The sequence below is a fragment of the Ruditapes philippinarum genome, unplaced genomic scaffold, assembly GCF_026571515.1.
Source record: "Ruditapes philippinarum isolate M1 unplaced genomic scaffold, ASM2657151v2 ctg1128_1_1_1_1, whole genome shotgun sequence".
Taxonomy (NCBI): Eukaryota; Metazoa; Mollusca; class Bivalvia; order Venerida; family Veneridae; genus Ruditapes; species Ruditapes philippinarum.
This window is the reverse complement of record NW_026867179.1, coordinates 122,879-187,228: the sequence shown is the minus strand read 5'-3', so window position 1 is coordinate 187,228 and position 64,350 is coordinate 122,879. Positions and strand designations below refer to the sequence as shown.

The 64,350-nt window shown below is 30.2% G+C and overlaps 1 long non-coding RNA gene across 1 annotated transcript; it reads left to right on the top strand.

Annotated features, from left to right (window-relative positions):
• The first annotated feature begins 24,528 nt into the window (after positions 1 to 24,528).
• LOC132735160 (uncharacterized) lies at positions 24,529 to 30,893 on the top strand. The gene is made up of 4 exons (XR_009626414.1): positions 24,529 to 25,268; positions 27,445 to 27,625; positions 28,475 to 28,600; positions 29,238 to 30,893. It is a non-coding gene; the product is annotated as an uncharacterized LOC132735160 (long non-coding RNA).
• Positions 30,894 to 64,350: the final 33,457 nt, after the last annotated feature.

Here is a 64,350-nt window from a genome sequence, read left to right as displayed (position 1 = left end):
TTTTTAACGTTTACTTTTAACTTTCACTTTCCCTCCCGTTTTGACCTACATTGCTGTTAAAGACACCTTTAAACATTGAAGTTTTTCATACTTTGAAGTCAGAAAATATTTGGGAGGTAAACCTAACTATTTAATGGACTACAAATCACGTGTATTTGGATTTATTCGGATGTTATGGGAAAACATGAAAACCTTTTCATGTCTAAAGTGGTGGTACAGATCTTAATGTTATAAAGAAAACCGACGGTAACTATCGTATTTGATAGATGTGTTTATGTTAAGTGAAAATGCATCAATAATTTGTTGAACGTGTTTCCAGATGATTCGTATTTATAATTCATGGTTCAAATGATGTTTGAGTTGAGAGATATAATTAACTTCAGCTTGGAAGCAAACATTCTCAAAATGTGTGTATGTTCATGATAATGTTTGTTAAAATTAAGATTTTTGTAAATGTTTTGTTTATCAATATGGTAAGTTTTAACACAATATTAAAATTAGCATTAAATATATGATGTCAGAAAAGCATCAATTTCTTACTCAAAACAATGCACCATAGACAAGTTCATTTATTTTGACTAAAGAGATTGTAACAATCAGGTGCGCTTTGGAAAACCATTGTCGAATAACGGAAAGTCCTTAGCATAAAAGTGATAATTGCATATACCTAAAATAGTATAATTATTTCATTGCACGGAAAGGTCGATACGTGTGATGTTCCTGATGAACCTTCTCCTAGTTTTGCCAATAAAACGATGTGACTAGTGCTTAAATTTCAAAGACTTTATCTATTTGAAAGATGATTGTAACATTTTATGACATTTGTATCATTTATTTTATCATTTTGAATAATTCCATCTACTTAAGTGCATTTAATAGCTTTGCAAAATATATTATTTTATGTGATTAGATGCCAGTAGCGCAATGTAATCCGATTTAAGTTTTCGTTTGATTTTATTTTGAATAATTTTGTTTGAAGCTACATAATAATCACTTAGCTTAGATTTTGTAATTGTTAGATAAATATTTAAAAGGCGACATGCATCGGTAAGTTTCTGAAATATTGCAATTGCTTTTAATAAGAATCTCTCGAAACGACATGGGTTTGCTTTGTTAATAAATGAACAAGGAGCTGTTTTTAAAATGAAAATAATGTAAATTAGACATTGTGATTTTTATTTCATGACAAAACTACAGAGTCGACATAAATAGCTAAAAGCAAATTTAAAAAAAAGAGTTTTATACTGTCTAATGATGTGGATTTCGTTTCATTAATTTGCTGCATGTAAATGTTTCTGAATAAAGATAGAGCATATTTCATAGAAATGACACTATGTCATTTGGGAAATCACAAGACCAATTTCATTTGCTGAACGTGATTCTTTAAAACATAATGCTGAGTATTTCCTATGAAATTGGGTCATTTTGTTCCATCGAGTATGAAGGAAATTTGCATATTAATAAAATAAGTGAACCGTACTTCTTCCTAGCACTTTATTTAAATGTTTGAGATTCAAATTAATTTGCCAAATTGGTATCAACGTTATGTTACCTTTAAAAGCACTTTATGTTTTAGAATTTTGGCACAATATGCTTCAGAATTTCATATTTTTTTCATTTCAGAAATATCAAGCCTGTAAGATGTTTAACAACTAATGAAAATTGCACTGAATGTACTGTAATGTGCCTTAAATGTAGAAAAAAAGTAACCAAAGTAGTATTTTGACTTCCATACAAAATACATTTTTACTACATATAAACCAAATGCCTTCAAGATAGCAAAGCGAAATATTGTTTATCTATGTGGTAAATAAATAATTGTTTTGAAAGTGTATTAATATACGAAGAAATGTTTGAGAAATGAAAATATGACATCACTTCTGAAGCATTATGGGCCTTAAAAAGATGCATTTTCACCACAAAACAACATTAATTGCCTGTACAATTTAATTAGAAATGACAATTGATATCAATTTCTTTCTATTTTTAATTAAAATTTTTTCTACCAAATTCCCCTAATTTAATTGACCCAAAAAATACATTTAAATTATGTTTAAAACTTGTGGTACCCATACAATTCTAAAAAAAATTTTTGGTTAAAATTCATTTTATATTATCCCTTTTTTATTTAATGATTTTTGAAATTTTTTTTGTTTAAAATAAACAAAACAAGAAAGTTTTTTTGTACATTTTTTCCAAATAAAATTAATTATGTTAGGAGTATTTCTGTTGTTAACCCACAAAAAAACTTTCATAACGGGCTAAAACCCCCTTTTTTTTAAATTAAAATTTTCCCAAATGGAATTTTTGTAACACCCATAATTACAGGACTTTCTTAAAAAAACAAAGGAAAAATGTATATTAAGTAAAAAAATCATGTTTTTTCTTCGTTTAAAAATTTCTAACAATATTAGCCCAATTAGCGAAAGAAACATCAAAGTCATTACATTTTTCAACAAACATGCAAAACATTTTTAAAATTTATTTTTTGTTCCCCAAAATTTTATTTTTTAAAAATACACGAATTAAAATTTTGCATTTTTAAAAATTTTAAATTAAAAATTTTTACAAAAAAAAAAATTTTTTTAAGGTTTTTTTAAAATTTTCCAATTTTCAATTTTTAAAAATTTTGGCCCCATATGGGAAAAAAAATGAAAGGGATTTTAAAAATTCCCTTTTCTTTTTTTTGAAATAAAATGAAAAGAGAGGGAAAATATTACCCTAAAATCCCCTAAAAATTGAGTTATTTTAATATTTTTTAAATTTTATCAATTTCTTGCAATGAAATATCATACTAGTCCAAAAAAGGTAAAGATCTAATGTTTAGATTTTCCCCTTTTAAATAAAAGTAAAAAAAATTGTTTACCATTTTTAAATTTTTTCTTCTTTTAATATTATGAAAAAATAGAATATATTTCCTATTCCTTCTTTAAATCTGTTTAGCTGTCAAAAAACCACTGAGCCTCCAGATCAGCCAAAAAATTTCAAGAAAAAAAAAAACATGAAAAAAATTTTCAAAGATTTTTAAATTAAAAAAAAAAAACAAGTTCAAGTAATAATTTACAAAAAGTTTGCATTATTAGTGATTTTGGATTATTTACTTATTTCTACTGCATGCTAAAAAATTTTCATTTTTTACCTTTTTATTTTGGGTTTTGTATATAAATGTGGGTTTCAATGATGATTTAATTTTTGTTTTTTACTTCAAAAATTAAATTTTTTTATACATTTTTTAAAAAGGAACGAAAAAAATCATATATCTGGAAGCACACGTCTTTAATAGTAAACAATAGAATATTATTTAAAACATTTATGTGGAATTATAAAATTTACCATTGCATTTCCCGAAATATATTTATGATATTTTTGCTTGTTTTTCTCAAAAAATAAAAAATTAAAACAAGAAATAAAATTCCATAAAACCAAAGAACGATTATTTTTTTTTTATTTAAATTACTTTCTTTAATTAAATCTTTTAATTAGTTAAGGTTATTTCAAATTTCTAAAAGGTCTTAAGTTGACTTTAGCTTTTACGCTATTACTCAGTGAGATTGTGCGTACACCTGAATAGAACTACCGACGTTCCTTAAGCAATTTGGATACCTTCACCACATTAAAGAATCTAGAGTATTTTTGCATAATACTAAATTATGATTTACCAGCAGAACATAAACGCAGCCCATTAAAGACATTGCTAGGGCGACACTGCAAAAAAATCGTATATAATTATTATTATACAATATATCTAAGATACTAAAAAGTCTTTATACTAGCTTTTGAAAACCATAAAACGCACTTTGGAACATAATGGCTAATGGGAAAAGTAGCAATTAAGTTATAATGTGTCCCAGTTTCAACCTCTTTACTAAAAACTACCAAATAAAAAATCGAGAAAGTAGGAAAACTGTCTGACCTCAAGTTATAAACGTAGTGAATAATTCTCAAATTAATTAGTCTAGGCCCTTTTTCTAAGTAGCTAACAAAACAATGGTGAAACATGACACCATTACAAAGGACATTTGAATATCACCACTTAAAATTCAGACTTCTAACATTAAGCATGAAGTTAATTGTTCAACAAGGAAATTGCTGTCTGCACTAAAATTGACATATGAGATGAAAGATATATTCCTAGCTGATTTTGATACACATGTATGCCGACTTCTCATTTGTAAACATTATTTTTGGAAATACATTCTGTTCTGGCAAACAAGTGAAATGATGTTAATGGCGTCAAATGTTTTCAAAACGGTGTATCCCCTTAATTTGTACCTGCTTGAATTTCTTTTAATTCATGTCCTTTAAAAATCAATATATATATACACCAAATGTCGGTTTTAGAATTAAAATATGTTTGTTACTTAAATACTAAAAGATGGTAACTGTTATGATTCAAGCGTCATTTATTTAATGATAATCTTTTATACAGTTTTCACATTGACTATTTTGACTATATCACATGCTTATTTGATATACATCTTTGTATGTATATGGATATTGTCCGTTGTATTTTGACATAAATTCTTAAATACTATATTTTGAGATAAGATTCAAACGAAATAGCCCAGAGGTTAAGTTGATGTTTAGAAAAGATTTGTAGCTCTGGGGTTCTTGTTTGCCAGACCAGACATAAAAACATTTAAGCTTATTTTTGTTAGATAACCATCCGACTGTTTTCATTCTAATCAAAAATTCAAACAAATCTCTCCCACGATGATATTCATACTTTGGACATTTAATAAATCGGAGAATGTAATCGTCATCAAAAAAGTGTTTTGCAAATACGTTGCTTCTTCAGTTCTGAAAACATTATAATAAATAATAAAAATATAAAAAAAGCTTTAAGAATATGCGATGAAATGAAATATTTCGCTACATCGTGGAAGCTTCCTAATTTATAACATTTCTCTCATTTAAATATACAGAAAGGGTGATTTATATGAAATCCCCGATAACAAAATTCTTAAATTATATTCTAGGATCACTTCATATTGCGAAAGACCGATGGAGGTGTTTCAATTTCTTGAACTCTCGGATTCATCTTCAAATATCCACAATTTTAACAAATATAAAATGAAACAGAATTCACGAATGCACGATTACAACTTGTTTCACGTTTTTAATTTCGTAATGAAATCTATATTTCGTGAAGTTGAAACCATAAAATCCAAAATGTGAATTCGCAAAGTTGAATTCGTGAAATTGGAATCGTGAATTCATGAAGTTGAAATTGTGAAATCATGAAGTTGAAATTGTGCATTCGTGAATTCCGTATTTTTAAAACGTGAATTCACGAAGTTAAATTGTGATTTCACGGAGATTAAATCGGGAATTCATGACGTTGAAATGTCCCCACCGGTCTTTCGTAGAATATAGTGTTTTGTGCGTTAATACTTAGGCGGAAAAGCATTGAGCCAGACAATTAAATTATTTTACAATACTGTACAATTTACATAGTATTAAGCTGCCACGAAAGTCACAGATGCATTTTCAGCTATAAAGCGCTCATTAACAAAACATTTTAGGAATGTCTTGCATATATCAAGCACTATTTATAAATACGACTTTATTGTATCTTTATAGTCTTAATAACATTGCGTGCATATAAAGTATATTTGCATGAATTAAGTTTAAAATTTGTTTGCTTTATTTGCTTTTTTTAATGAGCTGTAATACTAGAGTAGATTTTTTCAAAGAGATCGCCCCTTTGTGGTTGACGGGGTTGCCTTTAATGTATGAGGCAAAAGAATTGCATCCACGTTTATTCCATGTGTGATCGTAAGGGACGACTAAATGGGTTCAAATAATTGGAGTCCATGCCTCTCTTAGCTCTAACAGGTGATGTGGTTTAACCCTCTGATGTTGCTTTAAAGTTTGTAACACCCGAGGTTAGGTTATATCATTTTTCATGTACTGGCATCATATGGCCTCTATTGTGTTGGTGTGACGTAAAACTAAGCAAAGCAAACCAAACAAATCCGTCAATATTTATAAACAAGAAAAAAAAACAAAATAAACGGGGTTAAAACGAAACGGAACGAAACCATTACAACATCAAATAAGTTAACTATGTGTAACTTAATGATTGACATACATAAGTAAATGTAATTAAATGCGGTGGGACAAAGTAACCGTTGACGTCATGCAAATGAAAAAGAATTCTCACATCACGATACATAAACACAATAAAGTAAGAAATATTGAACTTAAGTATCTTCAGCCCTTGACATTTTTATAATACATCTGAACTAGCTTAATCGAAATTTGTAATTAAACAGTTTACCATAAAAAGAAAGAACGGACAGTAAATATAAAACTTACTTTTATCCTTCTTTTATTTAACACACAATTTTTGTTATGACACAAACTTATAAAATTAAATCATTTTTCCCGATAAAATATTACATTTTCAAGGAAAGATAGCGTCCTTGAAAAGTTAAGCGATATTGTGAAAATCATAATCAACTGTCGAATATAACAATTACGTAAACATCTTTTTCTTTTTTAAACCCAAATTTTTTATAAAAAACCCAAATTGTAATTTTTTCCCTTAGGTTTTTTTTTTAATTTAGATTTGAAATAAAGTTTTGGGTTTCCCCTTTTTAATTTACCAAAGAAATTTAAATTTTGATAGAACATTGGAAAAAAAAAAAAAAAAAATTGACAATCATTTTTATAAATAAGGGACAAAAAGGGGTTTTAAAGGGGTAAAAACTAAATATAATTTTTTCTCCCGGAAAATTTGCGGGTTTTACCCCGATATAAATTTTTTTTTATTTAAAGATTTTTGGAAAAAATGTTTTAAAAAAGTTTTTTTTGGGCCCTTTATAGTTTGCCGGGTAGTAAAAAATGGATTTTTTCTTTTAAATGAAAGATATCAGCAAAAAGGGATGCAACTTTTAAATTAAACAATTGTATGGGCACCTTTTTTAAAATGGGGGCTTTTCCCAACAAACATTTTTTTGGGAAACCCTGATGGGAAGTTAAACTTCTTACGGGAATTTATAGTGTTAATCAAATGAATTATTTCTTAATGCCTTGAAGGAAAATTATGTTAATTGTAAACTTATTTAAGTACATTATTTCCAAATATGCCACTTTAAACTTTTTGTTGACAATGAAGAATATATAAGTGAAATATTGTAAAAGCGTATGTGACCAAAAAAAAACATTTATCATCAATGATAACAGTAAATTCTTGATAATCGCCCTTTGCTGCCTTTGCCTTTTGGGAATTGTGGAGGCTGCATTCCAAAAAACGTTGCTCCTCCTTCCTGGTTGCGTTTTTTGTTTTAATATTAAAAAAATAGGCAGCATTTTCGCTTGTTTGTTAACAGTCTCCGACTGATTTGAATATTGTGGAGGTAAAATTTTTTATATGATTAAGAAATTACAAAAAGAGAATTACACAGCTTTGGGGAATGCAGTAAAGCCCATAAGGGAATAACCAAAACTTAGCGGGGAACCCTGAACCCCACGCAGGCAATATAATTTAAAATGGTTTCAAAAAATTAGTTTTTGCAATGACGATAAAAGAGGAAAAAATAAAAACATTTTAAAACGACGATTTGTTAACGATTTTTCTGAACTCCAAAGAAATCAGATTTTCTCAGTCAAAAAGGAAAATACGGAGAGGAATTTTATGTTATTTTTGAGTATAATTTCAACTGGCGTTTCCATTGTCTATGCAAATTCAGGGGAAAACGGGAAACTTAATGAAACCTTTCATAAATGGTAGCACATTTAATGAAACAAATCATTTATTAGGGAGCGGATTTTTATAAGGTTTATTAGATTAAATTCCTATTTAGTTTTATAGAAAAAAATTTCTGGAACTAGTTTTAATTATTCTATAATTTTAGGTTTTTAAAAACCAAGCACAAACATTTTTCCAAGATAAAAAAATAAGGGGATTATTGCGAAAAGAAAAAAAATGTTTTGGAAACATTAAGTCTTTATAAACATTCTGTTAAAAATAGGTTATTGTGCCCCATATTTCTTAAAAAAAACTAAACCGAATTTTTATTGAACTTGCTTAGGGGACCATTTTATTTTCTTCAAATTTTAATTTCATTGGATTTCGAAACTGCTTAAAGAATGATAAGTTTTAGCATTTTCATTGCAGAAAAGAACAATTCGACGATCCTTAAAACGACCAATGTCCGCTTGGTCTTAATAGTTCAACAAATCAAATTAACACATGACATATTTGGGAAACATTTCCCCACTTTGAATGATTGAACGCGTTTTGCAGAAACTTCACTGGAAAATAAGTGCTTGCACTTTCTTAGGTTATCCTTTCCGCCCGGTCTAAAGAAAATCAATCAAACAATCAATCAAACAAATATCAAACTATGCTTTTACGTATAGTTTTTCTAGTGTTTAAGTCGTAAGCACGGTTATGTGATCAACTTGAATCTCAGAGCGATAATTATTAGATTATATATATACTATATATGTGTAAATCAAATAGAAAATCCTTTCTATCCATTTTTTTTTAAAAGGTCCATTAATTTTGCAATTTTAGTACAATTATATTCTTTGTGAATTTGTATTTTTGCATGGAAGTCAAAATACTAATGTGGTAAATTTTATGCTACTTTGAATACAATTTTTTGTACGAATTTTGGTTATTTTTTTTTTTTTCACATCTTACAATCCTTCATAACATTGTCTAAAACAAAAGAAAAAAAAACATGTGTTCCTTTTCTAAAGAAGAAAAGGGTTTATACATTTCTTAGACATAATATGCCTCTTAGGCAAGTGCCTGCTGTCGTTTACGATTTCTAGAAAAAACTCACTATTTTTTATGACAGAGATAGACTGTGTTTGTTGCCAGTTGAAAATACTGCAGAATATAGTTCTACATGAGAAGAATATAACCGGATCTAGTATGTGAAGTCTATATTTTTCCTTCTTTTTTCGTATATCACTACAGTGGCCTTTAAATAATGATTTTTTTTTAATTTCCGATGTTGTTATTTCTATTTTATTTTTATAGCTAAATGAATTGAAAAATTAAAGTTAGTTATGCAACTAATACTTTCTCTTTTTTAATGTTTTTAAAGAGCAAAATATCTGTATATATCGAGAATGAAACAAGTTTTCCATGTTTCTTACTGTCCAACATAAACACATGTCGTGAGTCTTTTAAATTTTATAACTTTCTGAAACTTAGTCATGCCCAAAGAATTTCTAACAACAAATCTAACAGTAATGATATGATATAAATTTAAGGCAATTTAAAATAGAATTGATTTCTTTCTTCGATTTTCTTTAACTATTACGGTATTTTTGAAACAATTTCTATTTTTCAGTTAAATGTACTATATAATGAAAGGGCAATGATACTAAATTATTGACTCATTTTATTTTACTATTTTGTTTTTTTTAAACCCACCAGAGTCCGTGGCAAGTGGTTAAGGCCGTTTACTTCAAACCACTCGCCCCTTCACCGCCCGTGAATTCTTTTGTGTAAAAGCAGCTATCCAGAGCTAGCGGGGGATCTACTCAAGAGTTCGTTTTTCTCTCTAAAACTATATACTTTTGGTTCATCCCTTTAATCCTACGTTATTAAAAATACTACAAATACTTGTTATTTTCTCAATTAAGATTATGACGTCATAAAGAGAAGTTCAAAATATTTCAGGCCAATATCACATTAATTTGTGTTTAATCATTTGCCAAGTGGTACTGAAGTAATCACCATTTACAGATAACTGCCAAAAATGTCTTTTGCTCCGTTGAATAAATACATTGTAAAATTTCATAGCTTTAGAAACGTTTATCGTCAAAAAAAACAAACAGTCATAAATGTTTGAAAAAACAAAACTAACTGGGGCCGCGATCCTTAACTTTTTCATTATAAAGAAAGTGAAATAATGTACTAAATTCCCATATTGTATCTTATTTATTAAAAAAATACCGTTATTTTTTATTTCCTTGAAATCTGTTTAATAAACAATCCTCGGGGGCAATTTGGAAAATCGTCAGCACTAAGGGCGTGGTTCATTTATTGTCAAATTTTGCTCTATCTCAGAATTAGTTTTTTACATATAAATTATATGAATTCATGAGAACACTATTCCCCAAACATTGTTTACAACTCCATTTTTTTGTTATGTAGTTATAATGCAGAGTTTACGTATGATCTGTATTAATTTGTCGGCCTGTAAAAACCCCAGGTTTCATACTCAATTAAAATTTGTCCATACGTTTTTTTACAGTTTTTGTCTATTAGTGACTTTAATGTTCATATTTACGCTTGGGTAGTCTTGTCCTTTAACGTTGTTTTCAATTCGAAACAGTTTTCTTTTCTTCTTAAATTCAATATCATTTAGTCTTGAGCGTTTTGACAATGATACTGTTTTTAGTTTGAAATATTTAAAAGCAAAATAACGGAATATTTTTTCAGAATATTTCAAGATAACAAATTATTCATAAAAACGAATTTTATTCGATTTTTATACTTCGATACACTATAAGTATGAATTGACCTATAAATATTTGAAACGTCGCCTACTTAATGTTTACTTAAACCACCTCATCTTAAATTACAACACGATTATTAACAAACTTAACAAAACTTCGAAAGCTATGAGGTTTTACAAAAGTAAAGTAAGTATCTTCCCCCATTGCCTCTAGTATTTTTAATTTTCTTTGATTAACCCCCCTTTCCCCGGTTTATCCTGTCCCCTTCCCCTTGTGGGCCTATTATTATTTTCTTTGAATTCCTAATTTTCAGTTACAAATTATTTATCATTAACGTGTCGTTGCCTGTCCTTTTTATGTTTGGGGGTCCGCCTGGGCTCCCTTGCCATTGGTTCTTGTTGCTGGGTCATATGGGGTTGCGTTCATTGAACGCCGCCTTTCCTTGTTGATCCTTTTTTTCATATTTTACATCCTATGTAACTGACGGTTTTTCAGGAAGTTACGGTCTATTTAAACGATTACAAATGACGTATATATGAGTTGTATTTTTTCGGATGTTATCAAAAAGATGAAATCAGTTTTATATCTTGAATGGCGCTACAGGAGAATATTTCTATAGTGGAAAACGGAAACAACTTTCTCCCTTAGTTTAAAATGATGTTTTTATTTTATCTGGAAATAAATCACAAAAAATACATTACTTGCTTTAAAGAAAAACAAAATCAACAAAAAATGTCTTCTAAAAGTCAAAAGATAGCGCTTTGTTTACAACATTTTGATCGAAACATATATTAACGTTCCCCATATAAAAGGAAGTCCTGTAACGGGGAATGGTGTTTAGTAATGCTTGGAAAACCTTGAAGATTATACACCAACGTATGAATGTTAAAGCAGCATTTGCCTCAAGATACAAATAAGGTTATTTTTTCAAATGAAAATGTTGAAAATGTTATCAAAAAGTAAAATATTGCAAAAGTAAACAAAGAAAAATGATTTTTCACATTGCAAACAACTCTTAAAAATCCATTTGAATAACCAAAATGATAACCCAGAATATGCCTCAAATAGCCCTTACTTTCTCTTTTATAATCCATTGCGTTGTAACGCAGTAAGGAATATTGATGTAAAATACACAACATCGGTCAATAAATACGCCACTTTAAACATGAAAGTATTTTACTATTAATATTGAAAAATTGTTTATAAATATCTCCAAGTTTGATTTTCTTTGAAATTTATTTGGGTGGCTCATCTATTTAGGCTGGCCAGCTTTTAAAGGCCAATTTATTCTGCAGAAAATCCTTCTTTCTTTTTCATATCTCAAACGTTTTTTAATGTGCTGTATTGGTCCTTTTACAGATTCCAGAATTTACTCATTGACCAAAATTGATTCGCCATTTGATTTCAAGTACTTTTAAGAGCGTTGAGAACATTGAGGGACAGCTCAAGCCGGTGCTTAGGGGGCGGGATGGGTGTTCACCTTTTTTCATTGTACAAGAGAAAATCAAAACCGAGGAGTCTGTAATTTTGATGTGATAAATACTCCGAGGGTCACTCTTTCCCTTAAGATGTTTCTTACAAGGGATAAAGTTTTATATGGATTTCGCTACTGTAATAATAAAAGTTTCCTTTACCAATGAAGGTATTAACCAATAAAATAGCTGATATGCCATGGCGGGAAATTAAAAGGCCAAATTTTATTTTATGATTAATGATTCTTTAAAACATAAAATTGAGAATTTTCATGATTCTGGTTAATTCATTTCAATCCAGATTGACAGTAATTTGCATAGTAATAAAATGTATCATGCAAACTCATAATAAACTACATACATTTTAATATCTCACAGACTTTGGAGAAATGGAAGGCTCAAAATAGATAAATACAGAATCCCTCAAGAAAGCCCAACGCGGCAAAATTGAAAATGTTGCAGGCTCGGTTTGATTGAGCCTGTTCATGGACGGTACTGGAAAGTGCAAGTTACCGTCCACGCCCCCTAGCACCGGCTTAAGCAGAATTCAACATTAACATGAACTGGTAAAATTTAGAATTTTGAAACATCCGCAGATGTGTTCATGGCGGTTATCATGGAACACTTCAATGTGACACGTTAGTGCCATTTCCATGAAAAGCGGCATATGGTCCCCAAGTAAAAAAATGCGTGTGCCCCTAAACGAGAAAACAATGGGCGGAACTAAATAAAATGGAATTTTGAAAGGGGATCTGAGGTTATGAAGCCTGCGTATCAACAGATAAGACGTCAAAAGACAAATTTAAAAAGCAGGCAACATATCCTAAGGGTGATTCAACATTATTCAATAGGAATATTGGAACCACCCAACTAGAAAAATGTCGAAAAGTTGAAACTAAAAATACCACAAGCACAACAATAATGTCGTGCTGAACGATCTTCAAGGATCGACAAATATAACATCATTGATTAAATGTACGGGAGACTTTCTACAGCCGCCAACGGCACAAATATAACACGGATGTGATCTTAAAATAGAATAAAATACAGAATCCCTAAAAGAAAGCCCAACATTTAAATCAATGATGTTATATTTTTCGATCCTTGAAGATCGTTCAGCACGACATTATTTTGTGATTGTGGTATTTTAGTTTCAACTTTTTCGGCAATTTCTAGTTGGGTGGTTCCAATATTCTCTGCTTGAATAATGTTGAATCACCCTAAGGATATGTTGCCTGCTTTTTTAAATTTGTCTGTTGACGTCTTATCTGTGATACGCAGGCTTCATAACCTCTGATCCCTATTCAAAATTCCATTTTATTTAGTTCCGCCCATTGTTTTCTCGTTTAGGGCACACGCTTTTTATTACTTGGGGACCATACGCCGCTTTTCAATGGAATGGCACGGAAGTGTCAATTGAAGGTTCCATGATAACCGCCGTATGAACACATCTGCGGATGTTTCTTAATTCAAATTTTACTACTTTTCAGGTTTAAATGTTGAATTCTGCTTAAGCCGGTGCTAGGGGGCGTGGACGGTAACTTGCACTTTCCAGTACCGTCCATGAACAGGCTCAATCAAACCGAGCCTGCAACATTTTCAATTTTGCCGTGTTGGGCTTTTTTTAGGGATTCTGTATTTATCTATTTTCTTTTTGAGAATAATATAAGATTTTAATATTTGAGCAGTATGAGGAGCATGGGTAATGTCGCATGCTGCTATGTTTTACATAAACGGACTCACTTGTTGTTTGCAAGGCGAGGACCATGCCATATATTGGAGTTTAATATTTTCGATCCTTGAAGATCATCAGCACGACATTATTGTTGTGCTTGTAGTATTTTTAGTTTCAACTTTTCGGCATTTTCTAGTTGGGTGGTTCCATTATTCCTACTTGAATAATGTTGAATCACCCTTAGGATATGTTGCCTGCTTTTTAAATTTGTCTTTTGACGTCATATCTGTGATACGCAGGCTTCATAACCTCTGATCCCCTTTCAAAATTCCATTTTATTTAGTTCCGCCCATTGTTTTCTCGTTTAGGGCACACGCTTTTTATTACTTGGGGACCATACGCCGCTTTTCATGGAATGGCACAGAAGTGTCACATTGAAGGTTCCATGATAACCGCCGTATGAACACATCTGCGGATGTTTCTAAATTCAAAATTTTACTATTTCATGTTTAAATGTTGAATTCTGCTTAAGCCGGTGCTAGGGGGCGTGGACGGTAACTTGCACTTTCCAGTACTGTCCATGAACAGGCTCAATCAAACCGAGCCTGCAACATTTTCAATTTTGTTGTGTTGGGCTTTCTTCGGGGATTCTGTATTTATCTATTTTAATTCATGTCCATATATGTGAATGTAAGCTGTATGGTAAATGTTACCGTGTTATTTACCCAAGAACTATGAATATGTTTTTTAGTTCATGTGTATAGAGCTATATCTCCGCTGGTTTCATTTTTCAAAATTAATTGTTTTTGTTTTTGAAAAGAATATTTCCAAAAATGTCTTTATGAAAGAATGTCTGTATGTGTAATATTATTTGCAAAGGCATATGGCGCGTGCACTCATCTCTTTCTAAACCGTTAAAACTGCCTAATAGTATTTTGTAAAAAAAAAGTTTCCGGCGAACACTTTATTATTTTTACGTACAATTAAGGAAACATCATAGTTTTACGACTTTCGAATATTACAAAATATTTCACTAGAAAAAGCTTTATACACTTTAATCCTTTTATACTCTTATAGGAATAGTTCAAATGTTGCAAACTGATTAACTGGTTCCATGATAACCGCCGTATGAACACATCTGCGGATATTTCTAAATTCAAAATTTTACTATTTCATGTTTAAATGTTGAATTCTGCTTAAGCCGGTGCTAGGGGGCGTGGACGATAACTTGCACTTTCCAGTACCGTCCATGAACAGACTCAATCAAACCGAGCCTGCAACATTTTCAATTTTGCCGTGTTGGGCTTTCTTTAGGGATTCTGTATTTATCTATTTTTTGATCACATCCGTGTTATTTGTGCCGTGTGGCGGCTGTAAAAAGTCTCCCCGTACATTTAATCAATGATGTTATATTTTCGATCCTTGAAGATCGTTCAGCACGACATTATTGTTGTGCTTGTGGTATTTTTTGTTTCAACTTTTCGGCATTTTCTAGTTGGGTGGTTCCAATATTCCTACTTGAATAATGTTGAATCACCCTTAGGATATGTAGCCTGCTTTTTAAATCTGTCTTTTGACGTCTTATCTGTGATACGCAGGCTTCATAAACTCTGATCCCCTTTCAAAATTCCATTTTATTTAGTTCCGCCCATTGTTTTCTCGTTTAGGGCACACGCTTTTTATTACTAAGGGACCATACGCCGCTTTTCATGGAATGGCACGGAAGTGTCACATTGAAGGTTCCATGATAACCGCCGTATTAACACATCTGCGGATGTTTCTAAATTCAAATTTTGCTATTTCATGTTTAAATGTTGAATTCTGCTTAAGCCGGTGCTAGGGGGCGTGGACGGTAACTTGCACTTACCAGTACCGTCCATGAACAGGCTCAATCAAACCGAGCCTGCAACATTTTCAATTTTGCCGTGTTGGGCTTTCGTTAGGGATTCTGTATTTATCTATATTATTTGATTAAAGCTGGACCAATCAATCACAGTTTATATCTCTCACGATGGAATACATCAAACGGAGTTAGCTAATTAACTTAATTTGACATCAGTGCTCGCTTGGAATTTCAATGCTTTTTATATATTTCTGATTAAGTTTGCAAACGCTCCTTGTAGTACTTGAATTATTGGAATTTGTTTCTTTAACTTTCAGAACGTGGCATTATGCTTAATTTTTCATTGTCAAGTGTAGATGAATCGACTATATATTTCAAAATATTGACTTTTATTATGATGATTGGCCATCTGTTGATTTTAGTAAATGTTAGAGTAAAATTCAAGTTTGCCTTAACGGCAAAATTGTAAAATGTTGCAGGCTCGGTTTGATTGAGCCTGTTCATGGACTTGAAAGTACAAGTTACCGTCCACACCCCTAGCACCGGCTTAAGCAGACAAAAATGGTGAAATTTTGAATTTTGCAGATAAAGTCATAGAAATATGAAATTCTAATTTTATAACCGAGAACAATAGTTTTTCGAATGTTGAATTGATTTTCGTATATATATTCGTAAAACCATTGCAAAGCTTTTCACTTTGGTGTCAATTTGCGCAATAAAATTATCACTAGAAAGTTGATTGAGCAAATGATCTGAAATTTTGCACACAAGTTGTTGGTACAGTTATACAAAACTCCTGAAAAAAGCATGACTCGGATCATTTAATTACTAGTATACACTGGTTATAGCGAACGGGTCGATTTTATTTCTTAAATGTACACTGCACTGTCAGAACCATCTCAAAAGTACAAAATTTAGTTAAAAAACAAAATGAATTTCTTCAAAACAGATTGGCTGTCTAGTTCATTAACATGGATAGATAGAGAGGAAAATGAAATGCAATGTAAAGTCTCTTATACGGGTGCGTTTTGTCTTACCTTCAGATGTCCATGTGTTTTACGCATGATTAATTTTTTGTCTGGTTCCACGAAATTGAGTCTCGATTAACCATCCTCACTACAAGAAACCATTCAATTGTACAATCCATGTTTTGTATACGAAAAAAAAAATATTGTCGTTCCTATTGACGAACATATTATTTAAGTTAAAAATGTTTTGCAACAAAATGGGTACCGACGTGTTAAGTTGATGTAGGTAAATGCTTTTATGTATTTGTCATTTGAAATATTCACATAATTGTAATATGTAAAAATATTTTAATGCTTATATCAATGTGTATACAGGACATGCACGGATATTTTTCTGATGTCAAATTGTATAATTACATAGATTATGAAATGTAAACAGAAGAGTTGCAGTCCGATTATTTTTTGAACAACCCTCGTATTTTTATAAGACTCGTAAAATAAACCGTGTCATTGCGCAGTTAATCATGTTTTGTGTTCAATATCATATAAATAAGACTCAGCAGCTCGCAAGACGTACAAATGTTGATTGAGTGCGTTTGTATTGATTTGGTTAAAACTAAACAGTTATTGATAAAGCATTGAGCCAGTGAAAGTAATTTTCAAAAATGTCATTTTACACTTCAATCGAGCTAGTTCAAAGATTTCAGAAAATAATATTGCATATTGTATAATTATCTACTTAAAAACGAACGCACGTTGAACATTTATTTTATCAGCAAACGGAGAAATTGCGATTCAATATAATTTGTTTAGCAAACAATCAATACCTTAGGGTAGATTTACTGTCAAGATAGTAAACGCCTCGGAGTTTCGATTCCATATATACAATATATTGAAACTATTTGCTTAGCTAACGTTTCTTAGATATAAATTAACGATTCAGCATCGGCGTGTGTAAAAAAACAATATAAGTAGGCAAGATTAAAAAAAAATGAGTTGTTTTTTTCTGACGATGTTTATAGGGGTTCTTTTTTCTCTGTTTTATTATAGTTCCATATGTACTGCTTAATATTGTGTTTTCAAAACGGCAACATTGAAAATGGTGTAGACTCTATTTGATTGAGTCTGTTCGTTGACGGTAGTGGGAAGTGCAATGGGCCTTAGCACCGACCTAATTAGACACAATTTTATAATGGTGAACATTTCTGACAAGCAAATGTTTAGTGATGTGCTGTAGCTGGAAAAAGTTACCACGTCCATAATGCAGACGTGACGAATAACTTGTTTAAATTTTCAGATCATTCCCTCATCCCGTTTTCCCAGAATAACCGTTATTATTGTTGTGCAAGGTGACCCAAAAATGAAAACCATTGCAATGCTTTTCTCTCAAATCGAGCTCAGAATCGCATACAAATAGCGATATTCAATTTATTTCTTGAGTGTATTTCTATATTATTACATTTGTAACTGACTCAGCAATCTTTAACTTTTTGTAAATTGAATTCATTTCAGAATTGTCTGTATCAAAATAATAACGAACAGAAGTGTAAGGTTGTTATTGAAAACTACGCTGTGCTTTTAACAGTTTGCCAAAGAATCTATTCAAATTACAGTGCGTCACAATGACTTAACCCATGACCTGATATACACGCGTTTTAACGCCTCTCCGTGCTGTCTCAAATGGTGACACAATGCCTTACTTGGGCCCCCAAACACTTGTTTTTGTTTGAGAAATGTTGTTTTTATAAAGTGGTCACTTTTTTGGTGCCTCCCCCTATCCAAAAGATACATCAGGGGGGTGCCAGAAGGGGGATGTGCCACTTCTGTTTGGGGATTTGAAGGGGGCTCAAAATTGTGATTTTTTGGCAATTTTGAGGTGTTCTCTCGTTGCCATGGTGACAAAAAATTTAAGACTGAGCATGTGGTTACAAAGACAATTATCCTGTCAACATTAGTGCCAAGTTTGATTTATAGAAAAGCAGTTTTTATAGTTGTTATAGCAATTTGAACTTGTAACTGGAGACATTGCAATGAAAACAGCCCTTTTTCACAAAATGTCATGTAGTAAAAATGGGTTAAAATGGCAAAATATTGCTCAATTAGACCAAGATGGTACGATCGTAGACGTTTTATCATATAAGAAAACTAGCGTAACAGATGTATGTCGATAATTTAATTTAAATACTTTAAACAGATTTTCAATTACGTTATTCAAATAGTTGTCGGGTTTCATTAACAATAATCAGTTTCGATTGTAAGTGATAAAAAGATCACACGCTATGAGAAAATAAAATTTGTAGTGTAATCTGCTGTTGACAAATAATAATAACAAGCGGTCAATTCCAGCGGAGAAGATTGTATATTAATATACCAGATTGTTAAAGCATGACTGTGTCAAGATTTTTATACTTCACAACAGCAGGTGTCAAGTGCTTTGTGGCAGCTGTAAAAAGTTGCCCCGTACTTCACTTCAGTGTTGTTATATTTTTTCTGGTCCTTCGGGATCATTGATGCCAGCACTATTGAGTGTTGAGAATTGAGTACCGCTCAAGCCGGTGCTAGGGGGCGTGAGGGATGTTGTACGTATTAATTATCCCTCATGTAGAGACTCAATCAAACCGAGTCTGCAATTCTCTTGTAATTTTGTTGTGATTAATGCTTCCGAGGGATCACTTTGTTTCCAGATTTATATACTTCACAACAGCAGGTGTCAAGTGCTGTCTGGCAGCTGTAAAAAGTTGCCCCGTACTTCACTTCAGTGTTGTTATATTTTTTGGTCCTTCGGGATCATTGATGCCAGCACTATTTAGTGTTAAGAATTGAGTACCGCTGAAGCCGGTGCTAGGGGGCGTTAGGGATTTTGCACGTATTCATTTTCCCTCACGTACAGCCTCAATCAAACCGAGTCTGTAGTTCTCTTGTAATTTTGTTGTGATTAATGCTTCCGAGGGATCACTTTGTTTCCAAATTTTTGAGAAAATCGTAGATTATTTCTTAAACATTCCTGCTTTTTTCTCCCAGTCCGTCGATTTGCAATCAATGTTTTATTTTGCATTTACAAAAGTTTGTTCATTTAGGAACTACTCATATAACTGTTATTCTTGAATAGTAAATTTTAGAAATTTTAAGATTGCTTACACGTTGTTTTTGGTCTTTGTACTGAATTGACTTATAACTTAAGCATTTGATTGTCACTATCACTTCTACATGTACCACTTTTGTGATACAGGCAAACATTTGTTACATTTAGACATATTTTGCTGTTATTCAATTCTGTGCAGACTCTCATGTTGTCAGCTCTTAGTAATTTTAAAATGATGTAGTCAATTTTACAAATGCATATTTGTATTAATGATGGATAAAATACCTTGAAAAATAACATTATAATTATAATATTAAATGCATTTTATTTGATCTGATACATGTTTTTTTTAATAAATTGAATTGTTAAAAATGAGATAAAAGACATGATAGGAAGTGATACTTGATAATTACTTACTCTCGTACATGTAATTGAGTTCATTCCATTGCTTGTTTCACTTGTTATTTATAAAATGTATTTGGTCGTTTTAAATGTCTTGTGTTACTTCACTTGTATATATTTTCAGACGGAAATGTCAACTTTAGAACGTTGTGTTTTTATCGGAAAAGATGTCTGGGTCATAACCCTTCGCCGCTGCGTTCAAGAGTGATACAAATGTGCCCATTCAATCAAATTTCAATACAATTCCGTTTGATTTATAATCTTGCGGTAAAATTAAATGTTCGAGATTAGGAAGGATTAAATTACAACAATTAGACTAGTTTTCAGAATATGTCATTTATAGATTTCCACCTGACGTTACACGTATAATGATAATAATATTATTATAATTTCTAGAAAAAAAAATCAACAAAAATAATACTCCAATTTCATCTCTATTGTTGGCACTTATCACGATTTATTAATAACTCATGTACATTACCTTTCATAAAAATTATTGATATACTACATATTCTCATTAAATCTACCACGCAGTGTATTAATAGCTCACAAAAGAATAGATTACAAATTTATTTGTTGTACTATGTGTTTAATTAAACTTTCATTATTTCTCTGTCAAGCCGCCTTTTATCCCTGCGTAATCATAAATGGTGACTAAATGGGATGGAATAACTGGAGACTATCATCCCTTAGCTCCAGCAGGTGAGGTGGTTTTGATCTCTGCTCCTACTTTGAAGTTTGTAACATCTAAGGTTAGCCAAAATCATCTTTCATGTTTCGGCGCAATATGACCTTTACTGTCTGTTCCTGTTATGCAGATAGTTTTATCAAATGATAACGGCACTTGTATACTTAAAAAGGTTTTTTTTTTTTTTAATTTTACAAGTGTTAATAAATCTAATAGCATACTAGTATTCCCTTTATTGTGTCACATTTTCACTGCGTTTATTTTAGAAGCAGCTGCATGATATGCACATGTTCATTGTTTCCTTTTGATTGATTTGTCTTTGAATTTTTTGGTACATTTGTTAGACAAATTGATAATTTAATGTAATTGTATGACATTTCCAAATGTTTTCCATATTAACCACAGGAGGTTGAATTATATTTTTTAAAGTTAGAAAGTATAAGTATCAATCTTCAACAACTGTTTTCAGGTGCCGAACAAAGTGTTGCCATTCAAGCAAACGGAAAATGAAATAGAAAAATATGAAATTAAAAACAATATCTGTGATTTTATGTACTATCGCTATTAAGAAAATTTCATATTACCCAAGCAGAAAAGTTAACACGAAATATACATTTGTAAATACATCTCTACAAAACTTTCCTTGGTACCTCCCAGTTTTTAAACAGTATGTAATAATCAACGCCAAATGTTTCAGATTCATTGAACAAAAGGAACAGGAACTACTATTGCTGCCCCATATTTTTAAGACCTGCTATTGTAACTATAACAATTTTTAGAAATATCACAGCGTAGGATTGAAATTTTAATCCCTGAACCTCTGCTCCAAACAACATTATACAAGAATGATTTGCTTGACCTTACGAAAGCTATTATGTTATATATTTCATTGCTGTGTAAATTTATGCCATAATCGATTGTTACAAATACTCTAGGGACATAACAAATACTGAGCATGATTTTTAAGTAAACATAAATCTTTTTCCACAAAAACAAATTTTGTAATTTCCCAACTCGAACGAATACAGATTTACTGTTAGGGAACTGATTATTTATGTATCATAAGTAATGATCTCTGTGCAAAACCATTTATTTTCTTTGTGTTAATTAAGATGAGCTTAAAATGCTGGAACACAAATACAATCTGTACGATATTTATTCTATTGATATTGTGAAATGTACATGCATTTATCGCGCAAAGAACAAAGAATCAATAATACAGTCTCAAAAAATGGTGACGCATCAAAAATGATCAATTCAAATCCTTATAAAAGTAGATACCTTTCTTACATATTCTATATATTGATGTATTAACTTATTTCCGTTGCTTGTTTTGGTCAGGAGGAATGGATGGAGGGGGGAGCTCAGTCGGTACATTGGCAAAATACAAGCACTTGCAGCTGTGTAGGTCATTGTTCTTATAACTATATTCAGTGGTTCAGTTTATTCAAACTGCAATATTTTAATTTCCTTTAAAGGCACATTATACCTCAGAAAACAAATATGTTGGCTTCTTTAGAAAGAAAAAAGCATGAATATTATAATGCTTGAATAATAGTTAAGAGCATGTTTAGTGGCTTGTTATTTAAAGCTAAATGTAAAATAATTTGGCATTATAGTAGTTAATGTAAACAAAGTAGCAGTTTTCACATCACAGTACTGTACTTATTTCCAAAAAGCAACTGAAGAAAACCTGGTTCAACTATTGGCCAATGAGTACAGTTTTGTGACCTATAGATTTAAAGTAAACCAAAAACAAAAAGTGTTTGAGAAAGAAATACACGCATTTGCAGGGCATAATGGGCCTTTAAGTAACTGTAGCATTAATACTAGTAATGCTATATTTCAAGATATGTCGACATATAAAGAAACCTGATAGAAATCATGCTTGTAGCAACGTGATATTAACGATCTATAACATCAATAAAAGGAAGATCCCTGACGTAAAGATATTCACGAAAGTGGATAGAAATGTATCATTTGGTTATTCTTATAAGAAGTTGTCTGAAAAAATATAATGGTGATACACATGTAGTTCCAAGTGGCTTAAAATGAATATTTATAATATGACCTATTATATTTTGTTTTAGAACAAAATTATTATCTGCTTTATAAATATATGTAATATCGGATCATCTTACACTTGCCAACGACTTCCACATACAGTTATTCGTGGTATGTTATTATGTCGAATAACTTTATACTTTCAAGGTTATAATTGTAGAACGGACCTTCCATTATATAGACAAATTCACTTTCAATTAAATTATTCAAAACGTTTTCTCCATTTTACATATCTTTTCACTCACAGTGACTTTGTCAGGCTACGTTACTGTACTAATCACAGAAAACAACCGCTGCCTTTCTAGAAAAAGGATTTTGCTTGTTGAACAAAACAAATATTTACGATTACATAAAATCTTTATGAATCGATATAAATGATTTTTAACATGAAATAATATACTTTGGACGTATTTTTTTTGAAGTTTTTTTTTACTTCAATGACATCAAATTGCATTGCAATGCATATCATATTGAATCTAAAATCAATGTGTCACATTGATATAAGGACTCTTTAAGTAACATGCAAGAAGTTTTATTGATGGTATTTTCATATTTGATAAAGATCTATTATCTGAGACATCATTATTTCCGCTTTTATGTTCTAAGTGTCATTTTTAGTGCCATTTCACAATCGAAACTCTTTTAATGTTTTGGAAAACATCCACATGAAACATAATAAAACACAATTGAACAATTGTCAAATGTTTAGATAGCTTTCGGAAGAATCTTTAGAATCAATAAATAAGAATCGAACCAGAAGTGTCATAGGGTTGTTGCTCAATCGTAGAAAGCTAACGTGAAGAAAAGCTGTATAAGACAGTATAAAATGATTTCTTAGCAGCCAACGTTTAGAATTGCGTGATCGTAAGAGGCGATTAAATGGGTTCAAATTACTGAGGAGTCTATTTATTTCTTAGCGCTAACAGATGAGGTGGGTTTTAACCTCTCGAGTTGCTTACCGTTTGAAACACGCGAGATAAGCCATTGTCAAGTTTTTTGTTTCGGCGTCATGACTAAATTGTGTTCATGCGCCGTAAAACAAAACAAACCAAATTCTATTGCATAAAATATTATCATAGCCTGGACGTCGTTGATGCATTGAATATCAGACGAGTGGGTGTATCACGCGAGATTCGTTTCTAATTCAAATGCACATAATTATGAGAGGTCTAGATGAAGACCTTCCTATAATTACTGGCATAAAAAAGCTCGATGAATCTGTGATAGAAAAAAACCCAACAATAACACATAAATGAAATATTACTGCGTCTGGGAATAAATTATGCAACACCAAGCTTAAACAAATAGATAACAATTGAGATTTCTAATGCAAATGTGCAATGCTTCATTTAGCAAAGCTTTAAAGATTCCATTTATTAAAATTACAATTGAGGTCTGATCTTTGACAACAAGCTGAAATTTGCTTTTTGCAATTAACCCTTTGGAAAAAATAATAGTCATGATCCGTTACAGTGCGCTAGAATAAATTAAAACTGAAAAAAAAAACTTATAATATAATTTGTAAAACAAGTGTTGTTGACCTTAGACCTTAGTAGCAATTCAATTTTCAATGTTAAAGGGGTGAATTTGAAATATGAAAAACATGCAAGACACCTAACAAAAACTAGACAGCGTAAAAGACAAGGCGTTCATTTAACAGCTCATAACTAAAAGATTGGACAAAAACTAAGCCTCTTTTTGATCATTTACGTAATAAACTGTTTGGTAAACTCGGGAAACTAGAGTAACGAGATTTACAAGGACAACAATTGCAATAAATATACTAGTAATAATAATATTTTTTTCTCGCAATCTAATTATTAACTATAAATTTCATTATTTTTTAACAATATTTTTCAATGAAATATTGCTCCAATTTCATCTTCATAATTGGCGGGTATTAAGGTAAGATCCCTGTAATGGAATCGGGTTTTTCCGTGCCATGTCGGCATTCTACGTAACTTATCGGCACATCCGTTACCTCTCGCCCGTTTCCGTAAACAGATTTATGTTTTATTTATAAATGAATAAATTATCCATATAATTATATCCAGTACAAAAAGAATTTAGTTTTTGATAAAATGAAAATGAAATTATCAAAAAGAATATGTTGTTTGTAAACGGATAATTCGTAAAAACCCCGTTGCTGTGAAACCAGGTTGGGAAACCCCTATATGACGTCACGATTTCAGAAAATAGACCGCAGAAGTGAAAATGAAAGTAAGAGACAGATAAGGTCATTACAAGACCAAAAACAAACGCAAGTTGAGAAAAGAACCTAATATTCTTGTGGATCATAATAACCCTCACGTATTGAGCATTTGTAAGTGCAAAATTGGTAATTGTCCAATTTATGAACACCGACAGAAGGGATCGGCAGGTGGGTGGAGAAAAGCTAGACGAGAGATTGAGTTCGACGTTTTAGTCAGAAATTTAGCTCACTGCAAGGAATGTCGTCTTGGAACTTTATTCTCACAAGCGACAACATTGTGGGGGAGCTGCAAAATGGCTTGGGTGGCTATCTGTACGTTATGTGTTCGAATTAAGAGTGAGGAGCTGTAAATTTGGTTTCATATGGAACAACACACCACAACAAAACAAAGGGGATGCCCTGCTTTGAAATAAACACAAAGCTTGGATTCGGTAATTATTATTTTTTATTTGAAACAAATTTAGATATTTTAGAATATTAATCAGACAAGCCCTGAGGCACTAGATAATGACAAAGTAATTTGAGCCGTGTCGCGACAAACCCAACATAATGGGTTTTCGACCAGCATGGATCCAGACCAGCCTGCGCTTCAACGCAGTCTGATCAGGATCCATGCTGTTCGCTTACAACCCCTATAAAAAGTAGACAAACTGATAGCGAACAGCATGGCCGGTCTGGATCCATGCCGGTCGCAAACCCATTATGTTTGTTTTGTCGTGACACGGCTCATTCTAATAGAGATCTAATTGTAACTTGTAAATATTACAGAATTTACACCGGCTCTCAAAAACTGTTTTATTATAGGTAAATTTAATTCTGTTGATATCTCGCCATAATATAAATTGCTTAATATCATCATTAAAATCAATTAATAGAAATATGTATGTTCATTATTTGTGAAAATGTATTGATAATAAGAAGTGCAATTAAGTAACTGGCTGAAAATATCATAAGCCATGTGAGTAACTGGCTGAAAATTTAATAAGATAGATGGATAGATAGATAGTTTATTCATATAAGACGTGTACAAAATGCACATGGTCACAAAATACATATATTCAAATATAATTAAACATCACGTAATCATCAAAGTAAACATTATTTAGTAGCAAAGTGTCATACAATGATACAACTACATCTTTGGACTGTATTAACAAAAATAAATGCAAGTGCAAGCATTGCATTTATTTTTCATTGAAAAAATGCTGTACGGCTAGCCTAAACAGTGCATATATGTTAGTCATCTGTGACTCACAGCTAGAAATTTTGGCTAGCATTACAGGCCTGTACGACTGGCTACCTCCAATGTAAAAATGCAATATATGTAACACTTCTCTCTCAATTTTAATTTTCTCATCAGCTAAACTGGAGATATGCAGCTTTAATGTCTTAGAATACTCTACTACTTCAAACATCCCTTACCAAAATGACTTTAAGTGACTTATATGTTTCTTATATGCAACTTATACTTGACCTATAAGAGAACTATAAGTTACATATAAGTCACTTATAAATCACCTAAAAACCTGTCTAAGTCAGTTATAGGTATATGCTACATATAAGTCACTTTTGGCCATTTTTTTCCCAACATATAAGTCACATACAAGTCACCTATAAGTGCCTTATACTGGTGAAGTTTGAAGTAACCAGTTTCTATGTTAGATATAAGTGAAAACTTAGAACTTTTGCGAGACTTTTTATTACTGTGCAAAGCTGAAAAAATTACTAAGTACAAAAACATGAGAAAATTGGTAAAATTTATTGAAGTTGATTTGTAATTCTTTGCTTTAACACAATGGGTATCAAAATACTCAGAATTTAAAATACTATAATCTTAGACCTTAATCACAAACAATTAAGATTTTTTTTTAAATGTTGCTTATTAATTTTTGAACACAGCTGGGGGTTTTTAAATAAGATAATAGAAAAAATGATTATCAATTAAGTATATTACCTGTAAAAAATTTTGGTACATATTCTGTGCGGAATTGGGACAGAAATGGCATTCAATCAGTGATTTCTAGGCTACCATGGACAGAAATGAAATTCCATGTCATTTCTTTTCACAAGGAAAATATTTCACATAAAAGTCACCCAAGGCATAATTCTACTCTTGTTTTTTTTCTAACTTGAAACAGACATTGAAATCTATATGTTTTTACCTACTGTACTAATAGAAACTAGAAATGTGTCCATAGGACACGGGTGCCCCCACCGCGCCACTGTTCTGTCAATCTTTTTACTAAGTCAAGGGAAATAACTCTACAAATACTTGATAAATCCACAAGCGAAACCACAGGTGCAAATCTAAATATGCTGAGCAACCTGCCCATAAGGTTTAATGACTATGTCAAATCCTTTTTGAGTAACTTGCGACACAAATTGAAAATTGCAAAATTTTACTAAGTCAAGGGCAATAACTCTGAAAATACTAAAGATATCCAGACGAAAATACCCTGGTGCACAACTAGAATATAAAAATTTCAAGCATTACTCAACAGTTAAAAGGTAATTAAGTATTTAAAAAATTATCGTTTAAGGTTTATGCACATACACCATCTAATTTGAACAATGATTGTAACTGCTTTTTTTCTGTCATATTAACAGCAATGATTGACAACATTGGTGGGGCTGTCAAAGTTAACAATTTCCTTGCCACTCTTGATCTTAAGCTGATAAGCCTAGAAAATCTTAAGGAAATTGAGAGAGGGCTGGTGAAGTGATAGAAGCTGTCTGAGCAAAATCACCGAGACGGTCAGCTGATGAGGCTTACAAATAAAGAAATGGAGTATGTAATTAACTCGTTACCACAAAACATTTTTTAATTTACATCTCTTTAATTGAGAATTAAGTATCTAAAAAATATTTATGCCATTTAAATAACAAGCCATTGTAGACTATTGTCAAAATTGTTTTACTCCTTAATACATGTAATACGAAAAATAATTTACCACTAAATCTGAGTTAAACGCATTAAGTGTATAAAGTATATTTATAGTCTTTTCAATACATTGTACATGTGCCATCATTCATGTTAAACATTTTCCACCACAGGGACTGCTTAGGTTTAAACTTTTTCAATGTTTATAATAAATTATGTTATATACAGTGTCCGCTCTGTAACTTTCATATACATTAAAGTTTCAATTTTAAAAATATAAAATCACCATAGATGAACTATGTGTTGTGAACAAGACACAGGTTTCTTTGTCTCACTTAAAGGTCACTGCTGGGGTTCGAACTTTGTCAATTTTTACCACCACACTTAACATGTAATATAGGTGGTTTATAACTAGAATCCTTAAGGGGCATGTGTCACTTTCTGTGACAGCTCTTGTTTTTATGTTTGAAGGTGTGTTTATCATTTATTTGCATGCAGCACTGGATTCAGAAGCATTTTTCTTCTGCAGAATAAAATAAAATAAGACTCATTGTGATCATTATAATAAGCCTAAGTAATACACATGCTATACTTAATTTTGTATGGTATTAACTGTAAGATACAAGGTGCTAGATGTTTAAGTCATGGATAAGGATCTTAAAACCCTTCAGAACCTTATATTATTTGCAAGTTTTTCCTTTCACTTCCAAGCACTGTGTATAAAAGCTTTCTATATAATATGATGTGACATTTTAGGTATTGGTCATACAGCAGACTCAGATATACAGACCTTACCAGATGCAATTTCCACGGGAAAGTTCAAGCCAGTAAAGACAGAAAATCCTACATTAATAACATTTGATTTGGAAATTACAGATCTAAGTGAGTTGACATTTGCTTTCCTAAAACCAGATTTTGAATATAGAAAAGAGATAAAAGTCATGTGTCACATTTCTTAACTGTGTAAAGTATTGAAATAATCATTATTCCAATTTCATGCTAAATTTCTGGAGAGTAACAGTATGTTATCCTATAATTTATTTTCTATTGCATAAAGTAATTGTGCAGACTGGGTAACAGTTTTCACCATTACAATATGCTAGCCTATATGGCAGCGTTTTTTTTCTCTACTTTGGGAATGGTGCCGGTACCAGACTGATTGGGAAAAAATGCGTTATTTTGACTAAAATTGGGAATTTTTTTAATGCATTTTTTCAGCTACAAATGAGATTAGACATCATGAATAAAGATAGCTAACAGCTTCTACTGTCCAGATAGAACTATTGAGTTGTGATTTATATGAATATGTTGGATTTAAATGATTTTAGAAAAATCACTTTGCCTTGTGGGCATTTTGAACAGCCATTTTGGGAATTTAACATTGGAAATTGGGAATTTTAATGTCTATTTTCTATTGGAAATGGTACCGTTTTAGGGTAGTAGTTATATAAAGAAAAAAAACACTGTATGGGTACGTCTTTTGTCACTTTATAGTACAATATCAATATATTTATTGCAGTTTGAGGTTCACAGATGCCACATATAACACAGATTGCAGCTAAAGAAATAAAGACTGCTGCTTCATTTAATCAGAATGTAATTCCTGCAATGCCAATAGCAGTAGAACCTCAACGAATAACTGGCATAAAAGTCACAGATGATGGTTATATGACTGTTCATAGTGAACATGTTAATAACTTAAATGTACATGAATCTTTAGATAATAAAATAAATAAATACAAGGGATGATCTTGGATTTGCATGTAAGATCAAAATGTATTTCATAAAGTTAACGTCAGATGCAACATTTTTATTAGTGGCATAGCCATGAGTTTTAGTATAAAAGCTAATGCTAATGAGTAGAATACACACACCCGTTGATACTAGTATAATTTTATCTAACATGTGAAGTACCGGTAAACAATATTTATGTTTATTCTGTGACTCTGTGACTGTTTAGTCATTTTATTGCTTTTTACATGATGAGGTCATTTAAATTTATTGTGAAATGGAAGTTTCGTCCGTTATGAGCAACCAGAACTGGATCGGGAACTTCCTGATGTCATCAAATCATGACATCATAATGTTCATGTTGAAAATATTCGTGTTAAAAGTAAATCTATAACAGTATCAAGATTTTGAGAATGTGATGTATGCAAATTTATAATATACTAGTGCCAATGTTGTGACTTCATAAAAATGGTATTGTATGACTGTCAGTGTGCATATATTTAGATCTGATGTCATTTCCGTTATACAAACATAAAGACGCCATAAATGTTAGAGTTACAGTAAAGGCGCATCAATGGAGAATTATTATTTTTTATTTTAAACAGTCTTTATTTTGTGCATGTGATACATAGAATATTATATTTATGTAGGTTTGTTACTGCATTGATTCAATTCGTTGAATGTAATAATAATTTGCTCGCCAGTACTAAATTCAGTATTGAACATTGAACACTCCTTCAATATCCTCTATATATCAGCTTTTGTGTTATTATGTTCTGATATTTTGGAAGTGAAATTATTTAAATATTATTTCAATATTTTACTGAGAGGATGCAATAAATTCAAGTAGTTTCTTGTGATGAAATAGTTATTCTTGTAATAAATTTCAATAATTTTCCTGTTAGATTTTGGAAGTTAAGCAATGAAATTTTTGAGAATGTGAACATGACAAATATTATAAAACAATATTTGAAGATTTCATTTAAATGACTGTACATTTATTAAGATAGCCTCTGTTTAGAAAAACACATAAATAATCATATTTTACAAAATCTGCTGTTTTCCAAGAGATAAGTAAGACAGGTAACAGCTATGCTGTACATTTTTGTTTCGGGAATTTTTTTACATCATTTTGTAAAACACATTTTTGTCAAAAAAGTAATGTGGAAAGAGGTCATGAAATTTCCATATTTTGATTGCTATGGAAGAGTATTAAAAGTTATAGAAGTAATTTGCTTGCCCCAATTCAAATATTAAAAATAATAATAATAATAATTCTTATTTTATATCTATTTTTATGTGTTTTTTTTTTAAGTTTCAGAAATATTGGATGAGGTTTTAGTCAATTGGCTGAAATCAATACATTTGGTGAACAGTTTATTGTTATTTTGTTATCATAATATATGTCTTGAAACATAATAAACACTTACATTGTAGGTAAAAGCTGCAAATTTTTTTTTTCATAATTATGTATTCCTTACCCCTACCCCCACTGTTTTGGGGGCAATTTAGTGGGAGGGGGTATTCACATAAAAATGCTTATAATTTGAAAACTTGATGGTAAATGTCTTTGAAAAGTTGCAATTGAATAAGTTAAATAGAGTACTTTGATAAAATATTAAGCTTGATCAGGTTCCTAAATATACCCATTACAGGTATCTTACCTTAAGATTTAACTATATCGTATGGGCGTAAATTTTAATAAAAATTGTTGATTAACTACATATTTATAACCTCATCTACCACAACCGCACACATATAACATAAATTAATTCTTTTAGACGTACTATGTCAAACAACACATTTAATTCACAATACCGTAAAAATAGCAAAAGTTATTTACAATAAATCATAGTTTAACATAATTTATCTCAGTAAAAAATTATTTGTAATAGCAAAATCATTACCATTACCTAACAGATTTAATGCGTGATAGAAAGATGCAAATACTTTAGCAAATCGCTCGTCCCTGCAAAAATTCGAATTCTCGACCACCCGCTCATAAAGAAAATAAAGCACTCAAGACCATTTAGCCATACCGAAGATTTTATTCCCAGGCGTTTTTGTCATAAGGTATTGCGCTAGATCTGTGCTCAACCGTTACAATAATTTAATTTCCTGAATTTGTCTCTAAATAGATATTTAATATTCATACTTCTTTCTTCATATTATTAATAAATAAAATATGAAAAGGTGCAAGGGGGGGTGAATCCTACCTGATGATTTTAGCAAATGTGTTTTATCCGAATTGAAAAAAAAAACATGTTTTGAGATTCTGGAACAGGGAAAGATTGTGTTTGATTGAGTATGCTCATTTTAGATAAATTAATTGTGCCACATTTCCGATAACCCTGCCCCCGACCCACGCACCTCCAGCAGCTTCCTGGTAACAGCTAAAGTCACAGTAAGTAAATGTTTCAATATCATTGTAAACAGAAATATAATTATTAAACTTTTATTACTTTCATACAGCATACAACAACTAATGAGTGTAGTAGAACATTTCTAAAAAAGTGATTTAGATTCGGACATTTGAATATCTCAATTCATTTCAAAAATACAATGTGAAATTTAGTGCTTCCAAAATTTGTGTGAGTTATTATGTTCCATATTTCATTAATATGTAAATTTCTACCATACTTCAAGTTAATAAATCCACAATCGGCGTTATTCTTAAAACATCATAAATTCTTTGCTGAAAACTAAACGTAAATTAACAAACTGATACTGATAATAGATGATTTTGTTATGCAATAAATTATTCTAAATTTTTTATTACGTAATTGTCTCTCTGGCCATAATATGAATATTAATTAAGAAGAATGAATTTCTCCAAATACAATAAATTATTACATGTTTCGTTCAGTGCGATGTTTATTTATTGTATATAATAAATGAAAATGTTCACACACGTTAAAATATAATTACATTAATCAAACACAAAAAACAAAATCTATAACACGCATCCCGACGCTTTACATTGGTCAAATCAAATTTGTACAATTTAGGCACTATTCTTATTTTATCATTATTTGATTTTTTTTCTTCATCGATATTTTAGCTTGCAACCTTCATTGAAACATTTTTGTTTTACAAAATAATGCAAATATTTGAACAAACTTATAAATACTTTTCCTTTATGACGTAGTTGAACTGTTTGCTCTATTGACCCCATCATGACGAATGTGAATTGTCTGCAAGGTCAATGAATAAATAATTCCTTCATAATGTAGTTGAACTGTTGATTAATAGTTGAATTTTGGAAAAATGATCAGGATAAAAATTGAATAAAACTGTCTAAAATATAAACACACTGCCCCATACTCTATTTTATAAATTGAACGTTACAAGTAAATTCCTATGGATATTTACAGAAATTTCATGAGTAATGAGAGTGATTTACCGTTTTGTGAAGAAAATTATAAACTTAAAAGAAATTCTGTCAAAATAGATGGTTCTTTTTTTATTTTCACCTGTTCACTAACTATATAGTCATAATGTCACTTGAACCACAGGATCATATCCTTCATGATGCAATTAGGATCGACTGGGCATTATGACCCAATTCCCAACAATACATCTGAACTGATCGTTGAAAGTTCTGCTGCGGATATATTATTTAATTTCTAAAACGTATTTGCACATTGAAACAAAACAAAATAATTATTGGGCGCGTATAAATGATTATATGTAACTTTTTTATAAAACGCAAGAAATGATATGTGTTTCAAGAAATTGATTACTTATCGATGGGCAACCTGACGCCTTCAAGAAATCAGGCTAGAATTTTGCATAATATTTAATACTTAGTGGCATTGCAATTGCTTATTGAATCCAAAATCAATATACATCACTACAGAATCTTTTCAATAGCAAGCAAATATTTCTATTGTTGGTATTGTCATCATGTTTTGAGAACAGTTATCTTAAGAAATATTTCCGCTTTTCTGAAACATTTGAAGTGCCTCTTGAAAACCTGAAACTGTTAAACGTCTTCAGGAACATCCGAATAAATAAAAATAATAAGACATATTTAAAAAGTAATCAAATATTTAGATAAGATTCTGACACATCTGCAAACTTAGACTCTTTACAGAAGTTGAATGGTTTTGTTTATGTACAAATTATTCAAATTGCAGAAAACCAACATGAAGCTTGTGCGATTTGGAGGGTTGTTTAAAGCTACATGCCTCCAGATGAGCCATAATATTTTTTTTTTAAATCAAACTTGAGAAAATGGACCTAAAATTTTAAGACAAAATAAAAAAGATTCGAGATTCAAGTAATAAATTGTATGTTATGTGCGATTAATAACTGATTTTGCAGTATAAATTACCACATTATAACTGCGTGAATTACGTATGTTGGCCTCTTTTAAGTTATTCAGGTAGTGTCGTTTGTATTTGTAAGTCACTCTATCTCTTCAATGTACAATATTTTATTTTTAAATACATTTCCAAATTTACCACAAATCTGGAGAACCGCCTCCGTGGTCGAGAGTTTAGAGTCGATGACTTCTAATCCAGTTACCTCTCTGGCGTGGGTTCGATCCCCGGTAGATGCTTTGGTAGTTTAGCGCGGTGGAAGGTAGTCTAGTTCTGGTGTAACTCTCCAGGAACGATGGTTAGGAAACTACCCGCCTATATGACTGAAATACTGTTTTGGAAAAAGGCGTAAAATGAAACAAACAAAAAAACAAACAAACAAAACAAATCTGGAGGCATGCTATGTATAGATACACATTAGTATCAAACGATTTTCAAGACAGATGATTTATATAGAATTGGACCGCCTCTGATTATTTGTAAAAATAACCCTGTTTTATATGTTTGTATGTACATGTACTCACAGGCATTTGACTTTTGTTCAATAAAATTATCCATATGGTGTCGCAATCATACCGTTAGGTAAAGAAAAAAAGATTTCTGATATTTTTTCATAAGGCTTGAAAAGAATGAATTTTCACTGAAACCCTGATTTTGGATCGAGCGTCTGGTCATCACTAAGATCGCCAATGTGCCTTACAAAAACTTAATTTATTTCATTCTCTTAAACACTAACACAAACACTTACATGTATCATAAAGCAAATGGAAGTTATCTGAAACCGATGTCATTTTGTAACACAAGAGCAATACGTCCGCCGGAAAAAATATATACAGATATTTCAGACATATGTTCGAAACATATTATTTAGGTTTTGTAAAGATAATTTTGCACAGGAATATCTTCTCATTTCTTCAGTCCAATATTGTGTTTAAAATGTAAACGATCAAATTTAAAATGTTAAAACAGTTTGTTTTTTTTCGGGGGGGAGGGGGGATAAACGGACAATATCAAGACAAGATGGTCGTGATAGTCTTTCATCGCTCATAAGAGGATATGGTCTGCATGGATTTAAATACTAAATTTTCCTTTGATATATTTGACCTAAGGTACACTGTTATAAGAGCTAAGTACTGATTTAAAGTACCAAGAACTGTTGTTTGTATGCATTCCTGTTAAATGACACCAACAGCATATTCCATTGAACGCCGCATTGTATGACGTCACACATATCGGCCGGGAAATGTGTGACGTAATGTTCAAGAACGCTTTTTATTGTCATTATTCTCAGGCAGTTATTTATTCTAATTATTTAAGATGTTTGCTTTACAATTCGAAAACGAGATAGAAATATTTCACCTTACTTTAATTCAATATACTCTATCTTTCTTGATGCACGTTTGTAACGTTTCTTTTCAGAGTGTGAGTTAGTTGATGTATGTAGTTCCATGCAATAGTAAAGAATACAGTTTATTGCGGGGACATATAAATAGCTTGCATTTTCCAGTATTTTCTATGAACAGGCTCAATCAAACCGAGTCTGAAACATTTTCAATTTTCCCGTTTAATGCGTCCTTTAACAATTCCGTTTTTTTTTCTGTTTATATTACAAACCTTCTTTCCGATATGACAAATTTCTTCATCCAAAATGAAAGTAACAGATGCAGCAATATGTTCCCCTTTAATTTCGTATTGAATATTTGCATTGGTCTGGGGTTTTCATATTTGAAGAATTCCTTCAAAGGGTATATGATTTATTTAGCTGACGTTGGCTACGAACAGACCGACTGATTGACCAATGAAAGAAACACCATACGAAAATAAAGAATTTTCAAAAGAGGTACTTGTTATTAGACACAACATTGTGTATAACAAATGGTAATGCACATGCCAATCTTTTGAATCAATGATATTTTTAATAGTGCTTTTTTAAATATGAGTGTCAAAAACAGTAGCCGCTAAAGTGACATTATGCTCATTTTTTCATTATCAAGTTGAACAGAATTGACAATGTATTTCAAAAGACTGACTTTCATAATGATGATTGGCCAACAGTTGATATTGGAGAATGTTAAGTATAAGATATAAATCAGCTTAAAATATTAAAGGACTGTCCCACTCTTTTTATTAATGGAACGTTACAAGCAATTTCCGATGGATGTTTCAGAAATTTCCTTGGCCATCGTGATATTGTTACGTTTAATTATAAAACTGAGAGGGATTATGGCAAAATGATAACTTTGACTGTCACTTGGTCACTCAGTACACACCCTTTTGTGTGCATAATGTCAATGTTACTTACAATTTAAATCATTGCCAAAATTAGTTATTATTGCTTTACTATATACCTTGAAAAAATAAAAATGCTTTTCACTGAGTTTTATATAACTCCATTTGATCTGAGGGATATAAATCGTGATCTGTATCTTGAATATATAATATTAACATGTATTGGCTCAGTCAAACCAGGCCTGCAACATTTTCAATTTTGACGTTGTTTGATTGTTGATATGAAATAAATTAATGAATTAAACCAATGATGACAAAATTCAAAGATCATATATTTTATGTCCTTTTCCAGTACACCAACCTTTTACACTTGAATGTATATAATGTCACTTTGAATACAAAATAATATTGTGTTTTAGTGATGACGTAATAAATTCGTCATATACTGTTAATAAAAATGTGTTTGTTAAATTATTATAACTTTGCGATATTTGACTATGTCTGGATAATAAAGTTATAGAATATTTGATTTTTTTTTATTTCAGTTTGATGATGTTTATATACCGATGGACATAAAAAAGTGCTCTTTAATTTATGTTATTTCATAATTATAAAGATACTAGTTGTATACCAGAAATACAATGTATCCTAACAACGATTGAACAAAATGAACAAGTTTTGACAAAAACCCGAACAATACAAAATAAAATGCATTTAAGGTCTCTATAAAAGGTAGGTAAATATCATCATCTATTCAAAATCAACATGTATGACTGTTTGTTTAATTAAAGTAACATAACATCAAAGTAAGAAAATTCCGCAAAAATATCTGTATTTATATATAACGAACCCCTTGTGGTGAATGTGTTGCCTTTGCGGGTTAGCATCATAATTGCATCAACCATTTAACCCTTCGTGATCGGAAGAGACGACTGTATTGGTTCGACTTACTGAAGCCTATGCATCACTTAGCTCAAGCTGGTGAGGAGGACTTTGGCTATTAGGGTAACTTTAAGTTTGCAACACCCGAGGTAAACCAAAATCATCTTTAATGCTGCGGCGCCAAATGACCTTAATTGTGTTAGTTTTAAAACCAAAGAAACAAACAAGGATCATACATAACAAACATAGTAATCGTAAAAACAATGCATCTATGGCATTTTTCTTGTTACAATCAATAAAAACGGATTCAAAACTCTTTTTAGATTACATTTAATATAGTGATATCTTCAAAGCTTGACTGTTATTCGTAACATAAATAATAATATCTAGGCAACCATCTATTTCACCATTTCTGCACTAAAGGAAGTATTATATAAGTGGCAAATGACACCTACTCTATCATTCAATGTCGGAAAATAGCAATTTACTAGTTGATAAGCAGATGGAATTTTGTAAGATATATTCCGATATTTTAAAACCATTAAAGTTGGGTTTTTTAAAGGGACGCCATTGATGTTTAAAAGCATAAAAACATAACATTTGAATTTCTTACATAAATGAGCTAGGGCACTTTAAACAGAAATATATGCAAAGATAGTTCAGAAATATATTTTGAAATAAATCGTCCCTTTAAGCTTTAGACTGCCAATAATTTTCTGTGTGACACTAACCCAAATTTAGGAAGGTCTATATCTGTTGTCGTAGAAAGCAATGTTAAAGAGATTGATTCGCAAGAAATAGAAAAATCAGTAATGATTTTGACAAAATCTAACTAAGTTAAGATGAATTTTTTATCTGACCGCCGAATTATATTTGGTCTTGTTTTATAAAAATCTCTCTAAGATTTAGGCAAACATAAATAAAAAAAACTATAAAAAATAATATTCATATAAAACATATATTTCTGTGCAAAGGTTATACTAAAAACGTCAATATCTTGCATTTTAGCCGTGCAAAATTCATACAGATATTTATAGCTCGAATTATCACAGACTTAAACACACAACATTGCTCTTGCTCTGATCTAATTGTGTTATATAATTTCAAACATGGATTTTAATAGTAAAATCTAAAACATTGAGTCGGAAATTATCATCGCAAATTGACGTGTTATCTTATGTAACATTTTAGAATCTAAAAAAGTAAATTAATGTAACGTAGACATATCAAATGGTAATATTAATTTATAAATGCTACTTCAGAACTATCTAAGAAATACGAAACTGGTATTATAACGAAAACTAGTTTTATTACGAAAACAGCTTACAAAACTACATAAACAATCATGATATAAGATTCTATAGTAAAATGTTTACCTATACACAAATTAATAAGGTATGATCATAATTTTTTGATACACATTTTTCAAATAACTTAAAAGATATTGATAAACAGATACCAATTTCTTATGTTTCTTCAAAGAAGTATGTCATTCAAAATAACATGAAAATGTTAAACAGGAAATGCCTCTTTAATTGTGAAGACTTTTATTATTTAGATAATTGAAAGGTCTTTCCCAGACACTTGATTTATAGACCATGTTAAGAGGCTCTGTCTAAACCACCATGTGATATATTTGATGTTTAAGAGTTTAAGTATTCACCTTTATTTACTGAAGTATATATACAAAATTAAAGGAATGAAGAACAAAATTCAGAGGATTGTGAAAAGAAAGCATTTGTTTAAAGATTGATATCATGTGTGAATATTTCACATGCTTTCATGTATAAAAATAATATATAGATGTCATGTCTAAAATAAATAACCGTAATGCTTAGGTAGAAGTAAGTTGACCAGTTCAATATTAATGCTTTAAAAGACTTAATGTACAAAATGAATATTCAAATATTAATTTTGTAATATCTTAGTAATAAGATCTTTTTACCCTTTTTTTACGCATTTCAATACAGTTGATAAAAAATTTAAAAAGAGGAATGTTTTCTACAGGTTAAAAAAAACGTTTCGTATTGGCTATCTAAAGTCTAATTATTCAAATTATGTTTCATCTCAACAAACACGTTTTGCTACATTTTAACAATTAAAATAAACATATGTTCTCGTAAGTAATAAATATTTCAAGACCTTAGCCAATACTGCAATTTCTGTAATAAATAAGCGTATTGTAGTTTGTTTATTTATATATTGGTGGTAATTCATTTGGAATAAACCGTTACATTTATTTCTTATCTCAAAGAAGACGTTAAATCAACAAGCGAAATGCAAAATGTTATACAAATTAAAGAAGTAAAATTACATAATTAATCTATTTATTTATTAAATAAATTAAAGAAATAGATAAAATCAGATAAAAAAAGTCATGTTTTAATAAGAATTCCATAATCATTTAAATTGTTATATTGTACTATTACATTTGGTCCCAGATCTAAATGCATATTTGTATTTCTGTATGTGTAAGTTGGTATTGCAATTGTATGTGTGTTATAAACACGTCATCTTTCAATTAATACTAATATACATTGTACTTTACATGTATCTTATCAGAATTGCAATGGCATACACAAATAAATCTTCAAACCACTTGCCCCCAACCGGTGTGTGTTCGAATGCCGACAGGGACTTTGGATTCTTTCATGTGAGGAAGCTATCCAGCTAGTTTACGGAACATCGGTGGTTCTACTCAGGTGCTCGTTCGTGCCTGAAATAATGCACGGAAGGGCATCTGAGGTCTTCCTCCACCAGTAAATTTGGAATGTCGCCAAATGACATATACTGTGTCGGTGTGAGTTAAAACCCAAAACAAACAAACAAACACAAATTAATCTGGAAAAGAGGAGAATCCTCGAGAGTCAATGAAAAGTCAGTTCAGATATAGGACACATTGACTAAGTGTTTTCTTGACAGGTTCTGACATATCTTAAAGTTACAAGGTTCATTAAGACTTTTAACTAAAAGTATATATAATGTTTAGCAGATGTCGATTTGAGATTGCTTGAAGATAAAGTTACAAGAAGTTTCTTTAATTAACGTTATCACTATAAATTAAAAAAATCAAATCCCGCAAGATTGATTAGGATCGTTGCAATAAATCACTTATAATCAAGAATAAAGCGATTTAATTGAACGACCTGCGATTTTCACAGCTGACATTAATCATGAGACTAATTAGATGAGCCGAACTATTTCAAGAAAACAAACTTAAAAAAGAGCGTATATTCAAGAAAAGCAAAACGATCCAAGATTCAAGTTATAATTCACATTGTATGTGTGATAGAAGAGTAATTTTTTAGTATTTATTACAATATTTCTTCTGCGTGACTAAAGTAGTAAGGACTGTTTTGCATATTTGACCCTTTTTTTGGTAATTAAAGTAATTGTAAGTGCCGCTTGTAATGTATAAATTATCATCTTTGTTCACATCATATAATTAATTTAAGATACATGTTCAACGTTTTCATGAAAATAAGCTTTTATCTGGTGGCATGTTACTCTAATATTAATGTACAATGTATTCAAATGAATCCTGATCATTGAGAAACAGGTCTGTTCACTTAAAATGGAGATGTGACGTATATATGTTTGTTAATATAAAGAATTTCGATTAATATGTCAGTGTTAAATGAATAATTATTCTATAAATACGTCAGTATTATTGATTAATTGAACCTTGATTATTTTATAAATGGCGTTAGATTGGCATGTTTTCTCCTCCGCTAAATCACTAAACTACGATGGTGAAACGCGAAAGTACGATGATGTAAACGCGATAGTACGATGATGAAAACGCGACAGTACGATACTACGATGATGAAAACGCGATAAACTATCGTGTTTTCGCCATTTTCGCCATCGTACTGTCGCGTTTTCACCATCGTAGTTTCGTGATTTCGCGTTTTCATCATCGTACTGTCGAGTATCGCGTTTCAGATCAAACCATTCATAGGCAATGGCCCTAACGGCATACCGGAATGCCGAAATCACGAAACTACGATGGTGAAAACACTATAGTACGATGATGAAAACGCGATAGTACGATGATGAAAACGCGATAGTACGATGATGAAAACACGACAGTACGATGGTGAAAACGCGATAGTACGATGATGATAACACGACAGTACGATGATGAAATCGCGATAGTACGATGTTGAAAACACGATAGTACGATGATGAAAACACGACAGTACGATGATGAAAACGCGAAATCACGAAACTACAATGGTGAAAACGCGACAGTACGATGGTGAAAACGCGACAGTACGATAGTTTATCGCGTTTTCATCATCGTAGTATCGTACTGTTGCGTTTTCATCATCGTACTTTCGCGTTTTCATCATCGTACTTTCGCGTTTTCACCATCGTAGTTTCGTGATTTCGCGTTTTCACCATCGTACTATCGACTATTGCGTTTCAGATCAACACATTAATAGGCAATGGCCCTAACGGCGTTCCGTAATATTTGGCATGTCAATATAAATTGAGTTAGATTTAGTGAGTTTACAGACATTTAAAGAAAAGTCGGTGTGTGATAAATTTTGGATTATTTGATTACCAAATCCAAGCCTTTTTCTAAGTCCTAAATGATTTTCCTCTAGTTTAAGTAAAAAAGCAATCTGTATTGTTGATTTATTTAGACAGATTTATTACCTTGAAGCCGTACATAGAGAGACAACATTCTGGACAAATCTTTCTCGAAAAGTGTCACATAGTAATAAAAACCAATTCCTAGGCGTTTATAAGTATATGTGACTGTATACTTTTTTCAATGTTGTCTTTGTTAGGGATAAAACTGTTTGGTTGTTTACAACGTGTTCATTACTAAAGTGTATGGGATGATTTCAAAATGTCTTAATAGTTACACAGTTAAGTTTAAACTATTTAAGCTTGATTTTGCAAATAATAACATATCAATCACTTTCAAGTGTATTTCTTTTAAAAAGTGTTATATGAAGAAACATGATTTTAACTCAATTAGGACTCTTTGAAAAATTGACAATAATGTATGCACTCTAAGCGAGAAAAAAGGTTTATTACATGTATTTCTTTATGAAAACGCTCATTAACGCTATACAGGAATCTTGGCTGATAACAAACTTTATAAAATGTATAACAAACATATTCAACATATATAACAAACATTTACAGCAAAATATATAACATATATAACCAACAGTTTAGCATATATAACAAACATAGTATTAGTATTCATAGCATTTCTGTCTGTAACAATGATTGTAAACAGAAATAAAATCTATTCAAAACTCTCTTGGATTACTTTTGATATACAAAATGATATATTAAAAGCTTCACTGTCTTTTGGAACATTAATACTTAAATCAAGGCAACTTTTTTACCATTTCTGCACTAAAGGAAGTACATGTATTATATAAGTGGCAAATGACACCTACTCAATCATTCATCGTCAGAAAATAGCAGTTTACTAATTGACAAGCAGATGGTGTATTGTAAGATATATTCTGATATTTAAAGTCAATTAAAATTTATTTTTTCAGCTTTAGACTGCCAAAAAAAAAAAAAATGATTTTTGCAAAATCTAACTAAGATGAATGTTCAATCTGGCCGCCGAACTATGTTTGGTCTTGTTTCTCTCTAAAATTAGGAAAACATATATATTTAAAAAAAAAACTATTAAAAAATAAATTCATTTAAGACATACATTTCTGGGCAAAGGTATTACTTAAAACGTCAATATCTTGCATTTTAGCCGGTGCAAAATTCATACAGATATTGACAGCTCAAATTATCACAGACTTAAAAAAACACAAAAAAACATTTCTCTGGAAGTCTTTTTTTCTGATCCAATTGTTTTATATAATTTCAAACATGGAATTTAATAGTGAAATCTAAAACGTCGAGTCGGAAATTATCATCGCAAATTGACGTTTTATCTTATGCTACGTGTTAAAAATTAAAAAATGTCAATTTATGTAATGCAACTTTTGGAGTCAAATGGTAATTTAAATCTATAAATGTTACTTCAGAACTATCTAAGAAATACGAAACTGGTATTATAACAAAAACTAGTTTTATTACGAAAACAGTTTACAAAACTACATACACAATTATGATACAAGATTCCATAGTAAATGTTTACCTTTACACCAATTAACAAGGTATGAACATTATTGTTTGATACACATTTTTTCAACTAAAGAGATTGATAAACATATAATCATTTCTTATGTTTCTTCAAACTATAAGTTGTATGTCAATCAAAATAAGATGAAAATGTTAAACAGGAAATGCCTCTTTAATTGTGAAGACATTTATTATTTAGATAATTGAAAGGTCTATTCCAGACACTTGATTTATAGAACATGTTAAGAGGCTCTGTCTAAACCATCATGTGATATATTTGATGTTAAGAGTTCAAACAGAATTAAGTATTCACCTTTATTTACTGAAGTATAATATACAAAATTAGCGGAATGAAGTGTATATACAAAATTAGAAAAATGTAAAAAGAAAGCATGTGTTTAAAGATGAATATCATTTGTGAATATTTCGATTGTTTTCATGTTTTACAACAATTTATGTATCTTATATTCAAAATAAATATCCTTAATGATTGTTAGAAGTTTATTCATAGGTTGAACTTTTCAAAATTATGCTTAAAAAGACTAAATATACAAAATAAATATTCAAATATTGTACTCATCTTCAATGTATATATTTACGCATTAATTTGTGTATGCAACTAATAAACAAAATAAAAAGTGGAATGATTTTTACAGCTGGAAAAAAGAAAAATCTTCATTGGCCATCAAAAGAGCTAATTGAATGTTTTCATAACAGCAAACAGGTTTTGCAACATTAAACCAATTTTAATAAACATAGGTCCTCGTAAGTAAGAAAAATACTGCAAGAATTTTGCCAGCACTGCAAATATAAACAAATAAACATAATGCAGTTATATTTTTTCACATTTCGGTGGTAATTCATTTGGAATAAACCAGTACATTTATTTTTAATTTCTTATTTCAAAGAAAGTGTCAGTGGCGTTAAACCAATAACTGAAATGCCAAGCTTTACACAAATCAAAGAAGTAAAATTACATAATAAATTAATGTATTCATTATAAATAACTAAATTAAAGAAATAAATTAAATCAGAAAAAGAAAGCCGTGTTGTATAATAAAAGCATAATCATTTAAAGTGTATTATTGTGTTTGAACTGCATCTATCTAAATCTGGGACCAAGATATATTTGGTCCCAGATCAAAAAATGCATACGTTGTATTTGAATTTCTGTATGTGTAAGTTTGTATTGCAATTGTGTGTGTGTGTTATAAACACGTCATCTTTCAAGTAATACTTTTATACATTGTACTTTACATGTATCTAATCAGAATTGTACATGACATACACAGATTAATCTTCAGCAGAGCATAATCCTCGAAGGTCAATAAACAGTATGTTCAAAATATAGGACACATTGACAAAGTGTTTTCATAACAGGTTCTGACATATCTTAAAGTTACAAGGTTCATTAAGACGTTGAACTAAAAGTATATATAATGTTTAGCAGATGTCGATTTGAGTTGCTTGAAGATAAAGTTACAAGAAGTTTCTTTAATGAACGTTATCACTGTAAATTAAAGAAAATCAAATCCCGCAAGATAAAATAGGATCGTTGCAATAAATCACTTATAATCAAGAATAAAGCGATTTAATTGAACGGCTTGCAATTTTTCACATATGCTGAAATTAATCATGAGACTTATTAGATGAGCCGAACTATTTCAAGAAAACAAACTTGAAAAAAGTACGTATATTTAAGAAAAGCAACACGATCCAAGATTCAAGTTATAATTCACATTGTATGTGTGATAGAAGACTAATTTTTTAGTATTTATTACAATATTTCTTCTGCGTGACTAAATTAGTAAGGACTGTTTTGCATATTCTGATCCCTTTTTTTGGTAATTAAAGTGGGTTGTAAGTGCCGCTTGTAATGTATAAATTACAATCTTTGTTCACATCATATAATTTTACTTTAAGATCCATGTTCAACGTTTTCATGAAAATAAGCTTTTATCTGGTGGCATGTTACTCTAATATAAATGTACAATGTATTCACATGAATCTTGATCACTTATAAACCGGGTTTGTTCACTTGAAATGGACATTTGACGTATATATTTTTGTTAATATAAAGAATTTCGATTAATATGGCAGCGTTAAATGAATAATTATTCCATAAAGACTTCAGTATAACTGATTAATTGAACCTTGATTATTTTACAAATGACGTTAGATTGGCATGTTTACTCCTATGCTATATTTGGCACGTCAGTATAAATTGAGTGAGTTTTAGTGAGTTTACTGGCGTTAGATGAGAAGTCGGTGTGTGGTAAATTTGGATTATTTGATTACCAAATACAAGCCTTTTTCTAAGTCCTAAATGATTTTCCTCTAGTTTAAGTAAAAAGCAATCTGTATTGTTGATTTATTTAGACAGATTTATTACCTTGAAGCCTTACTAGAAAGACAAGATTCTGGACAAATCTCTCTCGAAAAGTGTCACATAGTAATAAAAACGAATTTATAGACGTTTTTACGTATTTGTTCGTAAACAAATTACGTGAATGTATACTTTATTCAATGTTCTCTTTGTAAGGGACAAAATATCTTAAAAGTTAAATAGTTAAGTTAAACAATTCAAATGTGATAGTGCAATATAATTTTGAAAGCAATAACATAAATATCACTTTCAAGTTTATTTCCTGGAACTATCTGGCACTGGTGTGAGTTAATATAAGGAAACCTGATTTTAACTCCATAAGGTCTCTTTGTAAAATGGACAATAATGTGCGCCCTTTGATTGTTTATTATTTCTCCATGACAACGCTCCTTTCATGTAATACAATACAGGGATCTTGGCTGATTTCTTGCGCGTTTTACGTTAAATGTGTGAATAGGTAAATGAATAAAAAACAAAGAAATATAATTTTAAGTAAACCATGGTTCACGTGACACAACAGATTTAGGGAACATAGCGTATTTCATATTAATTAATGTACATCCTGGAATAGCTTCTAGATATGTGAAAATATTGATTTTGAATATACGTCGTATATACTTGACATTATATGTTGTGATAAATTATTCATAACTTTAAGGATCTCCACTAAGCTCCAAAATCTTATTAAATTTGAATCTGTTACACGTTTACATAACCTGGTCATTTAAAACATGCAATATATAATTAAAAACATAATCAGAAAAAAATAAAGATCATATGTTCGTGCTATACTTAGCCTGATTATTGGTATTTTTTCTTAGTTAGAATAACTATTCTAGAAAAAACCATTGGGCGAATGTTCTGAATTTTACATAGTCTATATATTATTTGATTTAACTATAATCGAATAGACTGCTATTGGTTGGCTTTGTTAAAATGATTAATCTGATCTTGTTCCGTCCAAGTTTGAGGATTTAAAAATCGATTTAAGAAATCAAAATGAAAGCATTGTTTATTGAAGCACGATTCAAGGAGTTAGCAAATATGTTTCTTTTTTACCACGCCCTATGAACACTTTAATATTAATGTTGCTTAATTTTTGCTATTGCTATTTAATACTTTTTATCATAACAAACATATCTTAGCGATGAAACATTACGTGGGTTCTCAAAAACAAGCAAAGTACATTCATACTTAGAATTGACGATTTTTGCATACTTAAATACATAATCTCTCTTTATGACTGTCCTTTCGTGCTTAATGTCAGTCACCTTTGTGCGCACTTATTAACAGTCCTAATCAATTGACTTATTAAGACAAGTCTATATTATGTCATCATGATATATAAACATTATTCTGATAGAGGAGAATGGATTGCTTCCGCCATATTGTTATCAAAATGATTCTATCAACTTGATATGCATTACCGTTGCGTGCGTTATCACATTATACGTACCCTTAAAATATCGTGGTGGATGATTATGTATTGAGTTTAAGGTTAAATGAAAAGGCATTGGAAATGCGTTATGTGCTATTCATACTATAATGCAAACTGTCACTGGTGAATTTTCTTCATAGTCTTCTTTTTATGTCATAAATTCATAGATACAATCATATTTATTCTTAGACTAACAAAATACCCCTAAAACAATCAATAGATCTAGAGATCAGGAGTACAATGCTTGCTTATAATGTGGCCAAGCAATTGCACTACGTACGAAATTCAAATATAAAAATCTAGACATTAAAAGTTTTAGTTTTTTGTCTAACTCTTAGTATATGTCCAACACTTAGACAATGATATTGGGTATTGAATCAGATGCTTCATTCTTTATTCTGTAGACAGAAAAGTTTATTTTTACGATGCGATGAAGACAAATTGTTGAAAGCAATGATCACTTGTTTTTTAAAGTCACTTTGTTAATTTAAACGTTAATAATTTCTAAAAATAAAAACGTAAATTTCTATAAAAAAAACTATTCTATAGGCATAAATAATTAATATATATTAGATCATCATGGTGATTCAATTTTAGACAAACAAAGGAAAGACTGGTTGTGACACTTAACCAACGATTAGTAAAATTGGCCTTTAAATGGTCTTCTCCTTATTAAAAAAAGAATTCTTATGATTACTGAATGTAATGAAAAGTATATCAAAAAGGGTCTTTATTTATTATGAACAGAGAGAAAAAAGAATAAATGTTCCTAATATTAATCATTTTACTCTGTACACTAGCAGTTTGTACAGTTTAATTAACTAACTGGAGTGTTCTCCATTCAAAGAGAATGTCATGAAATCAATTATATATAATTTGATTTGTTCTTTATGTTCAAATTCAAACATATACTTCATATTGTTGGTGGTTCGAGATAAATAGGTAATCAATGTGCTTGACTTCCTTTCTGCAAATTAAGATGACTTCTAAGACAACGAACCTTACTATGAAGTTATTAATGGCTAAGACACCTATACTCTGCTACTGACACATCTTGATCAACAAGGACGCAATTAATTTCATTTCTATCATCCTTTATCAATATCATGACAAAAGCTGCAGGGCATGAAGTCTGATGTTAATTGATTGCTGCTCCATCAACTAAGATCACCATCTTAACTGTTGTGCAGACTTTGACCTGTTTCTCTAGTAGTTGCTCTACCTAGTTCATTTTTACTCTCTTGTTTGATTGTAATGCCTCGTTGTATTATAAAAATTTTATCATTTAGTCTAGAACCATTTTTGAAAAGCTGAAAAATCATCTTATATATCTTTCCGTCTCTTAAACTGAAAAAATATAGCCGTTGGTGTTATTATAAATAAAATTACTTTTGAGGACAAAATAACATAAGACTTATATAAAAGCATACATTTCATTATATTAGGAATATGTTTATCACTTTATCTTATCTTATTCATGATTATTATATTTTGATGTTTATGTTATTGATAATTATTGCCTACCATGATTTTTATCTTTTTGCCAACTAGATCGGCTGTTGAAATTATTCAACAACTTTCAAAACGATCAGTATGTTTATTCGTGTTTTTCTTTTTGTTTTTGTGTGTTTTTTATTGTTTTTATTTTTACTGTTACTGTTTTTTTTATATATATATATATATAAATCTTTTATTGATATCATTGATATTAAAATGTATTTCGACTCAAATAATGAATTTGGAATAAAAATGAAGTGAAAAAGCTTAAACTTCTAAACATTTCTTTATGTCAAAAGTATATAATAAAATTCCATTTTGTAATCATTTTGTTAACATATTTTAATTTAGCGATTTTAAATTAGAATGATGTGCAGTCATTATTTTTAAATGATACACCCCGTCCTTGCTCCGCCCGAGTATCCTCCTTTGCAATTGATATAAATGCTCCCAATATCAGTCAATTAAATGTGCGACGTAGATATGAAATTAGAAATTTCGCTTGATATAGTTTTGTTTACAATTTACAACAATAGACAGTTCTTTTGATAGAAAAGCTATTACTAGACACAATGACCGTGTCATTTATGAATATTATTTTTAGCTTTTTAATTTGAAAATAAATGCATTTTTACAAGCGATCATATAAGGATGTATTTTAAGACGGACAATATCACTATTTGAATTTAAAAATAACGTTTCATCAGGTAATTATAACTTGTGTCTAGAAATTTTAGATTTAATCAAAACTTCAATTTTTTACTTTAATTATGGAGACTTCACATTAATCACATTCTCAAATAAACGACATTTTGTAAATATTCCCATGAGCAAAATACTTAGAATTGTTCAATCACTCAAACAGCGAGATTTACGACAGAACAAAATCTGAGTCAGACAATACAATTATTTACATAATATACTGCAGTCATTGATGCCAAGGGGGGCATAATCGGCTTTATAGTGCTCATTAGCATAACATTTTAGCAATGTCTCGGTTACATCAATGAAACGCAGGGTCTTGAGGCAGATAATAAAATTTTATTACACCACTGTACATTTTGCATAAAAGCCAGGGCCACTGAAGAGACAAGAACATTTTCAGCCATAAAGTGGTGATAAAATGAAACTTTCAGCACCTTCCTGCCTTCAGCATTTGTATCTTCATTTTCTTAAATACTCTGCATAAATACATAAAAACTATGTTTCTTGAATCCTTGAAATTATTAAAGGTACTGATGAGCATTAGAAAAGCATGGTTTCTAATAGGTAGAACAAAAGTAACAGATCGCTGACATAATATGAACAGAGTAAGTAATAAAAGCATATGTGAAATTCAAAAGATGGCAGCATTATAAGCTAGAATTTCTTTGCAGTATATAACCATGGCTTTGTTAAGGCGTAATCATTTTTGTATCTATTAAGCGATACTAATAACTTTGAGTTCATTTTTGTGATAATTGTTTACATTATTAAAGTATGCAGTATACCTTATTGAAATAAACTCTTTATCATTTGATCATTTTATATAAATTGTTTTTCATTTCCATTGTAACTGTAATGATTCTATTTTTTCATATTAATTAAACAACTATTTCGCGCTAGTTTAATCTTAAATGGCTAGTGCATATTTATTTTCAATTTTCTGCAGTTTGCAGCTTGGAGATGTTGCACTTTTCATTTTATGTCAGGTACAAATTCAATCAAACTCCTTACCAATTGAAAGTGTACCTAGTATGTCAGTTTATTCGACGAGTAAATCAGTTACAGTACGTTTCAATTAATATCTTCTATAATAACTACAGTAACTTACATCTACTCATTTTTCTATTTTATCGATTGTTTCTATAAACGGTGCTGTTGATCTTATTTTAGACTGGTGTAGATTAAGATGCGTTTCCTTATTCTTGCACATTTTTAGATTTTACTACTTCGTTGTGTGGTGAATAAAAATCATCTTTTGCGCAGTTTGGTCTATGCTTAGAGAAATGGCCAAATCAAATAAATTAATACCAAGCGATATATTAATCTGTTTATCACAGGAACTGAGTAACGACAAGACAGTTTTACACCAATTAATTAAATACATCAGGCGTTCGTCGAGTCAGTACTAGAAATATATCAGAAGATTACTTATAAGGTGTTTTATATCGCAGAATGTCTTCCTATTGTGCAAAGTGATGCTATATAACAGAGTTGGCATATTCTGCAATATTTGTGATAATTGAGCGTCTGTCGACGAATTTCGTCATTTGGTTAATTAAAAGTACAATTCGTGCAAAACTTTTACGATTTGAATTGATGACGTCAGAAAGAAGAGTGCATAACGTTGTGCGGCAAATAATACTGAAAATCACTATCTAATTATTATAATTCGTGGCAACCTGGCTATCATATATCGATCTTACTGAAACCCCAAAAATACTCTCCTTTTTTGAAAATATTGTTCTACCGGATCCATCTTTTTAAGATAGTGACCGCACTACTAATTAACAAAAAAAGGAAATAATCCATTGCCGTCTGCTTCGATAACCTTCTACCTAGTGGACGATTAGGACATTTATGAAAAAAAGATTCCTTTCTTCCCAGCAATGATAATGTTGAGGACATACTTTCTGCCGTTTTGTCTCATTGTATAATTCTAATGATCTTAAAATGGTTGTTTCACACGGTTTTCTGCCACCAAGCGTTTCAACACAAAATTTCTACACGATACACATAGAAGAATTAATGGAACCAATGTAACCCAGCTGAAAACTAATTGAATAAGAAATTATTTTTTTTTTTGACAATTGTGCCTAAATTTGTATTTAATGTTAATTCTAGTGAGCAGTTGCGTATAAGAAGTTCCAATGGTGCACATTCTTAAGCTTGACTTTAATAAAAAGTTGATATATATGCATCATACTTATATTTTCAATGCTTTACATATCTCAGTGTTAATTAATTATAATGTAATATTGTTTAATGATACGATTTTCCTATTTGTGTATGTCTTTGTTAAATTAGTTTAGTTTTCAAATTAAACTTGTTTGCATACTTCCCATCACATTGAAATTAAGTTAAATATTATACTTTCTCCAATTCTTCCCTTTTATTTGAAAATATTTTAGACAGTGTTTTAATGTATTTAAATGGATTAATAATATTAAATTTTATTCAATTCCAACAAAGAGTTTTTGATGATACGGCTTTTTGTTTTTGTTACATTGTTGCATTACATGTAAAACACTCACTTATGGAAATCATAGTTTTATCAGCACTGTTTTTATCCTCTCACGCTTTTTCAATGTTTCTGCAAATACTTATAAATGTTATTCATTATCTAACTTGATTTCAAAAACGATACAAAGTACGTCATGAATTTCAGACATGACGACCTTCCCTTATACATGTAGTTTACTATTTAAGGAAAATTCAGCTATCACATTTCGACAAATCTGTAGACGGTGTACAGAGTACCCACTGTCATGTTATAATTTTAATAATGCAAATATGTATTACCTAATTATACTACTGGGGTTATAATTTTGTATTATAGTTATTAGTTTAAAGAAAGTTGTAATAGATAATTTTGTGCTTGATCAACAAAACCACTTTTCATAAATTAGAAGCAAAGATTCGTCTCGTTATTCTAGAGAGCAAATTCATTATGTGTAGTAATGAGAAACTGTATTGTTGGTTAATTGCAAGGAAAATATTATTCTGTCATATTTGTTTCATATCGTCCTTGGTTACTATTAAGATATAAATAATATCGAAATGTAAATGAAACGTCTCGCTATATTTTTACAAGCAATTGAAATTAATTTTGTAGTTCTTGGAATTAAATAACTGTCCCAAAAATATTATATTTGATGGTATAGGGGAAATGGTTTATGTAGAAAAGAATGCATTAAATATTCACTTTTCTGTTGCCATTTTTGTCTGGAAATTTTTAACGATACAGCATTTTAATTGCGCTGATTATCGAGCTGTTAGGTAACAGTTGTGTAGACGTAGGACAGATATATTACTAAGAACAGGACTTTAGTAAAAAAACATTTCACATAATGATCAGGACAAGCGGTCAAGCAACTTGACGTGCATTGCATATAGTTTAAATTTTTTTGTACCCTGAAGAAGGTTGTTTAGCCGAAATGTTGGTATATTTAAGGATTTTTTAAGAATTTGCACTAAACTATTGAATTACAATATATTAGTAGAAAATAATCATTTTAGATAAACAAGATTGATGGATAAAACCCTATTTCTAAATTTGATAACATGTTGCTAAAAAATGTGTCACAGTGAAATGATGAAAGCCATTATATTTCATAGTGTTATGATTTGTTATTGTATAATATATACAAATGATTTTGGTAAGACAATTAAATTCAACCTCTTGTTCGATTTGAAAAGTTTTCTAAACATTATAAAATGTAACAAATCCTCTAAGTAGCTAGGAATGTAAAAGTTATATCATTTCCAGCCAATTATAGAATAAAACATTAAAGTAAGAAGATAGCCGTTTCCGTATTCCTCATTACAAATATCATTTGGAAGACTTTACAAAACATGACTATGATTTAATGTTTTCGACATCTAGATGAATCCAAACTTGTCATTTGTTAGCGATCAAGCAAGCATTTTGTTACTTCCTGAATAACCACAAATTTTTAATAGTAATAATTATAATGTAAGAAAATCTGAATCACATCATTGGTAGTAGAATGATTTTTTGTTATTATGAATTTTTTCCCCTTTTTGTTCATTCGTTTGTCTTTTTTTCTTCTTTTTTTATTTATTTTTCTATTTTATTTTTATTTTCTTAAATTTTGTTGTTGCTGTTTGTGTTGTTGTTGTTGTTGTTGTTGCTCTTATTGTGGTTGTTCTTATCACTAAAACTGTTATGCTTTATATCTTACCGTGGTATTATTTGTAGCTTACGGTTTATGAATTGAATAAACTCAGTAGACTTTCATCAAACAGCTCATTATTTTTCAGATATATTTTTATTCCTATGTCTCCAACGTGGCTGACATTTATGATATTACATAAATGAGAGGTATAAACTTCTACAGACTGTATCATATAATATCTTTAATGTTAATGTTGTCATACATAACGTGTGCATCCGATAATCAAACTATACCTCATGCGTTCGACTGCACACTATGATGTACGACGCAAAATTACCTTGGAAGAGGCGTTTGTGCGTGGTGTTCACAATTATATTAACTAAGGATTTGGTACATAAATTGTCTATCCCGAGATGAACCATATTTATAAGCTTTGTGTTACATTAGGGAATTAAAACATAAAAATAAGGTTACAATAGAGAGTTTCGTGTTTAATATTGTTTCCTTTTGCAATTGAAAAAATGAAAATGAATAATAAATATTTTACAATTTCATAGTAAAGATTTGGCTTGTTGTTAGAATAACAAAATCATTATGTTTTATCCAATATACATTCTTAATCTTATTAGATTTGTGTATAGCTATTATTGCTTTCATTCTAGATTCGATTTGATCGTTTACATCTTCCTGTGTTTATTTTAAGTGCTTTTTTTTATTTTATCTTTTTTAGTTATTCTTTCTTCCTTGTTTTCTTCTTTTTTTCTTGTTGGTTATTACTCTTTTCCGTATGTTATTATCATGGCGGAACGTATCCTTTAGTAAGATCATGAATTACTTCAATTACGTAATCTGTTTTGTGTGCTCTATCGATAAATAGTTACCATATGTTGCAATTGATGCATTGCTTAATATTCAGACAATACCCGGCAATCAAAATATAAACAAATAGTTAATAACACATAGCAAGTAGCATTAATTGGTCTGCCGTACTTATCATTATTTTCCATAAATACATTCTGTCAAAAACGAAAAAGTTCTTTTTGTAATTGATGGAATTTACAATGTCAGTATATATATGATGTGATTTTAAAAAATGGAATTATTATACAAAGATAAAGGTTTCATCTAACATCGAGGAAATGAAATAAACAATTGTATCATAATCATATATATATAAATAATATAATAAAGTTGTTATTTGTCTCAAGAGTATTAAGCTATTTCTATTGATTTTGTCTTCTTTTGTACATGTATTTTTGAATCATTCTTTTCCAAAATTCAAACTAAAACTTTTATACTGCAAGCAGCTGATATATAGAAAACAAAGAAGATGGCGAGATTGAGTGAGAATGTTACCGGGTGAGCGAGAAGCTGTATCTTGGCGATCTTTAGCTTTTAAAGAGATTCCGTTTTTCCGCAAAGTGAGTATTGATACATTCATTCTTGGATGAAAAATTAGTTTAACCGTGAACAGTCCTTTAACATTTTATGTCATAAATAGAAATTTTGCAAGAATTTTTGGTATCGTGTCTTTCGTCTGAGTTGTGTATATGGCAATGGATACCTTAAATATGTTGTTAATTTTCATCTTCATGGCTAGATATAAGAGACCATTAATTAAAAGTGATAGCCTTGTCATTGTATCATTAACCCTAATAGCTTTATAGCATAGCCATTGTAAAAAAGGTTAATACATGTTAATTACAGTCTGCAAATGAAACATAGCTAGCATTAATTGCTCAAATTACAGAAACTGAAATGGAAGCAACCATCAAGTGTCTCATAAAGGTTTGAATATAAATTTGACATGAAAACTAATTTGAAGATTCGTCTACAAATGTTGTTTGTATATCTCTACAAATGTATGTTATTTAACGACTACTATAGAAGTTCAAATTTAAATATATGAAAACTTTTGTTGAACTTATAAAGTCGAAAATATAAAAAAATTCTTCACAACAATTAACAGTTATTTATGAGATTTCTTACGGGGGCAAGGACCACACAAAAATTGATACAGATATCATAAGGACAAATATTACTTTTCCGTCATTATGCAATAATTCTAACTACGGACAATAAACGACTATTACCAACTGAAGCATTTAATGATTCAATATAGAGAAAAATGCCATAATTTCACAAAATAAATATATAATATTTAGCCCTTATACAAACAACTATTAAATTGTAATACAAGAGTTCAGCAATTGTAAATCACTTACTTACTCAATTCTTAAAATGGAACTAATTGAATTTTAATGTTACGACGCAACATTATGGCCAAATGAACAATAACAAAAACTGACAAAGTATTTGTAAAAAGGTTGTCCTTATTGTTTATAGTTTTCTGCATAACTGAGCTAAAGGTTTCTGCAATAGTGCATTGTTTATTGTAAACATTAATGTAAAAATAGAAAGAATTAACAAATACAAAAACAGAAATAGCGACACCACCATAATTATATAAACCATTATGTTCCATGATATACGATATACATTTAATACGATTCGCAATGCGTTTAATATGACCATAAATTACAAAAGACCATAAGAGATGTGACGCAGAAATAGCACGTTGGTTTTAGTGCAGTTTTAAGGCAGATGTGCATTAACTTCACCGACGAGTACTTAAACAGAAACTAATAAAAGACAAAAGTAGACAATGATACTCTCGTCTTTATACAAAACACCATCTTTATTATTTAATTAACTCAATTACATGAGAGGAAAATGGAATGCAGGAACGCGGGTAATCCATGCCATTTATCTTTAGTAATATCTAGGCTTTTATGTAGCAGTATTTGCATATGATATGAATATATCTGATTGAATGGGTCTTGTAAATATTAACTAGAACAATATTTTGTTAAGCATTCAAAACGTACAAACGGGCTACATTTTTCGAAATTACGTGTTCAAATATGGATATAATTTAAAGTGCTTTTGTAGTTTAACTTATAGAAAAAAAGAGAATATAATTACCTGTTAGTACTTTTGATTTTGGCTTTCCAAATCTTTATTTATTTTTTATTTTCCAAAAGGATCAGTATTCTGTTTTCCTGTTTTTGATTTACTTGAAATGTTTGTTCTATAATGATTATTCTTTAAATTATGATTAAAATCAGCAAAAACAGAATGTTGTGCAAAAGACAAACGAAAGATGTCCCTTTGATCATTACTGCATAATTGTTATGATAACTTAACAGAGGACCGACTTGGTTTTTTGTCATTAAAACATATTTTCTAGACAACATTGATAAATTTAACACCAGGAAATCAAGGCAGGACACTTTCTTTTTGAAATTATAAGATGTTTTTATAGCATGAAAAATTATTTTAATGGTACTGAGGCTGAAATAATTATAAAGAAAGCAGTTTAATTGTCAACGCTGCCAAATGCACACAAGCCATATTTGATAGGGTTTGTAAAACGTTCAAGTAAATTGATTAAAAGAAATTGAAATATTTGTATCAAAGTGTTTCATATACATAGTAGATAGCAGTATACATGTATAAGTTGAAAACAGAAAAGATGGATACAGCTTTGCTCCCGTAAACAAATACAGTAATTGTTAATGTGAAAAGAACGACACAGGTAAACATTTTTGTTGGGATCAAGAAAAGACCATGCCATGATCTGTAAAAATAACTTAACCTTTTGTATGCGTATGTTTGAAATGATGTGGGGTTTTCCAGGTCACTATCCTATACTAACTAAACATTAAAATTATATGCAAAATATAAAACAATGCTTGAGTAATGTTATAATGACAGATTTTAATTGCGGACTATGACCCTAAAGATAAGAACCCCATTATAAAGTTCACATAATTTCGTCCAAGCCATTCTCTTTCTGCGTTACAACTGTTAGATTCTTGAAATAAATTAGTCTTGAATATTGCTTTTAAGTTTCCTTTGAGGTCCAATCATAAGGCAAATTCAACATTATCAGGACTTTAATATTTGTTTCTTTGTATATATGAGCAAATACATTTATTGTTGAAGTGGCATAATGCCCCATCAAAGTGTAAATGGTGACTGGGCATGCTTTTTATACAACTTATATGTGACATTGCAAACATGCCAACCTGTAATTTATATACTTTTTCGTTTTGATTTAACAAAAAAATCATGTTTTCATTCTATTAGATAGAGACAATTTTATTGCAAAGTAATAAATCTTTCTTGTAACCTACCTAACATTCAAGGCATTAATCCACTGACATTTCCGTGATTACTGTGTACGGTATACATTCGATCTTTCCATACATTTTAAAGATATACTATGCTCATTGTTGGGTTAAATAGTTTTATTGGAGTAATTTATTGAATAAAGTAAAATCTTCCTAATTTGAATAATTGAATATTTTAACTATGTTTGAGAAGCTTCATCCCCTCTCATTTGTCAAATTAATTTGGTTCATTCTTATAAAAGCTACCAGTATTTTAATAACATTTTGTAATTATATTGTGATTACCTGTGTGCAGTATTGAAAACAAAACATATTTTCTCAGTTTGTATTTTAAAGATTTTTTTTTCATTTCAAAAGAGACTTATATACAGTAATTATCAGTTGTATTTATTTTTAGATATCAAATTTGAGCGTTATATAACTTTAAGTGTGATCAGACTCAAACTTTTGCAATCGCCGGCATTTAATGTTTATCTTTAACTTTCACTTTTCCTCGCAAAATTGAACTACATATGTGTTAAAAAAATGACTTTTAAACTCCCTGTTTTTTATACTTTGAAGTTTAAAATTATTTACGAACTAACTTTCTGTTTAATCAACTACAAATGACGTGTATTTGGATTCATTCAGATGTAATGGGAAAACATGAAATCCTTTTCATGTCTAAAATGGCGGTACAGATCTTAATCATGTTAATGTTATAAAGAAAACCGAAAATACTCGTAACTATCGTATTTGATAGATGTGTTTATGTTAAGTGAAAATGCATCAATAATTCATTTTTACGCCATATTAAATTAGCATTGACAATATATGACGTTAGAAAAGCATTTTTAAACCAATTGTCGAATAACAGAAAGTCCTTGGCATAACATCATTAGCATAAAAGTGATAATTGCATATACCTCAAATAGTATAATTGTTGCATTGCACGGAAAGGTCAATACGTGTGATGTTCCTGATGAACCTTCTCCTAGTGTTGCCAATAAAACGCTGCGACAAGTGCTTAAATTTCAAAGACTTTATCCATTTGAAAGAGAATTTTTACATATGTACTGTTTTTCATATAATTATCATTATGAATAACTTCATCTGTTTAAGTGCATTGAATCACTCTGCAAAACATATAATTTATATAAATAGAAGCCGGTAGCGCATTGTAAGTCAATTGAAGTACTTCGTTTGATTTTATTTGAATAATATAGTTTGAATCATTCAGCTATGATTTCGTAATTTCTAGATAAATCTTAAAACAGCGACATACATCGGTAAGTAACTGAAACATTGCAAATGTTTACAACAATATAAACCCAATTATTATTATTGCAACTTATATTAAAATGAAAAATTCTTTGAATTACATTTAATATACATTGTGATAAATTAAAAGCTTGACTGTCATTTGTAACATAAATACTAAACTCTAGGCATCTATTTTACCATTTCTGCACTAAAGGAAGTATTATATAAGTGGCAAATGCGTCTACTCAATCATTCAACGTCAGAAAATAGCAGTTTACTAATTGACAAGCAGATGGTGTATTGTAAGATATATTCTGATATTTTAAATCAATTAAAATTTATTTTTTCAGCTTTAGACTGCCAATAATTCATGTGTGACACTAACCCAAATTTAGGAAGGTCTATATTTGTTGTCGTAGAAAGCAATGTTAAAGAGATTGATTCGCAAGAAATAGAAAAATCAGTAATGATTTTGACAAAATCTAACTAAGTTAAGATGATTTTTTTATCTGACCACTGAACTATGTTTGGTGTTGTTTTATAAAAATATCTCTAAAAATTAGGCAGATATATATAAATAAAATAATATTCATTAATGACATACATTTCTGTGCAAAGTTTATTCTAAAAACGTCAATATCTTGCAATTTAGCTGGTGCAAAATTCATACAGATATTAATAGCTCGAATTATCTTTAAAAAAAACCCATTTCTCTGGAAGTCCATTTCTGCTCTGATCCAATTGTTTCATATAATTTCAAGAATGGTTTTTAATTGTAAAATCTAAAACGTTGAGTCGGAAATTATCATCGCAAATTGACGTGTTATCTTATGTTACGTGTTTAAATCTCAAAATATTTCAATTACTGTAATGTAGACTTTGCAAATGCTAATTTAAATTTATAAATGCTACTTCAGAACAATCTAAGAAATACGAAACTGGTTTAACATTACGGACATCAAATTAAAAAACGTTTGAATTTATACTTAAGGTTTAACCTTATATAATGCCATTGGTTCGCTTTGATAAAATACTTAATCTGATCCTGTTTCCGTTCACACTAGGGAATTGCAAAACCGATTTACAAAAAAAAAAAACAAAAAAAAAACATTGTTTATTGAGGTAAACCCATTAGTATTTTGTATATTTCTAATCGTGTTTTGTATATATAAGATATTTCATATATTTTTCTCTTTTATCACGCTCGATGAACACTTTAATATTAATGTTGTTTAATTATTGCTATTGCTATTTAATACTTTTTATCATTACAAACATATCTTAGCGTTGAAACATTACGTGGGTTCTCATAAGAACAAAAACTTAGAATTGACGATTATTGAATACTCAAATATGTAATCTTTCTTTATGACCTTTCGTGCATAGTGTCAGTCACCTGTGTGCGTACTTATTAACAATCCTAATCAATTGACTTATTAAGACAAGTCTACATTATGTCATCATGATATATAAACATTATTCTGATAAAGGAGAATGGATAGCTTCCGCCGTATTGTTATCAAAATGATTCCATCAAATTGATCTGCATTTCTGTTGCGTGCGTTATCACATTATGCTTACCCTTAAAATGTCTTGGTGAATAATATTGTATTGAGTTAAAGGTTAAATGTAAATGCATTGAAATGCTCTAGGTGCTATTCATACCATAATTCAAACTATCACTGGTGATTTTTAGTCTACTTTGTATGTCAAAAATTCATAGATGAAATATCGTTATATTTATTTCTTAGACTAACAAGATAAGCCCTTAAACAACACTAGGTTTAGAAGGCCAGGCGTACGATGCTTGCTTATGATGTGAGTTGCTTAGGATGTGAGAGGTCTGATGTACAAATCCCGATTCAAACAACTGAAAAATTTGTTATTTTGGTGATATGAACATTTTACAAAACAACAACAAAAATATACAAAGATGCAGTATTGTTGTGTATAAAAAGGACATAAATGATAATTTTATGTAAATGCCTTAAAACTTAGAAAGTAAGAATATATGGCCAAGCAATTGCACTATGTACGAAATTCAAATATAAAAATCTAGACATTTAGAGTCTTTTAATTTTTTATCTAACTCTTAGTATATGTCCAACACTTACACATTGGCATTGGATATTGATTCAGATGCTTAAAACTTTATTCTATGGACAGGAAAAATTATTTTTCCGATGCGATGAAGACAAATTGTTGAAAGTAATGATCATTTGTTTCTTAAAGTCATTTTGCTAATTCAAACGAAAATAATTTCTAAAAAACGTAAATAATTTTTATTAAAAAAAGCTATTCTATATAATTTAGGCATAAATAATAAATCTAGATTAAATCATCATGGTGATTCAAATTTTAGACAAACAAAGCAAAGACTGGTTGTAACACTTAACCAACGGATAGTAAAATTGGCCTTTGAATAGGAATGGTCTTCTGCTTATTAAAAAAAAAATTATTATGATTACTGAATGTAATGAAAAGTATATTTGTATACATAAGGGTCTTTATTTATTATGAACAGAAAGAAAAAAGGAATCAATTTTCCTAATCTTAATAATTTTACTCTATATATTAGCAGTTTGTACAGTTTCATTAACTAACTGGAGTGTTCTCCGTTAAGATTGTCATGAAGTCAATCATATTTAATTCAATTTGTTCTCTATGATCAAATTCAAGCATATTCTTCATATTGCCGGTGGTTCGAGATAAATAAGTAATCAATTTGCTTGACTTCCAATTTGCTAAATAAGATGAGTTCTAAGACAACGAACATTACAATGAAGTCATAAATGGCTAAGACACCTATACCCTGTTACTGACAAATCTTGATCAACAAGGACGCAATTAATTTCATTTCTATCATCTTTTTCATGGTATGACAAAAGCTGCAGGGCATGACGATGTAGATGAAGTCTGATGTTAATTGATTGTTCCATATATCTGTTCCATGACACTAAGATCAACATCTTCACTTTTGTGCAGACTTTGACCTTTTTTCAATGAACGTTGCTCTTAGACCTAGTTCATTTGTACTTACTTGTTTTATTGTAATGCCTCGTTGAATAATAAAATTTTATCATTTAGTCTAGAACCATTTTTAAAATTATGAAAAAGCAGATTAAATGTAATTGTCCGGTTAAATCCTTTTTATAACAAATAGTTTGAAAGCGATGTGTCAGCTAAAATGTCAGTGTTTAGTAATCAATTATAATTAATAAATGTAAATGGCATTATGTGTGCAAATATTCATCTAACACGGTTTCTATGACATTGACCTTGATGGTTACTACATCTTTGTAACCATAACTTAGTGTCCATCTACCACACACCCAGAGGAACTGAATCATTTATAACGTCTTGTGCTATCTGATTTATATCTCTTCTTACGTAGCCTTTAAACATAAAGTATTCATTTGATAAGTTTTGAACAAAGTAATGCTTCTCTCTCTACAAAATGAGTATGCACAAATTAAGAAACATCATTTTGCACATTTAAACCATTTTTTTTCCTGATACGAGTTGAATAATCCTATTTCCTGAAGGATGTCAGTTCTTTGATTGATTACCGTCTATTTTCGTATTTTCAAGGTTTTATCATTATCAAAACCTAATCAATTTCAGATGAGGGAAACATTCTTAAATATGATACAACTGTAATATCAGGAAAGATCACACTGTCTGATGCATCTCATTGATACTAGTTCTGATAACAAAAAAATATCACTAAATTAGAATTAGTTCGTTGTAAAGTAAAATAATCGAACAAAAGTTATGTTTATCATACAGCATAATATAGAGAAAAACAAAATCCCTAAAGAACGCTCAAAACACAAAATTGTAAACGTTGCAGGCTCGATTTGATTAAGGTACTGAAAAGCGCATGTTGCCGCCAACACAAAATCGCACCGGCTTAAGAAGATTTCAACATTTAGTCATGAAAATGGTGTTTTTTTTAATTCAGAAACATCCGCAGTACATTGTATCATGCGGAAACAAATGTTTCAGACAGATAATGAATACTCGAAAGTATTGCAGTCCCCAAAAAGCTTTACTCATGCGGCATTTTATTTTTTTCTTTATTTATAATTTGTAAATTTATTAATCTTCTTGCGAACAATTATACTGGAAATCAAGCAACGAGTGTAAAGATTAGCGGTAAAATAGTATTACTAGATATATGGCTTTCTTGATACGCATTTGACTGCTTTGTTTTGGGGTTGATACCAAAATGAAATACCTCTAACATATGCAATATAGTAAATAAAGACTCTACAAATTTAAGTAATTTTGTTGCTTTCAATGCTATCAAAACTTTTCTAGATTTCACAACAGCAGTTGACAGGAGGGCTGATGGACTTTTTTTCTCTTATGAACAGATTCAATCAAACCGAGTTTTCAGTTTTGGCATAATTTTCTTGGCTGTCTGCATTGCTTCCAAAAGAAACACGCCTTTTTTCAATTGTTTGCATAAATTTCTTTCTTCAGTGCTTCCAAAGGAAAAACGCTTGACAAGAATTTTAAAAACTAAACATATTCTGTCACTCCAAGTTTTGTTTCCGTCTTAATTCAATGTTTAACTATTTAATTTCTATTTTAAATCTCCAGAAAAAAAAAACAACTTTTCTTAATCTTTATTAGTTTTAACACTTTTTAAACTCTCCAACCAACCCTGTAGTATGTTTAATTTATTTTAGTGGCGTTTTATCGGCGTTATTATGGATTCTGTACTTTTCCCTTTTCCTAAAGTATAATAATATAAAACAATACATACAAAAACAGGCAGATTTTGTTTTTCTATTTCATAATAAGCCTTGTACTGAAAAATGTCAAAATGGTTGAACAGAAAAAGATATTTCATAATACTTCAATGGCGTGATTGCATGGCACCTTAAATGTCCCATGTTGTAATTAGACAAAGTTTTTTTTTTAATTATCCTTATAACTCTAGACATAAATTAAGCAAATTAATATTTTGGGTGTTAGTTCCAAAACTTGTAAATGAATCGACAACGTAACTCCTGAAAACAGACAAAACAGACAAATCGATGGCCCCATCCTTTTAATAGAACATTTATATAATTCTCAGGTAATGATCCAGATACAGAAAAGGACAATTTAAATTAGGAAATAAATAATAATTGAAGAAATAGAAGTTTTGTTTAATTAACGCAATCAATTTTTTTTGTTATTTCACTCATAAACACGTAATTTCGCAATTACCATTTTTATATTTTCAATTATACAGAATTATACAAAGGGAAAACGCTGTCACAGTGAATTTACTTTACAAAATACTGGAACAAAGCATCTGCCTTGATGATAAAAATAAATGATCAAAATCAGGTTTAACTATTCACCATCATATAATTAATATAATAGTATATAATGATAGTAATTATTCCAAATAATGGTTAAAAATAGTTGTTAAATGTAGTCACGATATTCCAATTTTAAACAAAATACGGATCAAATTAACGCTAGAATCTTGTACACAATCCACAAAACTAGCAAAATAACCGAATATCTTTTCTTTACTTCTTTCGAAAGGGCAATTATGTGTTTTTCCACATCAAAATAATGCTCCTAGAGCATGCTGTATTCTTGCTTTCTTACAGTAGCTCAAAATGGGAAATTATTTGTGATAATAGTAGCAAAGTGCATATTAAGTCTAATTCACTGTTACAGTAATTGTACTATCATTAGTATAAAATAAGTAACAAAAATGTTAGGCAATTTGTGTATCTT